At 40.3% G+C, this 72,089-nt stretch overlaps 1 protein-coding gene across 1 annotated transcript; it reads right to left on the bottom strand.

The window, feature by feature from the left end:
• Positions 1-16,248: 16,248 nt before the first annotated feature.
• On the bottom strand, positions 16,249-55,082 carry ACER3 (alkaline ceramidase 3). The gene is made up of 11 exons (XM_026850824.1): positions 55,079-55,082; positions 52,132-52,242; positions 44,304-44,356; positions 40,137-40,189; positions 37,836-37,917; positions 36,642-36,677; positions 28,665-28,723; positions 25,306-25,407; positions 22,407-22,511; positions 20,670-20,715; positions 16,249-20,441 (listed from the first exon to the last, which is right to left on the bottom strand). The coding sequence occupies exons 1-11, from the start codon at positions 55,080-55,082 to the stop codon at positions 20,388-20,390; spliced, it is 705 nt and encodes a 234-aa protein (XP_026706625.1). The 3' UTR covers positions 16,249-20,387.
• Between the last annotated feature and the right edge of the window lie 17,007 nt (positions 55,083-72,089).

Here is a 72,089-nt window from a genome sequence, read left to right as displayed (position 1 = left end):
CCGCACCGGGAACGGGAACCGGCACCGGGAATGGAAACCGGGAACCGGCACCGGGAACGGGCGCTCCCCACCGCTGGGAGCCGGGACTGGCACCGCCCAGCAGTGGGAAATGGGAGCGGCAGCGGCTGGCGCTGGTCCAGGACCTGTGTCCGGCACTGGGGACCGGTTTGGTGAACTGGGACCGGTGTTCCCCAGGCACCTTAAGATTCCCCTAAAATCTGGGATCATCTGGAAAAGGCGCCCGTCAGTGAGAACGGCGGCTGGTACCACCCAGATGGAGAACTGGGATGGGGAACTGGAGCTGCCCAGGCACCAGCACCACCAGCTGGGTACTGAGACCAGCAACTGGATCACCTGGGCACTGGCACCAGCCACTGGGACCTTCCAGGCACTGGCACGTGGCCTGGCACTGGGATCAGCATTGTCCTGGCACTGGATGCTGGGACAGGGGCCCACTGGCTCTGTCTGGGACCTCATACTGGGACTGGGAACTGGGCAAACTGGAACACCATGCACCAGCAGCACCTGGGTGCTGCACGCCAGGGCCACCCAGGCAGCTGGGGTGCATTAGGACATGGCCCATGGAGGGTGCAGGAGAGAATCATCGAGGATTGAAGGACTGGGGTGCAAAGGGGACATCCCCCCCATCAGGAAAGGTGCAGGGCAGGATCACAGCGCTTGAAGGAGATGTGTTTTCCAGCCCAAAACCAAAGTTATTCCCCTTTTCTGTTTTGCAAGAGGGAAACTGAGGCACTGGGGAGGGGAGGTCAATGGCTGGGCAGGAACGTGGCCCCCCTGCACATCCATAGAGGTGGACACGCGACGGGTGTCACGGGGCTGGCGATGGGGCCAAGGTGGCTGGACCAGCGGTGCCCCCACGGTGGAAAATCTGCACTCCCTGCCCACAAAAATGAATCCAAGAGGGGAAAAATAAACATGGCCCACCCAAAAGTGCATCCCTTGTGGTGGGAAGAAGCCAGTGGGGTTTTACAGACCCTATGTCGTGCGTGGGCAGTTCTGGTCTCATGCTCTAACTTGATGCACAAGCATCACACTGGCTGTATTCAAGGTTTAGCATAAATTAGGCTGAAAAGAGGCGTCAGGGGAAGAACCATTAAAGAAAACAGTTGTAAATTACGGGAATAAACAGTTCCCATTCAAAATTATGGGTGATCAGACTCCTTTAAGCAAAAAAAAAAAAAGGCAGGCTAAAGGTTAGCTGCTGCCTGCCAGTGACAGAGTGAATGCTTAAGGACATCTGCTTGCCACAACTGTGGTAATGCAGTGACATTTCAGTGATAAAATTAGAAAGGGGGCCGTGCCGGGAGCAGCATTGTCCTGGCACGAGCTCCTGATCCCCCCGAGGTGTCACCTGCAGCTCTGTGTGATCACCCCAAATCATGGGGGTGATTCACCTCCTCCGGGGCCTGCCCCTTCCTCAGGTTTATTGTCTGAAACCCTTTTGGACTTTTCGTATTAAGGTTCTTGGTATTTTTCTGTTAATATAATAATTTTATTACTTACACAATTCATTAAATATTATTCATGTTACAATTAATTCCTTTATTAGTTAAAGGAATAAGAAAGCCAGAAATCTGCAGTTCCATGAATGTTTTCTTTAGCAGCAAAGGCCATTTTCTAATGTTTTCCTTCTCTTTGCCCGTTTTCCCCTCTCCCCCACGGAGCTCAGGGCTGCTGTGATCTGGTTGTCCTCAAAACCAGGTCAGTGCAAAGGCCCAGTTTTATGCACCCTTTTTCTCACCCCTCAACAAAATTCACCTAGGAAAACAACCCTAAAACCCACAGGGTTTTAGAACTCCATATTTAGGACCCTGTATTAGGTCTGGACCCAGCTGAGCACAGTGCTGACCATCACCCTAATGATGGTGGGAAACTCAAACAGCAAATGACAAGGACTGAAAAAAGGGGAAGAAAAAAAAAACCTCTAAGCCTTCAGTTTCTGAATATTTGTAGAAGGGAAGAGTACATCCTACACTGATGTCCAACTGCAAGCCTAAAATCATCAGTAGTGGCCCTAAAAGGAGCTACCAGGCAGGCTAGGGCAGGGTGGATGCTGCTGCTGCTCCCTGGGGGGAGCAGGGAGAGCGCAGAACCCATTTTGATCTGTGATGTGCTTAAACGGGGAGACACTCCATCAGTGTTAATTAATTAGTATCATCATCCATCATTCCTCCCCCCCCAGTACAGACACCCGCTGCCCAGTTAGCTGCCACGGTGCTTGCTTTAACGGTGATGGATGTAAACAGGTAAATTCTAATTGTGCTGTTTCACCAATTTGACCCCAAAACTGCTAAGGGGGAGCATCTCGCTGCTGGGGACGTGGGGACCGGGGGGCACATGGAGGAGTTTGTCACCCGCAGGGGTGATGAGTGATGCACACAGTGCCGGATGAAGGGATGGGAAAGAAGAGTAAGGAAAAAGAAAAACGAGAAAATGGGCTCACCCTTGAGACGAGTCAGCAGCAGGAGCCCGGCTTTGATTTTGTTAATGGGCTGGAAAGCATCAGGGAAAAGTTCCTCTGCCGAATTAAGGCAGCGAGTGGGTCCCCAGCTGCTCTCATCTCCCTACAGGGATGCGGAGCCCGGGCCCGCTCTCATCACAGGCCCAGATCTTGCAGATTAACTTAGTTGCATTTTCGATTTCAGCCTCAGCAGGGGAAGGAAAATGATGTAAATACGATTTATAACGACGCCCTGTTGCTCCTCGGCGTGATGCAAATGAAGCCGTGGTGACGAGGGAGGGGGCTGAGCAGGGGGGAAGGAAGAAATAGTGATGCTTTAAAAGTAGATCCTGGGAATAGGTAGGAATAAGGTAAAAGGCATAGTGGAGGAGGAAAATTGCAGCTGTTGATTCTTCCAACAAATGGGATTTCATGATTTCTTCTGGGATTTCAAAGCAGATGACTTGGTGAGGTTTTCCTCTCTCCTGGGAGAAATGTGTTGTTCTTGCTCATGCAGGGGACCCCCAAGGTGAGGTTTGGTCGTGGGTGGTTCAAGGTGAGGGGGGGAGCCCAGAGCAGTGGGAGGTGAAGACCTGCCTGCTCCCATGCAAGGCCAGCTCTCCCCTTTGAGGGCATGTTTGGGGGAGAAAAGTGAGAAAATGACCGCAGCTGGGTGGCTGTTGCCTGTATCCTCACGTTCACCCTGCGGAGATGCAGGAAGCAACCTCTGATGGCCCCATCCCCAGATGAGCACTGTTGATCCTACCAAGTTCCATCTTCTGCTCCCTTTGAAGATGATTCCTCTTGTCTTCCATCCGCACTTGAATTAAACCTCATTTTTCTGAATTCTACAAAGTTGTTCACCCCGGCTGCTGCCTCTGGAACACCAGTAATGTATTCTCTCTTTTCCCTCTCCACATGATTGCAGCATAATCTCCTACTCACTTGATTTATTTAAGCAGGCCTTCAGATGCTCCAGTAATGGGAGTCATTTAGGTCCCTCTGCAGATATGTATTTATTTATTGCCGTTCATTTAAACTGCAGAGCCAGTTGGCAGGAGAGAGACAAGACTGGGGTCACAAGGATGTTAAATTATTCGCTGTCAAAAATAGCTGGTTGAGAAAGTTAAATTAAGCAAGGTCGTTCAAGGTCAGAGTCAATCACTGATGGGAGGAGAAGGGCGTTAATTAGCTGTTTTATTTATGGGGGTCATCGTGACCAAAGTTGGTAATGAAAAGGGAAACTATAGAAACTCCTCTTGTTTTTTGGCAGAAGCAGCTCTTGGATGAGAAGCCAAATTGCTGTCCTTGACCACAACGGAGAAGTTGAGGCTACTGAAAGGCAGTGCTGTGATGCTCATGGGGACCCTGTGGAGCCCCACAAGGCATGGGCTGGGGAGTTCCCCCTTGCAGAGTCCAGCTCGGGGCTGAACTTGGTGATGTTCCTTCTGCAAAGACACTTGGGTAGCGGCTGGGGAGGTGCTTAGCAGGGCTGGAGGACTCAGAGGGCATCCGAGATACTTTGGTCGCTCATGCCGACAGGTCCTTGCCTGAGATTTTTGCCAACTTTCTTGGCAGATGGTCCAGGAGCTGCATATCCTTTCTGTTATTAATACTTGTGTTTCATTTCCCATTTGAACTTCACCAGCACCTTCTTGCAGTTATAAGACCTTGCAATATCCTTTTCCTCCTAGTTTAAGAGCTCCCTAACATCAGGCATCTCCTCCCTTTCCATTCTCCTCTACCACGCACTACTATGGACCACCTAAGGTAGGAAAATCAGTGAGTAAACTGGGCAGGTGTGATCTGGAGTGACTGGGAGCCAACAAATCCACACCTTGTAGCTTATTAGAGCAGCATGATCACGGCAGTCAGATCTTTAATGACGACAATGCCTGGCCAGAAGAGACGTTCCCATCCAAAGATCCATATCAAAACCTTTCATCGTGAAAAGGCCCATTTTCCCCCCTGTTTCTGCATAAAATGCAAGGCGGGAACCATAAGCCCGGATGAAACCCACCCTCTGCCTCGCTGCCCTGGTGAACACATCAGCCACAGTTCAGGATGTGCCCACGCCGTGATCCGCACAGCAGCCGGCTGGCGAACAGCTTGTGCTAATTGATAACTCTGCTGGGAAATCCATACCATTAAATTCTCCACTTAATTGTCTGTATCAGCGCTTGCTTCTGCACAGTCACAAATCGGGCTAGCTTTTTAACGGGCCAGCTGCTATTAAGCAAGACAAAAGTCAACTAGCAAGAGTCTTGTTTGAAGAGGAACGAAAACATGACATCGGGGTTTATAGTGGAGGAGAGAGTTGATGTAGCGGATGAGATTAGGGCGAGAGCTGTGGCCCAGAGAGATGCTAAGAAATGGGCCTTCCCCTGAAAAGCTAGCAACATAAATCAGCAGAGGCGTGGTACGATTGTATCTACAGAAGGTAACTCGGGCATCACAAATCAAGCTCTGGCAGCACGGGGCTGCTTGAGCATTTAATCTGCGCCTCCATCTTGACTCCTCCTTGAATTCTTCTCCTCGGGGTGACACCAGGTGACACGGTGTGGGAAACAGGGCTCAGGTCTCCAGTCCCTGGCTGTCTGAGCAGCCTTTTGCTCAGGAGTGCATAATTACAGGAGAGCTGGGCTTAGTCTAACAGTTTTTCTACCCCACATTGATCTGTTCTCATATGCAAGTGCTTGCCTGCTTATGAATAAGCGACTTCAGAGGAAAATGTCCAAGTGCTAAAAAAAAAAAAAAAGATGACGTTGCAAAGCCTGGTCTAGGGATGTGCTGCGATATTAAACCCAACCGTGCTGGCCCAGCCCTGCAGCACTTTGGGGTAATCTGCACTTAAGGAGATGAGGTTGGGGCAAGCATCCTGGCTAAGCCCCAGTTGGGTTTGCAGCAGGGTGGCTCAACAGCTAAACTACTCTGCAGAACAGAGATACCACCTAAAGAGAGCGTGGAGGATACAGGTGTGAGCATTTCCCACCCTTTTAACCCACTGTAATACCTTCTGGGCTCCAGGAGCTGAGCATGACATGACCGCTCTATTCCTGGGCTTTCAAAGAGCCTGGACCCATCTTCTTAACAGAGCAGAGAAATCCTCAAATTTTCAAGGCTTCCAGATATAAGCTGATAGACCCAGGAATAGTAGAGGGATGAGTAACAGCCAGTGGTACACCTCCATCTCACCTGCCATCCATCCTTTTGCTGGGCTACCACAGAGCACAAGGAGGTAACAACGTGTGGGTGCTGCCCTCTGCCAAAGCCCCGGGACCGCAGTAGATAAAGGTGCTGGCCAAGGGCTCCCACCTCGCCAGGGCTTCTCATGGCACAAGCAGCACTAGAGCACTTAGAAGTCAACATCTGAGGGCCGCAAACCCACCAGGCCTTTGGTCATTGCTCAGCCATGACCACCCAGCTGGAGGGGACCAGGGCTCAGCTGCTTTGGCAAGGATTCACCTCTGCTTGGGAGCAGAGTTCAGGAAGGAGTTCAGTCAATGACCTTGATTTTTCCATTGGGTTTTCCACACTGAGAAGCAAGACAGTTTGGAAAATAAGCGGGTTGCCAGCAATCCCACATTCCCTGGAGCTGAAAGGAAGGAAGGAAAGGAGCAAATGGTACCACTGTCCTCTCAGCTGCTCTTTATTTATGACGGGTCAGAAGCCATCTTTACAAATGCGGGCTCCAAGCAATCCTGCCAAGAGATTTTTAGGCAATTTTCCTGCTAATCCTTCTCTTCACCCCAGAGACAAATACAGGAATTTTTTTTCCATTCTGTCACCATCTCTGCCTTCAGCTCCCAGCAGAGAGACATCTGAAGCTCCCACTTCCAGCAGCTCCAAGAGCACAAAGCACTGGGCAAGGTAGAGCCACACATCAAGGCTCTTCCACACAACTCTTCTTACAAATAAGCAGCTTGTTGTGGTATCAGGACAAATTCTGATCTTGGCTTCAGAAGCCTAGAACAGCGCTGGGATTGGTGGAATGACTTTGGATTTACACTGGCGTAGCTGACACCAAGTTCTGCCCGACAACAGCTTCCCTCTCCTTCCAGTCACACTCACTGTGCAAACTGGTGGCTTGTTTCTGGAGGACTCGCAGAAAGGCAGGATTTGCTTTTCTTAAGCAAATCTTTAAAAATGTTGTTCTTTTGAGTTTCTCTTTGTTTCCCAGTTGCCTAATAGTACTACTCATTTATAATGCGTACTTACATCAAAGCACTGCCTAGTTCCTGTGTCAGAAGAGACCCTGTCCTTCCAGATGGTGACTCTCAGGCGTCACTTTTGGGCTGCCCTCCTTGGCTTTTGGAGTGGCCAAGTCCGGGGAAGAGGAGCAGGAAAACACTGGACCTCATGGGAACACCCTTGCCCAAGTCCCTGCCACCACATATGCAGAGCAAATCTCCCAGAAGAAGAAAGATGACTCAGATGATTCTCTACAAGACAAGGCAGTAAGACCAGTAGCCAGTGGATTTGAAAGGACAAATTTCCCCGGGGATTTACTCATTTTGTGTAACATATTTCTGACGGAGCTGCCTCCAACATCCACCAGGACCTGTGGGCTGGCCACTCACACCCCTGGCATTTCAAGGTTTCAACATTTCAACAAAAATTTAAACAAAAATCAACATTTCAACAGAGGTTTCAGAGGGACTGAGGATAATTTGCCGTGGTAACCATGTCCCAACAGTCCCTTCACCCCCCTACACCAGGAACCACGCACCCATGTTTCCATCACTCTCATCCCATGAGAACTTGTCATATGGGAACTTCCCCACCATTTCCAAAGCAGATATTTTCACTCTATGACCTACTCTCCTGCAAGGAACATCTCTAGGACATGTCCTGCAGGCTTCTAAGGTATCTTCTTCTACATATTGCTTATCAGCCTAACCTTACCCCCAACGTCAGCATGCAGCAGCTCCCGCAGTTGTGCTGGCTCCTGCACTTGGTGAGGAAGCCAACTCCAACCTCTGCTCCTGCCTGTCTCCGATTACGGAGCTTGGGGAATTTGCCTGAGTATTAATTAGAGAGGTCACCTCTATATCTCAGCTTCATCCGGGCTTAGCTTCAAACATTATGGAAGCATAAAACCATTAGCGCAGTCGAGATTTATTTGCTGCAGTACAGATTGGCTGGAAAGGTGGAGCCGAGGGTGTGGGGAAAAACCAACAGCGATGTAGTTCTTCACGTAAACCCCAGCTGCAAGGCACAGCTCAGCATCCTTGTCTAACCTCTGAACCGTCATTCAGCTGCTGCGTTTGGGAGTCGACAAGAGCCTTGACTTGGGGACAGCCCCTCAACGAATGCTCAGAAATCATGCTCTTTTCTTACAGTGCCTAGCGATTGGCTTCTGCCCCTTCCTCCTCTGCAAGTTTTATATTTTAGGGGAAAACACTGTACTGTAGCCAAAACGAGTGTGTAGGAGAAGGTGATGTTCCCAAATGTACTTTTCCCAAAGAGATCTTTGACACCAGTAGTTTTTCGTTGCTGCCAGTTTGTGAAGCGCACTCAACCATGATTTAAAAATCTCCAGATACACCTTTTTGTCATATACTGGGAAAAGCAGCAATTATCCAGCACCACTGATGCAACTGCTGGTTACCACCTGTGTCGTGCAGGTACTCCCCTCACACACCAGCAATACAGATGACAATGATACCAGTGGTATCTTGTGTGCCTTGATTCCCCTCCTTTCCTGCTTTAGAGAACAGGGATGTCTCAATCAGAAATCTCGAGGGGAATGTGGCACTAATTTTAAATGCTCTGTGTAGCCAGTGCAAGCTCAGGCATGGCATACATTGTGATGGGGCCCCCTAAATCTTCAGAGGGTTCCCAGGAAGGCATCTCCACCAACCCCAAAACTACAATATGCCTAAGTCCCATCAAAGCTTCATCAAACCCTGCTCAGTTAGCTACACTGGGGTTTTTTAAACCTCATTTACTTGGCCCTCCAGATAGCCTTCCCCCTCCTTTGCACAACACAACTGCATTAGTCAAGTAAATGAGTAACGATACAGCTTCTGAGCAGACCTGTAGTGCTGCCAAGAAGCTGTTGCCTCATTAAACCTGTCTCATATCTACTTTCACTCACACAAGGATACATGTCTTGGCTGCTGGACAGTGTACAGAAATTGAGAAATTTGTGTTTCATATTCACGGTGCTTTTTTAAAGGAGTCGGCGTTGCACAGTCCATGGGAAGAACAACGGAGAAGCAACCGGGAACCCTCTGATCCTGCAAAAAAGCAAACGTTAATCCATCTTTTGGAGGAAAATACATCCAACTCAGTTAGCATTTTCTGTTTTGCAGTGCAGAAGGAAGAGCAGTTACTCCAATTCTCTCCTGTCTCTGCAAACCTCCCGGCTCGTGCTGCAATTACATCTGATCTCATTAACAAAGCGCTGCCAGACCTAGCTGGGATTTGGAGAGGAGATCTAGGGAAAAGACAGGTGTTGCAAGAAGTGGCAGGGCTGATTCACAGCTTGGCTATCTTCCCTCTGAATCAGCAGGAAAATAATTAATATCCCAGGCTAGCAATAGGGGACAGCAGCCAGCTAGATAATGATATGGTCCTCCTACGATCTGAGGTCCTCCTTATTTTTTAATAACTCAAGTAATTTCACTTACTTGTCAGTTGTGAAGAAAGGGCTGTATTAATTAGCAAACAAGTGCATTTGGTAAGGAAAAACAAAGATAAAATGATTAGCTTTGCTCTGAACTCTCAGCGGAACCTCTCGTTTCATCTGGGCAAGTGTTTGTAGCCTAAATCCAGCCCCAGGACTTGCTCTGGTGCTTTCAGCGGACTTCAGGTGGTCTGGGCCGTGGGAGGAGATATTTGCTGCTGCATGGGGCCAGTGGGACAGGCTTGGGTTGTCTGACCCAGATGCTGCATCCTTTCAGAAGCGTTTAGGTCTTGCTCAAAGGGTTCCCAGCGAGATTGGCACTGTCTCATCTCTGTGTTTTAAAGAGGAAAAAGAGAGAAAAAACAGATCCAGCTGTGGTCATATAGCACAAAAAGACCAACCCCTATGGATGAGGCTGGAAAATCATACTGTAAAAGAACATCAATCCATCCCAAAGCATCCAGATTATTTCCTCTTTGCACGTGGTATTTTAATGTCTAGTGATATACACAGCCAATGAAATGCCTTTGTGTTGCTGTATGTCTTTGCCAAAAAGAAGGCATTGATGCTAAAAAGAGAGGAAAAAAGGGTTTCAAAATGGAAAAGTTTCTATTTCAACTTTGAAGACAGGAGGAAAAAAATCTCCAGTTCAGTGACATCTACATTTTAGAGAAGAAAAGATGGAAATCCCCTTCACATCCAGCTTTTCACAAGGAGAGAAGCCCAGAGAAGGTACAAGGCTTGTGTCTAATTGAGATATTAAGGAAAACTTTGCAAGTCTAGCTTTGGAGCAGGTGGGCAGGGGAGGATGCAGCATCCCTGTCCCTAGAGGTTTCAAACAGCACCTTGGGAAGGTTGTGCTAGGGCATGGCAGCTGTGAGGGGACAGCAAAGGGGAAGAAGGTGACCCCCAGGCACAAGCACCCCTGTGCTTTTGGGCATGGCTCCCGCTGCCACAGCATTGCTGCGTGCTGGTTTTTATCCGGGGGAGATGTGAGTTAATCAGTGAAACAGCTCAGCCAGTGACACACGGGGCATCGTCCCTTCTTCTGGGCACCTTAATCGAGGTGCTGCTCCACTCGTACCCACGGATTGATGTTGTTGAACCCAGGTCTGCCAAGAGAAATCCCAGAGTCTCATACCTGGGTCAGTGCAAGCGACCGCAGAAATCACGTGGGTCACTTGTGAAGAACCAGGTGGGCTACTTCTCCTTAGGCAAGCTGAGGAAAAAAAAAAAGAAACAAGGTCTTTGTGCAGTAGGGCTTTACTCTTCACATTGACATGGGCCGTACCTTCACAGCTCATATAGATATATGTTTCCTTCTGGGACCAATGTGTAAGACTTACAACTACTGTCACACCTTAATAACACTGGAGACTCCTTCTGCTCTCGCTGATTTGCTGACTTCTGAATTCAAGCTGCAGGAGCCATCTCTGGTATTATCAGACTGTATATATATATATATGTATGTATATATATATGTGTATATATATGTATATATATATGTATATATATATGTAATTAAAATACAGCTCTCTAAGCAAAAATAGCCTTGCTGGGCATGGATTCAGGCAGGAAAACACCATGGTTTCATTTGAAATCAGAGGCTGTTGTTCTCTTCCACCTCCAGCCCTTCCCACTTGAGAACGTTTCTGCTCCAGATACACATCACCATTCTTGCTGGAGGTAATTGCCTCCAGCACTCTGTGTAGTGCTTAAATCTACTTAAGGCAAGAAGGGTCAGGTTTTTATGTTGATCTGGGATTCTCTCTTTAAAACAGTATGTCCTGAGTGGTGTTTAAACATTGATTTCCCCTAAACCCTGATCCACACCAAAACCTCACCAGGGGTCTGGGCTGGGGTTGTTGCTGTGATGGTTGTACAAACCTGACGTGAGGCTGCTGATGCTTAGTGGAGAGGAAGGGGTCTGCTGGGATGTAACACGGATCGTGGTATGGGAAAAAGGTCTTTTACCCCATCCTGAACATCAGATGTCTGGGTGTTGCTGAAGAGCCACAACTGCTCCAGAGGGGTGGCCATGAGCACATCAACTGCAAAGCAAATTGACAACAAACCATCAAATTCAGGGGGACGTGGAAGAAACGAGTCCGTGATGTTAATCAGCCTTCCTGCTTCAGCTAATGCCAGCAGCAAGAAAACACAGCTGAAGTTTGTTTGCTTTTCAGATAACCTGTATAAAAATATCCCTTCTGTAACAGCTCTGCTTTGACACTGTTGCTGGCAAGCTCGTTGCTCATTTTCATCTTGTAACTTGCACTTAATCTTGTTTTCATTCCAGCCAAGGTGGGATGTTGAAAACAAGATTAAAGAAAAAAAGCAAACAAATAGAAGAAAAAAAAAAAAGATAAAAAAACCCCCAACAAACCCCTTGGAGGACTCCAAAAGAACAAAATCTTGTTAAGCAATGACTCACAAGTGCCTGGACAGGTTTGCCTGGGTGCAGAGTGGATTTGGTTGTCCTGTTTGTTCATCACTTCTCTCACCTGAGGAGAAGAAGTTGGACCTGTCCCCAGGCTTCTACAACACTGCAGTATTTTAACAGATTTACTCTGTTCCACTGTTCAGCAGTGAGTCAACAAGCCAGCTATGAGGAAGAAGCAATGCTAAGGTTAGACATCCACATAAATCACAGCTCTGATGTTTGGTCAGCCTATAAATATTAGGGGTTTGACATCAGTTTACATCAGCAGAGTAACTCCATTAATTCAATTTTCAGGGGATTATGTGAACTGCTATTTATAAGCATTCACCTACCTGATCCCAGCGATGAGAAATCACTGAGTCAGAGCCCTCGATGCCTCAAGGTGTCGCTGGGTGCTGTGCTGTGGGTGCACGGTCCACTCAGCTTGGGGATATCTTACCTTGGTAAGGAATTTAGGAGCCAGGATGCTGAATTAACTATATTGATTGCAAAATAGGTCTCAAGGAAGTCCGTGGAGTTTCTCCTTGTAGGTTGGGATGTTTTATGCATCACGCATCTCCACACGTTAGTTCTGTGTTGGCAGACACAAGGTCCCTCACATGCCCAAGGTGAACGAGGACGTCACCCCAGCTCTGTCTCTGCTTGGGGTGCAGGGCACCTCCTGAGATTCAGGTCTCACAACATTATTCCCTCTCAGGTTCTCAGGCGACTGAGGCTGAATCCAGACACTTGTCCTTGCCTTGCCTCTGTTGATCCTTCCTCCCACACCAGCACAACCGTGGTGTTGTCTGTCTGTCTGTCCTGTCCCCACAGGGACCCATCAGAGGAGCCCTGCTGAACCCCAGTCTGGTGTTGGACCTACCCCTTCAGGCAACCCAAGTTTGCCCTGAGTTGTTGGAGAAGGGGTTGTTTGGGGAGGCAGAGATGGGGCAGATGGCCCTGAAGATGTTCTCCCAGGACACAGAGCTCTCCCGGGTAATGCCAAATCACCGATCTCACCTCCAGCCAGTTCGTCTTGTTTTCCGTAAGGCCAGGAGATAACACAAGCATGTTGAGTGCTTGGTGCCTCTGGGTAAGAGCCAAGCCAAGATCACTTGGGCTGCTTGAGGTACAGAGTCACCCACTGACCCACAGAGGAGACAAATCCATCACAGCTCTGTGACTCTGTTACCTCCATGCACATAGCACTGAAGGTCCAGGCTGGATTACCAGCTCCTCTGTCAAACTGGTAGCAACTATCCCCATTGTGGGTCCAGAACCAAGCACAGCCAGGTCTCTGGTTAGAGCCATCAGGATTAAAGCGTTGCAAATATATAGCTTCAGTTTTAGCCTTTGAACAGGTTAAAGAAAAAAACAACAGGGGAGTAGTGGAGGGGAAAGAGGGAACGGGAAATTAATAAAGCTGCCAGTAAACTGGCAGTCTTGAAGGGAATTGTCAAGTTCAAAATTTAATTTTCTGGTTGGGAGGCGGTCTTCGACAGAACCACAATGTTTTTATCCCCAGGGAAATTTCGAAGTATTACTCGGTTCTAGGCTAGCCGCAAGCTCAAAACGCAAAGCTGGATTTCACCCAGCCCAGCATTCAGGCAGTGCTCGTCTGCAGAGTTTGGATGTGCCTCTTTGTAGCACCACCAGGCAAGCACCGAGGGGAGATGGCACTGGTTCCCCCCGACATTTACACCACTGGTTTTGAGGTTTCCTGCCCTGTGGTTTGGCCCTTGAATGTTTAGTTCAAGGATGTCCCTGCAGAGGCACAGCTGCAGACACGAGCAGGGAAGTCTCTGAGTAGGACCTGGAAGAGCTGCCAGAAGTGGGGGAAATAGCTGATGGTCGCTACCTGACCCTGGCTGCTGGGGTGTGGTGAGTCTTGCTGGGTAAGTGCCTACTGGTCTGTGATTTCTGCCTGGAGACATTCTGCCCTGCAGTGATTATCCTTCTCTCTCACTGAAAAAAAACCAGAGGAGGATGAGGCAAAGGGCGTGCGAACTGCACGCTCTAAGCTGACAGCACATTCACTCTACTCCTGCCTTTTCCTCTCCCACTCGTGTGTACTGGCACCTGAATTCCCTTCTAACTGGTGTGTACTGGGAAAGGCCTCTGAAGGTGAGAAGATCCTGCACTATACCCCCAAGCAAGGTCCAGTGCTCAAAGGGCCCCAGCACTAAGCAGTAAAGACTGGGGAACCCCAGCGGCCTCGCACTGGAGTTCAAAATGAATGCAACCACATCTCCAATTTAAAATGTTTCTTGTGTTTGCTGGATGGCTGCAGGCGAGAAGCCAAGATGACCAAGTTCTGTGCTACAACTGCAGGGACTCGGGCTGTCGTAGCTGTGGGCAGGCAGCTTCCCCACCAGTGCAGGTCACACAAATCCTGCTGTTCTACATGTGCACCCACCAGCCAAGACTTACCACCACCCCACTTCTCAATAGCATCAAGACGAACCGGCCAGCCCTGCGCAACACAAAAGCCAAGAAACACGTGGGAAAAGTTGTATTTAAAACAAAATTCTTTAATAATTTGAACTATAAAGACACAAATTAGTGCTTGACTGCAGCATGAATAACAAATGAAATACATTACATATTTCAAAGCTACTGTGCTTTTCAAAACAAGGTATGCTGATACATATAAGCTTAATGTTAGTTACCAGCTGGTTTGGTATGAAGAATCAGTTCAGTATATCAAAATTGTCAATAAACATTGCTCAATGCAGCTGAGTTTTACAAGTCAGCCGCTATTCTTCTGTCACAGTGTCATCATCTACCTGCAACAATATACTGAATTTCAGGAAAAAAAGCCCATGTTAGAACTAATAGTGTCAGAAAGTTTGGTCACATAACACGCGGGGTATTTCACGTCCATTACAGGTGGACAGATGTTATTTGCTAAGACAGTAAACATCATCAGTGCATTAAGCTGAGTTCAACAGTCAACATCAAGTAGTCAACATCAATTTGGAAGATCAAGAGAAAAATCAGTTCCTGTTCAGCCTAAGGAGTAACTACTGCTTATGCCTCTTGAAAGTCTTCTAAAATCCAGCCAGCAATAGGATACACAACCAAAATTCTTCTGCAGTGAATGACCAAGGCTTCAATTTAGAAAACATTTTGGTACAGGATTTGCTATGGACATGTGTGAAAGCGCATTCTATTCAACATTGGCTTTGGAGAAACATATATATATATGTTCCAGAGCTCTGGGGATAGAAGGGTAAATCTGAGATTGTGCTTACAGCTATTCCTGTGCACGAATAATAAAAGACCCTTTATCTTTGCATTTTTAAATTCTCAACAATCTGCTGTAACCATCAGGCAGATTCAACTTGTGCGAAATTATGTGCAAAAAAAAAAAATTAATTTCAGGCACTGGTTTAGGGTCTTTCATTATCTGGATTCTGAACTCGGTGGTTCTTAAATCTGCAATTAGGTGCTTAATCAAATCTAAACACTTTTAACAAGGGAGAGTTCTGAAGTAAAGTAAGAGGTTCGGGCATCAACCCTGGCCCCAAAATTGTACATATGAATCCCCATATCCCCAGTCCTGTTGGGAACATCTGTCTGGCAGCTCCAGTAAGGGGGCTCTGGATAAAGTGCTTGTTTGACTGCTGCGCCCTCACACTGCCTGGCACTGAATTACACACGCTAAAATGAACAGCTGTCGGGCGAAATCCCTCAACCAGCTTTCAAAATCTGAAAAGATGCAACAGCATCAAGGACGTGGGGTAGTCAGGCTCAAGTATGAGCCACGTACTGGATAATTATCTTTCTGGAAAGTGATTATAAAGAGTGCTGTGACTTCTGCAATAGGAGGATTTTTAACAAAAAAACACAAACATACTGATGCCCTCCATCTACCAAGGACCTTGTCTTGCAGACCTCCAGTAGAAAACACCGCCTCAGCTTTCAGAAAAGACTTGTGACAGAGAGATCAGGCACTTGGCAGTCATAGGCAGTCGTGAGCGAGAAACAACACAGAAATCCAAACCCAATCTTAACAGTTATACAGCACGTTCTCTATAGTTACGTTACGGACTCTCAAACAAAGCTGGCAGAGGACGTTCCAGATGGGCAAGAAATGTGTTCATTCATGTACAAAACAATCTGTGATGTTCCATCCTCATAAAAAAAAACCAAAACAGCTGAATAATCTACAATGAACTGAATATAACAGAGTCTACACCACTTCTATGGCAAAGAGCGAAGAGTCAGCAGGGAAAGTTAAATGTATAAATAGCAAAACATTCAAGCTTGTTACATAAGTATTTAAAGTGCAGTTATCAGGAGGGTGGTTGACGTAATACTATGGGATTTTGTGCTTAATCTTTTGTTATTCTCTTTCCATGTAAGATTTCTTAATCTCCTTCTGGCCTTCACTTCTCATGGGTAATAAAGACTCCATCATTTATCCCTTTTCATACTAAGTCTCACAGTTAAACAGTGCTTTGCAGTTACAGCCTCCCACCACCTACCACTACAGTGTAAATGGGGTTTCTTTAAAGTAAACTGTTTTACCTGAATATGTTAATTTAAATTATGGGGCACACAGTCTGCCGAAGTTAAGGTGTGTTCCTGGATTCTGAGGTCTACTGAAGAAAACAGCAGCGCTGTTTTGTTAGACCTCGTCTTCCACTGAGAAGTAGTATATTGAATTGTTTCACCCCCTGCTATCAAATGCCAAAGACATATCCACAGAAACAGGTTGTTTTTTTTAAAAAAAAAAAACACCCCAGCATTCCCAAAAATTCTTGAATGCAGACTAAACAAGGCGGTAATGACTGTGAGAAACAGTCTGATACAAGGAGGATTTTCTGTTGCTGAGAGTTTCACATGGAGGAGTTAGCTGAAAACCTCACTCTCTTGTTCTAAATCAGGTGTTGGAAACAAATGCACTACAGCCACAAGAATCAACTGCATTTCAAATCATACAATTTCCCTTCAGCCAAACAAGACAGCATAGTATTTAATGAAAAGAGAATTAGAAATAATTATAAAACTATTTTCCATCCCATCTCTTCCAAAATCATGTAAAATGAGCTATGCCGTTTGCATCTTAGCTTTAAATGTAACTTAACTGCCAAAAAGGTTTCATTTCAGCTGTCTGAATTTAAGTCCTCCTACTTATCTCTCTTTCTAAAGCAGCTGGACTTCTGCACGCAGATGAACACCAGACCGAGCACAACCTAAAAGTGACAGAGACCAAACAAGTCAGGCTGTTTACACACAGTGAACAGAGTCAGCCACGGATCAGTACGATACTGTTGCCAACCTCAGGGGCTGCACGGTCCAGGTGAGGCTGCTCTACCTTCTGCACATTCAGGCAGGTATAATTAAGGGCACAGGTATTGTACAATACACGACAGAGGTAGATCGGCAAGTGATAGACTGCATATTCCAACTGTGACTATGGGGTACTCTTCCAAACACTTGCAGGTAGCACACCTTCCCTGTGCTAAAAGAAAAAGCAGTAGAATAAAGTTCGGAGATGACTAATACTGCTAGCCAACAACACTGCCTTCGAAACATGGGTGAGATTCCTCCAGATGGCAGATTTATTTATCGTGTCCTGTCTTCAGTTCTGGATAATGCACGTCTTGAGCTGTATCCAGCAAAGATCTAGATTCCTGGCATAAGGTATGGTGTTGATCCACACTGGGAGAGTAATTTTGAGGTTTTTCTCTTATTTCCAAGGAAGAATTTTTCAACTCAAGTCTGCAGAACTACTTGCTGCTGATCTGTGTCAAGCCGGTGGTTGTAAGGCAGATTCCCTGGTTCCTCATGGATGTTAAAGAATAATAGTTCATTGCTATCGGGTCATCCAACGCATCCTGTAGGATTGATTTTAAATGACACCTGCTACTTCCATAATTCCCTTTAAAGTAGCTGCTGTCTGAATCCTACTTGAAAAATAGGATCAAAGATGACCCACCTTGTAAGATGTAGTGCAAGAAAAGTTTGGGATATGCTGCTCTAAGGTTTGTAGAAAAAAAAAACAATCAGCATGTTTTACAAGTGTTACAAATAAAAAGCAATTTAACAGACATTTAACACATTACAGGAGTAAGGATGTACGTCTTTCCAGGCACTGGAAAAGGCAGTCTGAATTTCAGTGACATGCAGTTAAAACTGGCTTGCCATTTGCAATATCACTCACAAGACAAGGCAGTCAAACCAAAGCACCCACGATTTCAGATTATTTATGCTTAGAAGAATATACATTTAAATTACATTCTTTAGGGTCTTACATAACCTGAAGGAAAGGCTGCTGTAAGGGTGGTAGAAGTGTGCATGTTTTGGTCACCCCTGGAATAAAGGAAGAAGCCAATTTGTATAATTTTTTTTAAAGATAAAAACGTCAGTGACAAATGATATATGAATGAAAAGCTAACAGCAGCATAACATTAAAACAAGAGCTTTTCTGACTTTGCTTTTTAAATCCTGACAGTTTAATTCAACAAGATCGAAAAAAAAAATATTTACTAGCTGCAAATGTGTAGAAGAATCCACAAATTTCTTTAGAATATATCACCGTAGAGATGCCTTATCAATTAAAAAAAAAGTGGCTTTTCAGCACGTTCTGGTTCCTGCAATTACAGGGAAACCAAACAGAGCCCCCAGATCCTCCAGTAACAAAATGAAGGCCACCAAAATAAAGGTTTTGTTCACCTTCTTAAAAATAATACCATACCTAGCAGATGTCACAAGTGACTGCTGACGTGTCTTGTTGCTGCACTGCTCCTATTAAGGGACTCTCTCCCTAATTTATGAAAACACGTAAACGTACTAAATAAGAAAATCAGTTACAGTGTGCAGAAGCATGCTTGAGAGAGCCTGGAGGTGAAGAGGCAGGCACTTATTTTTAAGCTACATTTTTAAAATAGTTCTGAAATCTCTTTACAAAAAAATACGCCTTCTGGATAAAGACATTTGTTCCAAGATGGCATTTTCCTACCTCTATGCTAGTTATTTTAATCTCTTTCAGCCTGAAGATCACACGAATTTCCCAACATAGATGCTGACCTTGTCTGTGGAACTGGAATCTACTGACAACAAATTTCTTCTGAAATTACAATTCAGGAGTCTTTACAGTCGTTTACAGGTTGAAATGCACTGCTGTCAGCACGTGCTTAAACCTCACTGAAGTTGCTCAAGGTTAAGTATCTTTTTCCAGCCCCAAGTTTGGGTCTATTTTATCCCAAGAGTGAGTCAGTCAGTCACATAACTAAAGCCACGAATTTATTTGGAGATTCTCATCAGTAGGAGTGCTACTGACGGACACAAGACGCAGCTAATCTGCAAATAGGAAAAAAGGACATTAAAGGGAGAAGACCATTTTAGTCAGTGCTGATTATACAATAGCCAGGACTTTGTGATCTGGGAGACAGCTTTATAGCTATACTACCGTGCCCTGCTGCCATGGACACGTTTCAAATCAATATAGAATAGGATTTCCAGCCAGCCTGAGCATTTCCCTTTTTTCCTTCATGGCAAGAAGGACAAATCCCTCAGAGCATCAAAAGCAGGTAAAAATTGCATAGCATGGCAGCTAGGAGGCCCAGAGACAGACTCCGTTTAGTTGCCCCATGATTTGAAGAGTCAAAACCACAGCCTCCAATATGAGGTATATTTTGAAAAACTGTTAGTTCGATGTTTTCTTTATGATTACTTATTAACTTTCATCAGCTGGGTAGATAAAGATTGCAGAAACCAGAGGACTTTTCCCCTTCATTAACCCCAAAGTTTGGTTTTGAAAAGGTAGTCAACTTTCCAGAGTAACCGTGTGATGGACAGATTAAGAGCAATCAAAGTGCTGCCACTTATATTTTGGGGTATCCTCAACATCAATCTTGTTCTTTGCTCTTTCTTCAATATTTCTGAATAGCAAGATGCTTCTGAAAGTCAGACCAATATTTAAGACTTGTAAAATAAGGGTAAGAAATGAATTCAAAGCTGAACTAGCACACGTCTAAGGTGTCTGTTGATCTGTAGTATAAATGGGACATGGGGAGTAAAAAGTAGGGATAAAAAAGGGAGACATGTAAATAATGATTATAAAAAATTTAAAAAGTGATTCTTGTGTTTATGCAGTCACCCTGCAGTCTCCCGATGGATCACTGGCCAAACAAAGTAGGAATTCAGTTTCCACACACAAACAAAAACCCCTTTCTTCACCATCTTAAGTGTCTTCTGCTGGTCACACCCTGGAACATCCTCCATGATGTACCTCAGTTGGACTAAAGAGAAAATGGAAGTTCGGTTCAAAATGAACTAAATGGCACAGGTATCCCAACCGTTTTGCTTAAAATATAAATTGGAAAGGAGGCTGTGGAAAAGCAAGATAGAATAAAGTCCTAAACAAATCATTACATACTTCACTACTTGTATAAAAGTGCAAGATGAAAGTAGTTCAGGTTAAGCATTCAGTTCACTATAGGCCACACAAATGCTTAGCTTGGCCATCAATGGCCTGTTTTTGTCATTCAGTTACTAATATTAGTTTAAACCACAGAAAGAACGACAACCGAATGAAAAACGTATGCAATCCACTTCAAAAATGGTTAGTTTTCTGTGACCAGCACGAAATATTAGCTCAGTATCATCAGCTATACAATATATACATAAAAATATTGTGTCTTAATCTTTGTTTTAACAACTTAGAATAAAGCTGTACTAAACATTTCCCTAGTGTGCCAACTCTTTGCTCTGTTCTGGCTGGTTGGCGTAGTAACACAGAGAAGTCCTTTTATAGCAATGGTACTTGAATTGATCATAGTTTTGACACTTCAGCCATAGTAACTGTTGAATCACTTTATTCAAACAGGCTAGGTGATCGCATGGGACTGCCTAGGTCTCAGTCAAAGCTTCTTGGGCGGCTCCACAAGAAGAATAGGCCATATTCCAAAAACAAACTGTCAAAAGAAAAACAGGAAGAGGGGAAAAAAATTCCTGGAATATTATGTTTCTTGGAACAGAAACCAAACACTGTTAAGCATCATTTCAACTGCATTTCTTGGTTGTAAACACAAATCAAAGGTAGTACCCTAATAGGCCTCATCAGTGAGGCCCAATGCAAGTTCAAAGCGTGAGATATCCGAATGCTGCAGTGCATTAATGGACACAAAATATTGCTTGCTTACCTTCACCTTTGGCCTGTGTTTCAAGAAAAGTGTCCTTGTATATAAACTGAAGAAAAGGAAAAAAATTGTGCTTATAATTTCATGTATAAGACAGCACATAAAATAACAATGATGTACTAATCCCAGTTTTATTTTCCAACTAGAAAAGAATTGCTTCTGTGATTGCAGAGCTACTCATTCTGCCTAGATTTACACAAAATAGGAGACACTAAACTACAGTAAATCTTTCTGTCCTAGACTATGATTAGGAAACTAATCTAGCCCTATCGCTTATGTGGGGAGAAAGAGAGAAACCCAGAGAAGCAAATTCTCTCTCCACTGTGGAAAAGACTAAAGCCTGTCATTTTGGAAGGATGAAATTAAATTAGTGTACCACAAAATATAGCAGATGTTAAGGGGGGGTAGGGAAGCATCATAGCTTGATTCTGTATCTCATTTTCGTTCTTATACACACTTGCCCTTCAGTAGATGTTTTCCTGTGTACGACCCCACTTTTTTAAACAGACACAGGTGGTGCCACTTCGTGGCTGAGAAAAAAATACTAGGGAAACCACTGCAGGGAAAGCATGTAGTTCATTGGGGTAGGACAGACAAATTAGTCATCTGCACATTTCCCAAGGGCTAGAGGATGAAAACCCAAATTATTTTCTCTCTGCAGCATGCTGGAAAAACCTTGCCTATGCTATCCAAACTGTCTTCATCAGTTTGCTTTCTGTAAGGAATTCTCTTCAAAAGATTATCTCAAGCTGTTTAGGGCAGCAGATAACCTGTCAGCCAAAATGGAGCAGCTGTTTTCCAAACACCATGACATATATTACATGTACACATACATATATACACACATATGTAGATACATATCCACGTATACATGAATGCATGTAAGTCTATATGTTAAAAAGTTATCAGAATAGCGACTGGAAATGTACTTATTTCCTTGCATTTTCCTTTTACTAGCTATTTTAACATCTGTCAAAAGGAGCATACTGGGTTAGATGTACCAAAACTGATATGCAATCAAGTTTTCTCAACCTATCTATCCGTTAAACATTCTCTAATGGTTAAGCGGTAAGACTTTATTTCATTACATAATGAACAAACTACAGAAATGCTTCAGATTCCAGCTTAAATTCTGGTTTTGTTTCTGGTTCCACTAGATGGTGGTATAGAGCAAAAACAGAGACAAAAATCTGCTGGCTGCAGATTTGCTAATTTAGGCTCTCATTTAAGTCTCCTTCTAAAACTAATACCCTGCATATCTTAGAACAGCTCTGCTCCAACCACTTCAGCCATCACCCTTCTGCTCCGTAGCATGACGCCTGTTAGTTTTCAGGAGTGACAGTGCCTATCAAAAAGATTAGTTATGCTTCTAAAATTAAACATGTTTAAGTACTTCAGGATTGCTGCTTAAGAACAGAAAGGTATTAATAGTTTACATTTTGAAATTAATATACTGTCAAATAGCTTTGAAGTTTAACTGCTGTGGGGTTCCCATTTCTGATTTGCATTTTCCTGTAAGAACCGCGACTATTTAAAGAGTAACAATTAAATTTTGCAGAACAAAAATTACTTTTAGATAGTTTTTAGACCAGTTGCAAGGAGGAAAGAAAAACTCCCACCAGTTTAATAAGTAGTAATTTCCCTGCTCTTCTAGACAATACAACATTTTTAAGTAAATCTGAACCTGGGAAAACTCCTAAACTTTCTTTATGAACATCCAGTTTAGAAAACATTTCCTACCTTAGCAGGATATGAAGGTAAGAGCCCAGGCCTGTGAGGATATGCCACCATGCATGAAACTGTGTCACAGCTCCCACAACAGGAGGCATTTTCTCTCGTAGTGCTCTGTAAGAAAGATACACCATGCAATGTTTTTTTTTGTTTGTTCTTTTTTTTTTTTTTTTAATTTTTTTTTTGTTTGTTTGTTTCTTTTGTTTTTTTCAAGCTAAGCAACCTCAAATGGAGTGCTTGATTGTCAGATCACACGTTACTGTTTTTGTATCTCAGGCATGTCCTTCATAAGTGAAGCTTTACGTAGTCATGCTTTCAGCAGGTGAGGAACAGCAGTTACACCTTATACTGCCAGCACAGACAGATATTTAACAAACTGTCTTTCTTACACACTTAAAGAAAGCACACACTTCTTCAGTGATCACTCTTCTTGAGTGATCCGGTTTCAAATTTTACTTCTGGATTCAAATTTCAGGCCATACATTTATGGCATCCCACAGTCCCAAATGAGTTCTACCATTCTCCTCCCTAAAACTCTGTGAACTACTGTCCATCAGATGAAATGCTGAGTTTAATGTCTGAGAGAAGAAATGGCATCGATCAGTCATTATTATCACTTTACATTTGGCATTGACTCCATCTATTCTCCAGCTCCATGGAAGCTTAGCTTGCCTTTCTCTGTTGCATTCTAAACCAGGGACAAAATGGCTCTTTAGTGAGGAAGCAATGAAAACAGAAGGTGTGAAAATACTCCATGAAAATGCTTTGTATTTTGCATGGTCATGGGGTGAGAGTTACTTGGGAAGAGGCTAAGGGATGGAGATAGAGAAAGAAAGGGAAGGAACTACGTTGACCCCATTTCCCCTGCTCACTAGGCCTCTGCAGATAAATGCTTATTTTGGTTGATGGTGGAGCAAATGTTTGCATCTGCCTGTCTTCTTTTTTGACTTTCATTTCATATTCAGTCAAAACAAAAAAAGGAAAACAAGGACTGAAGGTATTAAGGAAGAAAAATCTGCTGCTTCGCTAATACTGATTTACTACTTGATGTTATAGTGATCAGTCCCCCTGACTAAATGCTAATCCCTGAGCTACTGCTTGGTTTCCAGAGCTGTTCAGTCACAGAAATAAAACCACAACTTTGATTCAGTCAGCCCAGGCATGACATAGTAGAACACACATACAGTCACCCCAGCACAGCCTCCGAGTCTTTGGATGGCAGGAAATCTCAAAGCTCAAGTTCAAAAGTACATGGATCCAACCAGGGAATTTGAGTGCTACAGATTTTTTTTTTTTTTTTTTAAATAATCTCCAGATTGAATGAAATATGGAAAAGCAAAACCTGAATCAAAATCCAATTCTGAGCATTAAAACCAAAAAGAGCTGGTAGGTGGATGATTCACAAGTTAGATCTTTAGAGGATAAAACATTATAAGGAACTGGAATGTATTTTCTCCAAAGGTTCAAGTTCTAACACCACCTAGAGAAATGAAAGGCTCTGCAGACATCTGGTTAAAGCTAATAAACAAGCGTATTTATTTTTTTCCAGCACCATAACCAAACAAGTATTACAGGAAACATGGTAACATCTTTTTCCCCTTACAAAATGAGGATGGAAAAAAACGCTTAAGCAGCTGGTGTAATCTTTGTCTAGGAACAAGTTCAAAAGCCCCATGGACCTGCAGCAGCTCAGCAGGCTTGGTGAATTGTGGGTTATGATCTCACCAGTGATGTGATGCAGCTGCAAAAATCAACCCTGATGCCAATATTTGAAAAGTCACTGTATACCCAACCCACTTGTGTTGGCAAATAACTTTTCTATCCTATCTGTATCAAGTGTTTCTAGGGATGAGGCACCATGTATTATATTCAGTACACCTGTATTTTTTTTTTAAAAAGTTTCAAGAGAACTTTCAATTGGCCTAATCTAGTGCAGGGACTAGAGAGCCAAAAAAGACAGATGGAAACCACCAGACTTTATTTACAGGACACTGTGATCTGACCCCGACAAAGCAACCCACGAGGACAATTCTGTACACCACAGATTCAGCAACATAACAGTGTATCAGATAGTCCAGAACGGATTTTCTGGGTGCTGGCATCAACCTTTCCATCTTCTCCAGCTTGTGGTGAAACACAAGCATCACGACAAAGTGAAAGAAAGGTGCCATGATGCAGCTGTCCAGTTCCAGAGGATCACATGTCAAGAGAATGACGTGTTGGGCTGGTGTTTTCTTGCACAGACAGGATATCTAGCCACATGACAAGATGGTGGGCTCCTACAAGCTTTGTCTAGAGGCCTTTTGTACTCCATCTGGCAATATGCTAAACAGAGAGGAAGCCACTCCTGGCCTCCTCTGCCAGTGCTAAACCAGAAGGCCTCAGACTATGACAGCCAAGCACAGCATATTGGCTCCCTTCTTTCTGAGACAGTCAAACAGCTATTTTTTATTGGTGACAGATATATTGCAACATATATTTCTTTAACCTGCAAAACTATTACTTTTGATATTTTCCTGGGAAACAGCAAGAGTAGAAACAACAAAATAAAAGCAGGATAAAAAACTCATTCAGATGAAATCAACTGTGAATAGCAGGCTTTAGTGAGCTACAGATCCTCAAAATTACTTCAGTGACATTAGTTTCTCTCAATTTAAATTGAAGTTAAAGAGGAATATCAATTATTTTAAAAAATAAATCTATTCGTGGAAAAAAAGAAGTTAAAATAAAAACCTGTTGACTGTTGAATCTACAGTCATGACCAAACTGGATAATACCCTCATGAATCTTCTGTAGGCAGTGTACAACACATACCATGAGATGGACTTGAACATACACCACAGAAAATACAAAGCTTTATGCTAGAAGTCTATTAAGAGCTATCCAGACAAAGTGGAAAAAAACTCACCTCAATTTATCACAGAAAATGTTGTCCACATTCCAGAGAAAAAATCCCATTAAAAATACAGTTAAAGATGTATAGCCTAGACCTCTGAGCCATGGGTATACCCTAGAGAGAGAGAGAGAAATAATGTAAAATTTAGCTCAAGATGCTTTAACAGCAGCTTGTAACATACATAAATACTATTACATAGAAATAAACTGCCTTCTTTTTCCCAAAAGGAAAAATATCAACTTCAAATCTCATCTATTTAAGTACCGCATTTTACCCCCCCGCAATTCACATTCTTCAAGACTGGTCTTTTAAATGTTTTACTTCTACATTTCTAATTGCTCCCTTAAATACTGCTCTCTCCTAATGCAACAAGTGGGAAAACTGAAGTTGGCTAAAAGGTACTAATTCTTCAGTCCCATGTATAATCTTTCAGTTAAAAATTAGTCATGTTACAAATTAGGACTCTCCCAAAAGAAAAAGCTCTTTTCCAATACATAAGAACCCTGTACCAGGGTATTTGTTTAAATAAGATCTTTCAAAATGACTGTAATCTTTTGTGAACATAGACCACCATGACCAAAAACTAAACAAGTGGTTTTAGAAAACAGTAATTTCATGTTGTATTTTATCTTTGAGCGCTACTGGGGATAGAAAAACATCAATTTCATTTTTGGAGGGAAAAAAAAGTCCTTTTTACGATATGGGAGACACAATGCAGATGCAAGAAAGGGAATCATTAATAAACGTACCCTTGCTACCTGCATTCAGGTTGGCCCACAGAATTGTAAACTTCCTACATGGAAGTTGGCAGCGTTTGCTCCTTTCCCACTAATAAGACAAGTCCAAAAGCAACACTAATTCCAACCCTAAAAGGTTGCCATGAAATACTGCTCAAGTTATTTTTAAGCACTATGAACGCACAGTTTAGATTCTCAGTTAAAACACATTCCTGAGCTGCTGGTTCTCCACTGTGTTAGCCAGAGCCGTGAGCACTGGCAACCAAAATGTGCAAAACACAAGAGTTAGAGCTTCTGCCACAGGACAAGCTAACCAGATACAAGTTGTACATGTTCACAAGTGTACTGCCAATATAAATGAGCAAAATTATTATTTGTTTAGCCTAATAAATGCATGGAGCACCATGTGGTACATGGCAGAGTCTACACTGTAATATTCCCAAATCAGTGCTCTAGAGACATAAGCAAGCCCAGGACATGAAAGAGCACTAAATGGTATGTTATACATGCTGGTAATTAGGTAATTATAGCTAGAATTGTTCAGGGAATAAATGGTGGTGTTTTGTGAAGGAAAGAGAGAGAGGCTGGCATCACTTATTAATGGGGAACATGCTTCGTGAACAGAGAACATTTGCCAAGCTGTAATCTTGGGAAGGAAGCAGACCCAAGAAAGAGATTAGAAGTGTGAGGTAAACAGGCAGAACAGCAACAAATGATGAGGATGGGAGGAGGCAGCAGCCTGGAAGGCGTAACATTCTGTTCTTTGGGATTTTTACTCTAAACTCAGAGTGACTTCAAGCCCTGAACCAAGAAATACGAATGATAGGAAGCTAATATATATTTAAAAAGTAAGAAACAAAACAAGTAGAAATTGGGGTCGATACGTAAGTTGAAACATGCTTGGACAGGTGTTAGAACTATCCATGGAAAGACAGGGATATGTTTTAGCAATGCAGAGAAAGTAAATCCAGAAGTTGTACTTGGGGATGACTTTTAAGAGAAAAGAAAGGGCACCTGCAGGTTAGCACAGCTTCTCTAGCAGAACTAATTTAAAATTAGTAGCAATTTAGTTAAAATTGAGAACCTACTTCTCTCCCCATCCCAACTTTCTCACCAGTTTGCATAACATAACCAAAGGGGGAAGGAAACAAGTCTTTGGAGGGCCATGTTGCAATGAAGCGATCTAGCTAATTAGGAAAATACACTCCAAACCTCTAAAACTGATGCAAAAAAGTAGGTGGAACTTCAGAGACAGACTTTGCTGGAGGAAAACAATAAACGATTCCCTGGAAGGGAGGATGGTGGTGTTATTGATAATGACAGAAGACAATGAAATGTTTCAGAAATAATGAGAATGCACAAGTGTGTGGAAACTGCAGAGCTGGAAAGATAGAAGGCCCAAGGGTTTGTCTACACAGAGAGAAAGAAATTTAATTTAAGTGACTAGAACTGTGCTAAATCCTTGCATAAGAATAAAACTAGAAAGGCTTGAACTTGATTCAACTTAGTTTCCCTTGAAAGTGAATTAAGGTAATAGCACTAAAGAGCTCTAGGTTAGGATTAAAATTTCCATGTTCATGCGTTTGAAGAATGCCTTAAAGTGATGATGATTTCTAAAGCTGCAAGCAACACGCTATCAGTTTTAAGTTATTCTTGCTTAATAAAAGTCGCTGAACATTTACACTTGGTCTGTTGGGATTTATTGGGGAAAGTTAATCCGAATTAATTGAAATTGCAACTGGAAGGCAATTCAGTGAATCTACTTTAAATTCACACCTTTTGTTAAATTCTTCCTTGCGTTCCTGAACAGATACATGTGTAACTCAAAGTTTAACGAAAAGCACATTTAGAATGAAGACAGTGGAGAGAAATCAGTAATTTTCAGGGGCAATTCCCAAACATACGAGAACACCAATTATTCATAGGGGAGAGACAGGAGGGGGCAGCCAACCAAACCCCTGAGAGCTAAAGGTATGTGTTCAGTACTGATTCAATTCCTTTTTCTTCGCTTTTACCCGTCAAGTCTGTGCTCTGATGGTTCTAATGCTTCTCAGTGTCTCTTAACACTTCTAGTACCCTTTTGTTTGGTTTAGTTTATATTTCAATTTCCATAATGTATACCTAACTTTACCCAGACAAAACTGTAAGGAAAACTATCATTTACCCTTCTGTGTCATTATCTTTTACATTTGAATTTTAGATACTTGAGTATGGAAGAGGAAAGGAAAATATTAACTGATGGTTCAGCTCTGCAGTCTTACTCTCACCTCTCTCCAAGCATCAGCATCAGAGTTTGGACACTGGCAACAGATTCCATGTTACCCAGCAATATGAAGACAGAAACTCCGTTCCACTTGAAGTCCCAGGCTAACAACTCAAGCCACTAGCAGAACACCTAGCAGTGAAAACTGATCATAGGTGTAGAAATCACCAGTTTGTTTAATGTTTTCCCACCAGCTTCAGAAAAATGTAAGGAGATGAGCCATTACTTTTAAGCCAAGCAGAGCAGAGTAGCTAACATTAGGCACCTAGGTAAAGAAATTTTGCCATTGCCAATTTCTCACGTTAAGCCTACCAAAAATAGATGCAAATGCCAAGTTATATCTTATAAAGCTGAACTAAACGGTTACTTACCATAATACTATATAAACAGATCGTAGAACTATAATGGAAACTAGTGTTCCATACATGACCTGGAAATAAAAAGAGATAAAATTCAGCGGTTGGATTCAAGATACTTTATAAAACACAACAGGAGTAAAAGATTTTTGAAGCCTTTGTTGATTTTTATTTTTCATCTCAGGAAAATAGTATCCACTCTAACTTTCTCTCCAGGAAGTCTTCTATAAAAATTTAAAATAAAAATATGATTATAAATCATGCCCTTTATGCAATTACAGGGAAAGTCAGTTGTGCAAAACCAGTTTCACTTTTTTTGAATTAGAAAGCAAACACTAGATGGCACTCCGTAAGCATCCTAAAAATCAAAATAGTAACTAACTCCTATCATCTCTTCTGTATCTGTGCGTTTTAGGCCAGGATTGTGTAACCATCTGCTAAAAACATTTTGGAAAGTTATACTTCCTTCACTGATATTTGATTAATATTTTTACCTGAAAGCAAACACCTGAATAGACTATGCACTGTGCTCACACAAGTATGGAAGAAACTTTCCAGGAAGCATTTAAAACCAGCTATTACACATTGTTGGGATTCAAACTAATTATACAGTGGGAAGGCTACACGCTCTGAAAAGATCCATGAGCAAAATCTAGCTCACTGTAGGCTTGATGAATTTGAATGTAATCGCTTGACTTATATAAAAAGTCAAAGTAATCATTTATTTTCTGCCTCGTGATCTTTAAATCACTCTCTTTGTTTATTCACAAGCTTAGGATCCACATACCATCTCCAAGATGTACAGACTAAAGAAGAGATGTGGTCAGTCATGCCTGAGAAGTGATGCAGAAGCCACTGCAGCAGGGACAATTTTCAAACACTGGTAATGTTAAATTACTCTCCATGCTTTTTATTCTGAACACTTGTTCTCCTCCTGCCAAAAGGCAGTTTGTTCCAAGCAGTTGTGCCTTGTCCTTTGCCTCTCTCCGGCGGCCTACAAGCCCCTTGCTATTCTTCGCTTCCTTGTTCACTGACTTTCCTTTCTCATTTTGCTTTTACTTACCTCCTGTCTAATGCTGCCTTGTTTTACATCAAACAGCAAAACGAGAAACCTTTGCTGCCTATTTTTAAAAGCCACTAAACTCAGAGGTGTGTTTACAAAGCCGTGTCCTTACCATGTTGCACTGACCTCCTCATACCTTTCCTTCTTTTAGACCACACTGTCAAGCCAAGGACTACCTCTTACTCCACTGTAACCAGGGCACTCAGCTATTACTAACCTACAAGCATATGCATGTGTCTACTCATCCGACATAAACCAGACTGCTATAATGCAAAGTGAAACCTACCTTTCAAAAGTCCATAAAGGCAAATTTTCAAACTCCTTTTAGCTTTAACTATGAGGTTAATAGCACGCACCATATTATCAGTGCATATATACAGAACAAGGCAGACAACAGAGCGCTTATGTTTGACAACAGGTAAAACTAAGCTCCAATATTGACTATGCAAAGGCATTCAGCAGAGCAGCTTTTTATTTGCATTCAGAGTGAGATCAAATAACTTCAGTAACTGAACTACTACTGCTGTGTTTTCTGCTCTGTAGAGCTAAACAAAGCAAAACTATTTGAAAGGCTAATTGGTTCTGGCTTGTACTTTATACAAAACGCTTGCTCGGGTACGGCACATAAATCGTGGAAAAAAACTCCCCAAAAAACAAAACCCACTAGACACAGCCCAAATATCAAGTGCTTATCAGTCCCAAGGTAAAAGTAGAAAGGGAAAAGGGAAAGGTGCTGCATGCTGGTACAATCCTTCATCGCTGACATTTTGCCAAAAAATACCCCATCGTGTAACAAATACAGACTAAATTTAAAACTTAAATGCCATTTTACTTCATCAGTCTCATTTAAAACAGCCTATTTAGTTTTCCTAATCAAATTCAATAATTTATTCTAAGAGAGAGATGACACAGAGGAAGAAACTCATAGAAAGGCTCCTCTGGAATCCAAATCAGAGTTTGATGCCCTTTCCTTGCTGATCTCCTTCCTACAATTTCCATTGCTAAAATGTTCTCCTGCAGCACAGACACATGAAAAACCTACCCATGAAGAGAAATTTCTATTATACTTGTTAAGGGTGTGAGCACCTTCATGCTTTTATCTAATTTGTTCTTGGGTTCTTTGTAGAAGGAGATAAATAGTGTCAGACTATGCCTAGAGAAACATGGCTTAATAGGCAGCCCAACGCCCAGGTAAAACAGAGGCTAAAAGTGCTATTTTTTGCAGCAGCTGCTAAAAGCAGCAAAGACCAAAAGCTAAGAAAAGCTTTCTTTCCAGAGCCTCCAGCTTAGTATCTCCTAGTGAGTTGCTTAATGGCTTGCAGAAGAGGACAGTCTTAATGGAGGTAAGAAGGAAAAAAAAAATAAAAAGAACCTTGCAGTGACTGAAGAAAAATATGCCCACAGTTGACACTTCAATTTCTTGCCTTTTCCGCTCCCCCACACAAACAGGTTGTTAGCAGTAAAACATATTCGTGTTTAAAAGCCTGTGAAAGATTGGCACAACAAACTGTTCTGCCTTGCACGCTCCAATCCTCTCCACATGGAAGGCAAGCACCGAGGAGGTGTTGCTGTGATATGCAGAGACTGTAGCTGCACGTCTTGCTACAGCTGGTTCTTACTCGAGGCCTATAAACCAAGCTACACAACTTAAGTTTATACTTCAGGGAGCAATGCTTACTTTTACTCCTTTACCACCCATGGATTTACTATTTGCACTGTGCCAAAAATTTGTTAGGGATTATCCGTCCACCCAAAGGAGGATAAAGTATAAAATAAATCAAAAAAGAGAAAGAAAAAAAAGGAAAAAAAAAAATCTACCTTATTCAAGTTGACTCAAATTTTTCAGTTCCTGTAGCTCCCTTTGTTCTTCTTCTTTAACACATTGTTTAAGTGACAGATGAAAACCCAAGCAAGTTTTGTGCTATTTTGTCTCACAGTGCCTTTGAATCCTATGCCAAAGAACACCCTTGCCTTACAATTGAAACAAAAGGAAACAGCAGAATCTCATCATCTTTTGTTACCACTAGACAGTTCCCTCTTTGCTGTTTAAGATGCAAATAAAGCTCCATGTATTTGAGCTTTGAAGCCTGTATCATTGCAATGGGGGAAAAACCCGAACTCTTATTAATACACAGTGGATTGCCTGATAAGAAGGCCAAATATGAAGAACATCCTTCTAATTCACAAACGGGAATAAGCATTTCAGGGCTGTGTTTGGCAGCATTTTTGATGTGGAGGCAATTAAGCAAATTATTTCCTGTGCAAGTCAGAGGCAAGGTTGGTACTCCACTCTGGGGGGAGCATACAAAACTGATTCTTCACCTACCCTCCTAGTACAGAAAGTAGAAATAGCCTGTTATTTCCACTTCTCCTGGCCTTCTGCCCATCCTTGGTTAATAAAAGTCAATTTATCTGCCTCAAATATTAGTGTACACACTGGGAACCGCACGGAGAGATTTTGGGTTCTTGGCGACCACACCACTGCTTATCTATTAACATACCAACCAGCTATCAAAAGATAGTTAGCCTAAGTACTTGAAGCTGGAAACTGTATTTGTAATTTACAACAGAGAAAACCAACTTCTACATGTTCTTGGATTTCTGGAAAAGAAATCTGAGCAGAGAGAAAAAGGAAAGACAGTCCGTAGGATGACACTGAAACACAGAGTAACTGGGCACAGCTATGGCTGCTTAGTACTACAGCCACCCTGACAGCTCCTGAGAGAACTAATTTAGATTCAGTTGGTTTGGTCCTGTTTAGATGCACGTATGTGACGGCAAAGTGACACAAAAGTCACTGCTGCTGCCTGGCACCGAGCAGCAATCCAGAGCTTCTGGGACACTGCGGCAGTAAACTGAGCTTCCCCTTCAATGACCTACAGAGCTGATCCTATGGAGACTCTGAACGTCCTTCCACATTCCGTAAGCTGTTGTGCAGGTGGAAGTACTACCCAGAATAAAAGCTGTACTCGCTTTCGGGAAGACATCCCCAAACAAGCTGTGTAACAGAGTGACATGTCACTTGAATTAGTTTTATACGTGGTCTTCGGCAGGACAATACCCAAGTAGAAAAAGCTCTGTGGTGAAGGGATGCCCTGAAAAGGTCATTTTTAACAGACTGCTTGCCAACCTGAACATGTAGAAAGCAAGAACACGTTCCACTAAAAGGCACAATATACTAAGCCTACAACTGACTGTTGCCTTAGCAGCAGGAGGGACCCTGGAGAGCCGTAGGACACCAAGTGGGTCCACACAGATTGCCCAGAATGAGAAGTCTTCTAAGTCTGAACAGGTTGTGTCCTGACATAACATATTCTTCACGTGGTTTCAGGCTCCCATATGTACTTCTACATACACATTTCATTGTGATTTCACTTCCTTTGCATTTGTATATTTAAAACACCTGTGGAGAACAGTTTTATTCATTTTTTCATTGAGGCAAATGAAACTTTTTTTCTGCAGCACTTACACTCTCCCTCTTACCCAAAGTCACCTTAATTGGTAAATCCAATACTTGTATTTTACTTGTATCACTGTTGCAGAAAATTTACTGGTCATATTGCGCTGTGATCAGCAAACACAACCAGGCACTCCCTCCCTCCCTCCCTCCATGATCTATGTGCAGTTTAGAACACAAATAGTTGGTATTTGCCCATTTCTGCATGCTCTTCCATTTCAAATCATTTGTCATCCTACTCCTCAAGGTCTCCCACTTATCTCTTCACCTCCTCCTCTGTACTCAACAGTATCTCTGAACTTTGTATCATCACAAATACCATCAGTACACGACTCTGTTTTTCCTGCTACAGGTCGTTAAATAAAACCAGTCCCACTACTGATGTTGAGAAAGTCCAGATTGAGACTGCCTTTCATCTTCTCCTTTAGTCATTTTCCACCAGTCACTCACTCCCTTACCCTATTTGCAATTCTCATATTGATCTACTTCAGCTTGCTTAGTTTCTCGTGGGACACCATAACAACGCTTCTGGAATGTCTATACACAAGACATTTTTTAAAAATCACCTTTTCTAACGTAGAAGAAACATCTATTTATTCTAGCTTTCTATTTATCTTTTAATTATTTGTTTGCTCAAAATTTGCTTCAAACTCTTGCAGCAGATGACTATGCAAATAAAACAGGTTTTTAGATCATTATTCACATAACTTGGCTCACTAGCTGAATGAGGTTTTTGATCACTACAGGTATATAGCCAGCATGTGGTATGTATCAGGTAAACAAATTAGGATGGAAAATAATGCTTTGTAGGTGACAGCTTTCTAGGCCATATAATATTAGAAAGAAGGCTACTTGTAAGACTTAAGTCTAAAAGTTTAACTGCCAGGGTAATTTCTTCTACTTTCAGGGCTGTCTTATAACTGTGTGTCTGTGGATCGCTCCACACCAACAGGTAGTCTGCCCCCACCCCTCTCCTTGTATAAACACAAATACACATGTGGTAAAGAGGGATGAGCCACTAACCTGATTTAAAACTAAGGAGAGATTTAACCTGTTGAGTTCCCCAGTCAAATTCACATCAGAGAGTAAATTTGTGTGCCAGATGGAAAAGGGGGGAGAGCCCCATCTGTTTTCTTTGACAATGATGCTGGCTTAAATAAAACTAGGAAACTGGGATGTAGGATTGTTTAGCACCACAGAAATTAGGTAATAACAGTGCTGTAGCCTGAGAGATTTTGACATAAACAAGACAATACATGCTTGTAAAGGCCACTGCTATCTTTCTTTTAATTGATGAGCTGGCAAAAAATACCAGATCAGTTGTCAGGCAGGGAAGTGGTTTCTTCCTTCCAATGATGTGCAACCTCCAACTTACCAAAACGTGCATCTCACCCCTCCTACGGTTAAAGCACTAAGACCCTTAAAGATCTGCAATATGTGGACGAAGAAAAATAAGTTGGTCTCTGTTGCCACTGTGCCATGAATAACAAACTGAAATCCCCTTCATGCCCTGCTGGCAGTGAGCAATTTACGAGCCTAAGTTGGGAAGGAAAGTTGAAAGTAATTCACTGAAAAATGAGGCTTGGATCCTGGCTACTAAATATAATAGGATCCTTTTCCATTCTTATTGCTCTCTTTTCAGGGGGAAAAAAAACACACTGAAACAATGAACCATATAAAGCTGTCCATGTAGTTATTCCCCTTTTTGCAAGGCTGACAAATGATGATGATCACAGACAAATACCTAGAGGAATCAAACTCTGCTTTATGTCCTGACGCTGCTTTCCAATACAGTTAAGGAACTGAGACTGTGATCTAAACTATGATTGCATGAGCATATTTAACTTTACTTCAAGTCTATGAGACCCATTCATTTGGAAAATACTTACTGAAACTATATTGAGATTTTTATTTTTTTTTGGTGCACTTTAAAATAAAGGACAAGTATTATGAAAATAACCTTGCTTAGCTGTGCAGTCAGAGAAATGTTTCCTCTGGATTTACAACATATTTGGCAAAGACTGTGAAAAAATGAGTGCAGTACTTGAACATTTGGAATTTGGCCATAACTGTATGTTCTCCATAAAAATCAATTTGGAAAGAGTTGTTGTAAGAAGTCCAGCACTTTTATGGGCCTAAATCTTTTCTACATTGATTCCTCATGTATAAATTATAACAGGGAATTCATATTCTGAACCTAAAAGAAACCAGATGCAAAAAATTAAAGGTCTGGGGTGACAGTTTAAAATTTCCCTATTTCCCTTTTTCTCAACAAGTCATAATATCTTTCATTTTACTTAGCATTTGTGACATGAGACAATACCTATGGCAATGCATCAAACTGGAATATAGTGAAGGTTTAATGTATTTATTGTAATAAATGTAGATTGAGTAGATCACTGATTGAAGAAATAAAAGTCCAATATCAGTAGTAAATCCTGTTAACAAAATTACTTTGTCACTTCATTCAAAACCAGTTATAACCAGCTCAGTAAAAGCATCAGCAATTTCCACTTTCACCCTAGCCAGCATTTTCCTGCTAGAAATCTAAGTGGGGGGGAAAAAAAGGATTTAATTAAGATTATCGAAAAAAAAAACCCAAAACGCAACCCTGCAAGTTTCTCTTTTTATCTACAGGTAGAGTAACAATTCATGTTTCTAGGAGAGATTATCTGGAGCAGCTGGGAATTTATTTTATTCATCAGCGCTTCACTAATCCACCAACAGGAATCACGTATCATTTTTACAACTGCTGATGCAGCAGGCACATTTTGACAAGCAACGGCACTACCAATTTCAGAAATTAAGGCTTTAAAGCCCTGTCCTGCAAAGCGCTCAGTGCTTTTGCTTGGCAATTTTCCAGCTGTTATCCCTAATCAGAAAATCCTAAATGAGGGAAAACTCCTCATGGCATATATAAACAGGCATGATTTGTAACCTCCTAAGGAACCTGTACCAGATATGCCACTAAGGCTGTAAGACTGTAACAACTAGTCTTGCTACATAACTCTAGAAGACATTCTGTGTTTAAATTCAGCTTGAACTTGCACAAAGTAAAACTGAGTGGTTAAAAAAGCCCAAACTAATATGTTAAAGTGGAGAGAAGAACACAGTGCTAAGCCACGTCACAGTTTCACAGCAGCTGCTACTGGAAAGAAGCACGACAAGGACTCATTAAATCACACACACCCCCCTTAGCCCACAGCCAATATCACCTCCTTACACTTACCACCGACAAAAACCACGTGAAATATTAGATCAAATGTTAAGACACAACATGCATTAAACCATTCCAGTTTTTCAAGTCACCAAATAAGAGGATGGCAATGCGACATGCAGCAATACTGCTTAAAGAAAAAGGCAAATTGTGCTTGCCTTCCATCTTTCTTTCAGCTATAAAATCCTGTAAAACACTCCACTAAACCAGCGTACTTTAAAACAAGATTAGCTTCTCCAACAGAGCAAGATTTACCTGATGGAACACAGGCTCTTTCAAATTTAAGTAAACCTGGAAAGATAAAAAAAAAAAAAAAAAGAAGAACAATTAGAACATTATTCATCAAAATATTGCCAAGACTTGTTCTGTTAGAATCAAGACACAGGTGCCTATCCACGCACCATTAAAATTGATTAAACACCTGAAGTTTCCTCTGGCAAAACCTGAGGTTAGCAACTGTGGAATTATGTTAAATTAAGAAGCACAAATACAGATTTTAACGTCGAAAATATCCTCATTTAACAGAGTTGCAACACATACAAAAGCAATTAAGATGCAGAAATTACCAGACACATTCTCAATATGCATTGCAAGAAGAAAACGTACTCTACTTTGATTTGCTATTATTAATGTTTTTGACAATGCATTAACATTTCAATTGATCTTACAAAGAAATAGTAGTTCTTCCTATTGTTGATGCAATTCATTTAATTTCTGCTTTTGAAGACAGAAGGGCACTAGACCTTAGACATAACATGCCACAAGTGTAAAAAATTTAGGAAGAAGAGAACAGGCAAGTCTTCTGAAGGTAGATGACAACCTATAATACTACTTTTATTTATTTATTTATTTATTTAATTTTATTTTTAAATGGTTATCAATACAAACAATCCAGGAGATTCCATCTGTGGTTGACATCCAGCACAAAACTCATTTTATTCATAAAGAGGGCACATTGCACCGAGAAAGGGAATCAAGTTAACCATGACACAGTTAAAATTCTTCTAGTTTTTTTAACAGCAAAGTTTCTTTCTTATTCTAGCTGTTGCTTTACAACACCAGTAAATATCCTGGACTGTGTATAACAGTTCACTTGTTGCAGTCTATTGACCAGGCTTATTCTCATTTCTGTAGATGAATTAAAGTGAGGGAAGATGAGGAATGCAGCTTGTCCAAGATCTCATAACAAGTCAACAGTGACTGTTTTTCCTCACATTCCTACTCTAGCAACTGGATTACTGCTTTTCTTCTTCATTTATTCTAGACAGTTGTTTAGATAGAAAGGTTTCAGGGTTCTCTGGTCAGGACATAATTTTCCCAACAAAAGAATAATTTGTCCTTCTTGACTGGAAGTGAGAGAGATTCAGTGTTGCCTGTGTAACGTTCCTTCATTGGCAAGAAAACTGTCAACTTACAGGTGAAAATGCCGTATTAGAAAAAGGTACTTACTATGCTGACTACGAAGCTGTATGTTATTAACAAGAAAAGCAGTGGATAATTGACTGTGTTCTTGTACTTGAAACATTCATACCTGGAACAGAACAGAAAGGAGAGCAATAACATTCATCACTTACCATATAAAGGATGCATTTTTCAAGGTATATTATCACAAAATTTGTGAGAAAATTGATCCAAATGAGTTTCAAGCCCTTCAAGAAATTGTAGCTGCTCCAATAAAGATGTGTAATTTTATTGGTAAAAGTGTGATTTTTTTTTATTTTTTTTTTTTAAATCTAGTACAAAAAAGCCCCATAAGCTCACACATACACAAAAAATAACCCAACCAGTGGAAAGAGTTTGGGAAGCAGAAGCACTTTCAGGAGGTGCTTAAGGGGTGATAATGGATGGCAAATTAGAAATGAGTTTAAAATGCAATACAGCTGCCAAAAAACATTACATCTGTGAGCTAAAGACAGCATGGGAAACGGACTACCTTACAAAACAGTGAACTCTAGAGATCTGTTAAAATGCAGATTGTTTATGGCTTTACAACAGTCACGGTGCAGTAAATTTGCTAGATTGGGTACTGGTAGAAGTGGAAGGTAAAACCAGCTAATTGCTCCCAGTATGTAAAGCAACTAATTAAAATCGGTTTTGCAATCTCTACACTACACTTCAGTCACAGTTGTGATGGAATTACACACACACACACACACACGCATCCCAGATCATATCTCCATCAGAAAAAAAGGACCAAAAAAACCCCAACAAAGCTGAACTTTGACAAACACAAAATCATTAGGGCTAGAGGAAGTTGTTTATATAACTCCAAGTTACATCTGCCTTGTTTATTTGGTCAGAAACTGTTGGAAACAGACACCATTATGGATGAATAGATGGAAAAGAAAAAAAAAAACAGATAGGAATATCTGGGAAAAAAAAAACCAAACAACAAACAAAAAACAACAAAACCTACAAGACAGCATGATGTGCTACATTGCAAAATGGCTTGCCAAAGTAATTACACAGAGTCGGTAGGGCTGAATGATGCATAAGGGAATGTCCTGTGCAGAACCACCCCACCACCTACCTTCAAGAAAACCAAAACGATTATTAAAGGCCTCCTAAACTCAACATTAGCTCATTCTTCAGAACATTTTAATTACTACCAAACATACACACAAAGAATCTTATTAGAGCTATAAATGCAGTAACAGACTTCAGTGCTTTTGAAGATAATCGAGTAACCATTGCACAAAATAAGCATGATTATTGGTTCAAACAGATTTTTACAGCCACTTCTCATCTTTTTCCCCAATCACATTCAAATCAGACAAAATAAATGCAAAGGCAATTTCAAGGAGATCGGGAGCTACAATGGAAATATTTCCACTAACAGGGGCATTATGATTCTGCTCCTGCGTCTGCACAAATCGTTCTACTGTATGAATCACAAACTGATGGTAATTTCCACAGATGTGGGTTTAGCCCCACAGCATCCCATCTCCATTGCAAGTTACCAGTAATCTTCACCAAAGATATTCCAATTTTCAACGGCTGAATATTTGATCTGTTCAGAACTAAAAAGACTTTTTTTTGTCCTTTTCTCTGCAACAAGTTGATTTATCATTTGGATTTTCTGAGTGACAGAACAAATCATGTTAAACCCAGGCCTTGCAGCAACAGGCAAGAAAAAGCCAACTTACGGTATCTTTACAGTCACCAAATGCTACATTGCTCCTGAAATTAAAGGAGAGAAAACATCCTGGCATGGCATTAAGCTGTCATGCATTTTCCAAGACATTCTCCACAAAATGTGCTCTCAACTCTTCATAAAACCTTTTCTTTAATTTTCCAGATGAGCGGAAAAGCAGGTTTAACCAGAAATCTGAAATTTGCATTTGGAGTCAGACTACATCATAGAAATACAGCTCAAATAAATTACAACGTTGATAATTTTGTAGGAATTACTGAAGTTGACTTTATTGTGTCTGCTGTTTACATACCAAGTAACACTGAGCTCTGGTTGCATACTACGCAAAGTCTTTAACATGAGGTTGTTAGGTTTTTTTCCTGTTTAAAAAAACACTAGTAAAACATCTCTAAATTAGCAAAACCTAGGACTAAAGCCAGCCTGGTGGTCTGATGGCCAAGTCATAATGTCGTACTGCTGGCAAAACAGATCTCACTGAAATCATTTGAAGCTTCAGCATCAGCCTCACTACACACTAGATCGGGCTTCACAGATTCTACATTCCAAAAGTTAATATTTCATAAATATTCAGAAAAAAACATTTAACAAATACTTACAGGCAGTAGACAAACACACAACAACTGTATATCATTGGCAGTTCATCCAACAGCTACAAAAAGCAGAGACATCAAAACATGAAAACTACTTTTAACTCACACGGTTGTCTAGAGTTAATTAAGGAGAGATAAGTCTTAAGAAAACAGGAGTTTTTAAGTCATTTGGATATCCACCTTCTTAACTGGACTTTACTCAGCAGTGTCAAATCCTATTAAACTGCTGAAAGCTTGCTGTGTTAATAAGCTTATTGCTCTGAATCTTTTGACTATTACGTTTCATAAAAAGCCCACGCCTTCAAAGAATCATGCCATGTGTGCTGTTCATACCTCTTCAAACATTTGTAAGAATTATTTTATAAACTCAGACTGAATAAGAGCACCCCATTTATAGCCTGTTCAATACAGCCAGTAGAGTTTTCTTACTTCTGTACAAACTTCACAGAAAACCTGATTTATTTTATTTTTTTTTTCCGTAACATAAAATAGAACTTTAGCCCACTGGAAGTACCTTGCAATGTGCTTCCACGTTCACTTCCTAATTTTTGAAATTTCTTACATTGTTTTAATTCAGAGACAGGTCTTTTGGGTTAGTTTGTTGTGGGGTTCTTGTTTGGTTTCTTTCCCAAATTATGGCTGCCATATGACGTTTTATTAAGTAATTTTTACACTTTGTGAGAAGACTGGCGTATTACAGCTAAAAGTTACTTCTCCAGGAACGTGCCACCTTAGTGGAGATGGAATTAAAATAGTAATCACAAGCAAGGTGATTTCTCAAGAACAAGTATGTTCAAAATTGCCATTTAATCATCATTAGAGGGGAAAAAAAACAGCATAATTTTCTTCTAAATCTTTTCTCAAAGAACATTAAGAAATTTCTGCTCATAAATATATAGTTAAACTTACCTCCTTTTATAAAGGACTGAAAATCATGAAAATGCAAAAGCATACAAATGGATCAATGAAGATCCACTAACTGCTATTTCTAATATTTCTAATAAACGTTAATAGTTGGCATCTTAGATTTGTTACAGGTTTGAATTCTCCCTAGGAAAAGCATGAACTGGATGCAAACAAGATTTTGATCTTTTTTTACATCATCACTCTGAAAGTTGTTGATGGCCTTGCCTGGACAGAAATTACCTTCCTACTACTGATATAGGATACTTAACAAGTACACAACCATATTTAAGAGTAATATCAGTTTACACAAACCCTTTTATAAAGCCAGCTTGATTCTCCTTGGTTCAGGAGAATTTTTTTAACTGCACAGACAAAAACTTTATTTTATTTTTGAAATTTCATGTTGGAAAAAGCAGTGATCTATTGTTTGTGGTCTCATCATCAGTGATGAGTGTGAACTATTAGCTTTTGGTCACAGAAATTTCAGGCAATGTTTTGCAATATTACTAAACAGATCTACAGAGTAGCTGCCACTGACAAGGCAAGTCTTGCTTCTTCACCCACACTCCCACCACTTCTCTCAATCTGTCCCACAGTGTGCCACTTCCAACAACAGATCCAGCACACAACTAACCCTGCAGAAAAAACTTTAAATCCCTGAATCCATGCATTGTAGAGTCAGGGACCACAACAGGTAGCACATAGAAAGTATCAGGAACATAGGTGGCAGCTGGAGGTAATGGGTGTGTGTGGTTGGCACCTGGCCACCACATTAGTTTATCTTTGTTGTGATGCCTTAGAGAGGATAAAACCAGAAGCAGTAGCTGAATTCAGTTTTGTACTAATAGCTATTATAAATTCAGTGATATGCTTTACCAAGTCTGATAGGAATTAGCTGCAGGATTAATTCATGCAGCTCTAAGAGTGAGAGTCATTTAAGGCCTCATAAAAGAAAAAGGGGGGGGGGAAGAAATATAGCAAATTTTTTCAAATTTGGACAGCTGATTACACTCTATGCTGGCAGCATTTCAGGGACACAGTGGTAACATCCAAGAGCCTCTCAAAAGATCCAAGTTAGAATTTGCTTGCAGAAGACAACGGCATATGTATCCAAAGGAATTAACGCTTCCAGAAATACTGTCAAGAGCATGTCTGAACAATGAAGAAACATGGATAGAAGGAAACTCAGTGAGCTGATTTTGCTGGTTAAATAAGCATTTTGGATTCTTGAGGAATGCACACACAAGCAGATTCCCATAAAAATAATTTTTTAATGCTTCAGAAGTATTCAGCAGTGATTGCTCCAGAAGTATTCTAAATAACTGCTTTCAGGAACAGAAGTTTTCACATTTCTCCTAATTAAGCAATTTGAATTGACCATCTATAGTATTAAGATTGCGAAACAAATGTTAAAAAAAAAAACAAACCCTCTTCAAACAGCTATCAATGCTTACTTTTAATCCTAACAATAGACAAAGTGAATGAGGAAAGATTATTTACTGCTTTCCTCTAAGGTGATTCCTGAGCTAGCAATCAAGAGTAATTATGGGCCACTTGTGGATTTCACTTGGCTGCCAAAATAATAAGTGTACTTTCTCTGCCTCACACGAAGCCCTTTACACCAGTTGGAAAGATGATGCAAGACATTCCTGCTCCCCTCTCATCTGCTTCCACCCACCCTTTACTTACCACAGTTCACAGGCCCCTTAGTTGTTCTGATGCAACACCAGAACTACAGGGTAAGCAGCATCAAAGTGACTTGGATTAAAATAGCCTCTACACACGCAAAAAAACAATCCCAAACAAACAAAAATAACAACCCCACCACACATAAGAATGTTTTAAGCCTGAATCACTTTAATGATCTGAGTTTCAGAGTGGCCTGGCTAACCTCTGCATCTGTGTAAGAAAGAACTGGCAGGGTTAGGAACAAGCAGCTGAGGGAAGAGAGAGGAAAAGGTGGAAATTCAAGGCAGTTTCACCACTGAAGAGAATATCGGTAAATCACACCTCAATTTGGGAGGGAGTGGTAAAATGGTTCTAGAAACTGCCTTTTTCATGCCAAGAAAAGCACCAGATATTCTTACGTGGTGGCAACAGTATGCTCCATATAGGCTGACAGTCTCCAGCACGTGCCAGAGATATAAACCAGAGCATTACAGAGACAAATCTCACTACAGATGGTCATTCAGTTCCAGTTTAAGACACATAACTTCTGGTGCCCATGTATGCAGTGTCTCTGGTCCCATTATGATCAGCATTAATCCAGGATTCAATTCAGTTGCCACCACATAGGCACCTAATGCCATCTGAGACGCTCTGTCACCTCCAATACACCCAACCCAAGCCTTGCAGATGTGACAGGGGGTCTGAGAGACCTGCACCTTTGTGGGATGGCAGCTGGAGGCCAAGACAGAACACTCACAGGGTCTAAAATGACACTAAACACCTATATTCAGACAAAGGAATAATATTCAAGTAAAGGGTGCCACTGGAGACTGCAGAATGATTCAGCCCATCTCTAAACTCCACTGATGTACCTGCGTTTCTGTTGACTATGGTGAGAGCACAGACTGCCAGCACATACTTCTAAACACAGGGTTTGTTTTTTTTTTTTAAGTTGAAATGAATCTCACTTCACCCTTAGATTCAAAGATTAATTTCCTTAATCTTCTCAGACCTAAAACAGGACAAGACTCCTCGTGTCCCTTTAGAAAACAGGAAACATCAGGACCAAATCCTTAGGCCCAGTGATCTATTACAGAATGCCTTCTACTTGAGAATAAGAGAGAAGACTCAATTATTGCTACTCAAAAGATAATTACTTCCACATTAATGCTACAAGTACATCTAGATAAATAGAAATCGTAATAGGAAACCTTAAGATAAAAAAAAGGATACAATAAATAACAGTAACTCTAGCCTATACTGCTTGCTATTAATCCAAAGCTGTAGAAATTTTAGAATAGCAACTCAGGTAAAAAGATAGTATGATTTCCCAAAGGATAGTGTCTTCCACCGATGTAAATAATTGATTATAGCTCTTATTTTAGATGCAAGTATATATTCCTGTATATCTATCAGTGGAAAATATCTAATGGAACAAGACCTGTGCTCCTCTCTTTGTTGAGAGCATGAGTCACATACAATGATACCGAAGGTAGATTAACTCACATTATATGAATTTCATCTAGTCAAGAAATGGCAATGTGACTATATAGCGAGATACACACATAAAATGATTCACAGCTGCTTATCAATACTCACCTGCATTTCATACTTCAGGGTCATGTGGAAGCACCAAGATCCCAATCCCACAGCTGAAAACAAATCAAAACTACGATTAACATAGAAGTCTACAAGCAAAACTTTCAGGTACATTTTCTTAAATGCATGAACTTCACTGGAAAAAAAAACCCAAACATCCATCAGCATCCTATTTCAGGGACAACCCCCCAATTTTTCACAGCTACCTACTTTAATTACCAGTGATGTCCTTGAATTTGTTTTTTGGGGGGTGGGTGTCCTCTTTCTCTCCTCTCAATACTGTCTCCTATGAACTGCTGTAATCTCAATGAGATGAGGAGCAGAGGGAACCCAGAATGAATGGAACATTATCATTCTGTTCCTCTTTTTAAGTACATTAACTACATCCGTCTCAATCCTGTAACGCAAAGCATCATTCAACTGGTAGTACTCCTGAAAGCCTGTGATATTTCTGCTTATTGTCCAGTTTTAAAAGGTAAATTTTACAAGGAGCTTTCTGTCAGCTCTAGAAGCAGAAATTAATTGCTCCTAGAACTCAGAACTAGAAATTCAAGGTAAACAAAATTTAACAGTATGGATTCGTTCTGTGAAACAAGATCACCATTTCCAAGTCTTCTCCTTGGAAGCTCATACTTCTACGTAATGATTTTTATTTATTTGAAATATTTTATTTTTAAACTCTGAATTTACTTCTGAACTTAATTTGAGATACTTACTTTGCCTACACACAGTTTTTTCAGTCAGACAAGGACATAATTTCTTGGAAGTTAGATTTCACTGTTTAGAGCAAAGCTGGTAGAGTATTTAATGTATCACTCATTACTTTGAAGTGTTATCAGTTAAACACTCTCATTAAGCACCAGCTCATTTTTATTTTGCAAGAACTAGTACATTAATGCAATGTCTTGTCTTCCTTCAAGAAATTATGCTTAACGTCAGACTCTAGTTTCAGAGAAAGCAAAGAGATTTGAAGTCAAGCCTTGATCACTGGGTACTGCTGCTGTGCTTTGCAGCAAGAGCATAACATTTCCTACATCATCTAGATTTCACTGATGGATAAACAGACCCCTCTCTAACAAACTGTGCATTTTGTAAAGGATTCCCAAGACAGCTGACAGACATATCTGGAGACAATTTCTTTAGACGCTATTAAGACTAAAATTGTGATTATGTACATTCAATGAAATTAAATACCTAACTTTACTGAAACAGAAAACTAATACAGCTACATTTAAAACCTTATTGCCGTATACTTTAATGTCATTAATTCTCTGGAAAAATTTAGCATGGCTGTCTACCAGAATATAAACAACCATATGCACTTGTGTGAGTTCCGATTAAATTGTTTTGCTTCTGAAAAACCTCTCCAAACAATAAGCAACAACTGTTTTTCACCTTCATTGAGATTTTAATGAGAAATTTTCATTGCCATTTTTCGATATATACAGAATAGATTACAACTACTGTTCAATCTGAAGAAAAAAACACATTAAAATCATCATTAAAACAGCACCATCTATTATCCTGGCTGTCACAGTGAATTCAGTATCTTCATGACACAAACTCTTTAAAATTTGTAACAAGTGTAATTTTCAAATATGGGTAAAATCATTGCATAAGAAATTCCAACCAATTTTAAATTAACAAAATATATTGTTGTTGGGGTTTTTTGTTAAAATTATTGGTGTCAGTAAATCTTAAGAGTCAGCTATTGAACTCCTCCCCTTCCTCCTGTGAATTAGAAGCAGTTATTTCTACATTGTTTTTCCTTTCCAGTCTTTGAAAAAAAATCAAGAATGCTGCAGATATTAGTGTTTCAGGTCATTAATCCCACAGCTACAATGCATTTCCAAAAATAATTAAAAACCCCTCTTGCTTCTGTGTAATGATCACACTTGAAGAATTTCTGATTATGAGATTTCACTATGTGCTGGAGAATGATGCTTTACCTATAATTTCATAGCGAGAAAATACTTACCTGAAACAAGAAAAATTTACAAATAAAAAATATCTAATGGAAATGACTGTAATATTGCTTGCTGCAGTCTTGACAGAGCTCACAAACATGGTCAAGTCTGTCTGGTACTTAAGTGCATTCAGCAGAAAACTGCTGAAATTATATGACTATTCATCAGATGACACTCTCAAGACTGCACAAACATTTGCTCAAACACTACTATGCACAATAGCAACTTTCTGAAGAGAGGGTTTAAGTGAAGACTAAAGAATGAAACAGAATTCTTTACATAATCCATTTATACCTGTTCATTGCAGAGGCATAGCTTAAAAAGGCATGTTTTACATTGCAGAGGGATAACTTAAAAACGTTTTACATCTAGATATTAAACGAGCTAATAACCAAGTTTCTCATTTGCTACCTTTGGCATATGTTATAGCTTAACACAGAACTGTGCAAAAAGCTTCCTGAACCTCTTCAAAAAGAAGGATGGAAACTGCATTAAAAGATGATGAACTGAACTGTAGCATCTGAAGCGTATGTCATTCTGCTTCACCAACATCGCTGTATAACGGGTAAACTCCAGCAGATGGGAACAAACACCTAATACTGCACTCAGTGAGCCAAGAGCTGTGCCAGTCAGAGTTGCTGTCTTGTGGCCTAATGCTGGGTTAAAGCGTTCAGTGCTGAAAACATTGCAGAATAAAAAGAGGAAACACCTATCACGTGCCAAGGATTACAAGGAAATCTTTATTTCCTCTGTCATGCTCAGAGCACACTACCTTTTTGTCAAAGTCTAACTTGTAAATTTACAAAGGGCTTGACATGTATTTGTCTCCAGTAAATAGTGGTTTAATACTTAAACTCAGATGTCTTCACATGTATCTTCTACCTGCGGTTCTACAGGAATGCAGGTATCTTTAGGTACACTCCTCATTGCATAACTTCAGGATCAAAACATTCCTAAGGAATATTTACTTCACAGAAATCCTCACTGCAATAAGATGTTCTATCAGCTTTGTACTTCTCAAAATACGAGTGAACACAATCACTGCAATTTTTCGATAGAAGCAACTTTCCCATACAGCCATTGACAAACTGAGCAATAGATTTGCTCCTTATCTTGTAAGCGGGGGTTACAGTTTTCATTTTAGGCTTTTGGTTGGGAAGTTTTAACACCATCTGAAGCAATACCATTTCTTCTCTAACTACTGTAACTCAGTTTTCATAGATACAAGTCACTCAGCATTTTTACATCAACGAACCTCTCAAGTTACAAGGGATATACATAAATTATGTATTAAGCACAGAATACACATTAAGTTTCAATATTATAGGATCAGAATAGCACTTAAAACGACTGGAAATGCAAAGTCAGGTTAGCTGCTATATATAGAGTAACACATTCTTTTTTGTCCTGCAGCAAACACAATGTATGGTAACAGCTAGTTGATAAAATAGCTGTGTTAGTGATGACCTAAAAGCAATGCATCTGCAAACTTTATTTCATACACAGTTATTTCACTGTGCTCCAACACCATCAAAGACTTCAGGGTAATATCCATGCTAGAAATAATCTCACATTACACAGGAGATCCAGCTCCATATAAACTCTCAGGATTTGAACCCCAGAGGGACAAATACTCCCTGTGCATCTTTCAATAGATTTAGGAAGAATCAGAAGTATTCCATAATCAGTAATAATTCCTTTTGATACGAAACTATACATCAGCATTCAAAAGTCTTATAATAAGCCTAAAGCCTTTATAGAAAAAGCAGTTTATTAGGATTTCATAGATGTGGTTTGAATTTAAATTATACAGGCACTGTATGAAAACACTCTCCAGATGCAAACACCTTTAATTAGGTATCCTCACATGAACTAGGTGTCAGAGCTTCCACAAAAGACAATGGTATTATAATGAATAATTCAGCTGGCCAAATAAGGGGATATTTTAGGATAAACCAAATGATTCTTTATTGACTGCAGTGGGAGGCAGATCCCTCTGCACAGGTAGACACACAAGTTTAGGTGTTTGAATCTGGAGCTGAATTCCAGCTATAGTTTCTTACAATGATAGACCTGAACCAAACAACAACATACAAGAAGACAGTAAACAGTCCAGGGATGAAACAAGATGAAAAAGGAGAATTAAATGAACAATTTTTATTTAATTATTATGTTTTGTAATGATTTCCCTGTACAGCATAAGAGACAGGAGAGACCTTGGTGACTCCAAGGGTACAGCTCTACAAGTAATCTCGAGCTTGGCTGGGACTGTTCCCAGACGTTGTAACGAACCGTCTGAACCAGTGAATTGTTGGAACAGTCTGCAGCATGAACCTGTCCTGCTCTAACCAGCCCTTTCCCCGAGCAGCTCCCAGGCACAGTCCAGCAGGCAGAAGAGCCCAGGGCCCGAGCCCAGCAGTGAATCTGTATGTGATCACCTTGTGTTGGAGGCTAAGATGAACAGACACGGGCTGTTCCACGCTACTTGGCTTCAGCACTCAGGAATGTTCCTGCTCATATTTGATTTACTAACGTCGACATGGCCTAAGCACCTCCTCTATGGCTGTTAGGTAAGAATAAGGGAATTAACTTTGACTGAAGGGCTTCTAACAACTGTTTTCATAGATACAGAGTTTTACTGGAAATGAAGTTTAGTAAGTTGTTTATGAAGTCCCATGGCTATGTTTAACTTAGAACTCTTTGCACCCTTTTCTTGCTCTGATTTGGCACAGCTTGAATGACTGAGCCCTGTTAAACAGTCCAGAGAAATAAAAAACTGAATAATCCTTCCAATTTCAAGTAAAGCATCTAATAAAGTATATAACCCCATTTAGTGCTTTTTCTCATCTTCTTGGGTCCAAAAGACTTACGCTCTTTTTTTTTTTTTTAAATTTTTTTTTTAAAATCAAGACCCTTCTAGAATATGAATCATTTGGGAATCAGTTTCCCAGGATGAGTGAGGAAATGACATATGGTAGAACCTGCTACAATACCACAGCATCATAAGGAGCCATCCAAAAACATCTGCTTATTCTTTGAGATAGCGAGAGTCTGACCATTTGTTCCATCTAATTCATGAGATGCAACATGTTAAGTAATTGCTTAAGATTATTCATCATAATTTACAGGTTGATTAAATAGTTCTCTAAAGCTTAAAAATTGTATCCGGTTCCTACTGAGTTCATTGACAACGTGCCCTTTGAGCTGAAAGGCAGCAGAAATAAGGGCTGAGAACAGTGTGCTGTATCTCAAAGAACTTGCTGAAAAGTGCAGTCTCGGCACCAGAATGAACAAGAAATTTATTTGAACAGTTATTTAGAAATCCCCCTTCTTGTCCTGCCAACTTTGGATCTTAGCATGTATGTGAAATGAACAGTGCTTCCCTAGTTCAAAATGGATTTGGTTCAAAGCGGAAATAAATGTCAGCAAAAGAAATTGTGAGGTATAAAGTGAAGCACTGAACATGGCATGGTAAAACACAAAGGAACTGACAATCACCTAAATGTCTGGAAGCACCCAAAAGAAACAGCTGATTTGGACCAAAAAACGTCTAGAAACAACACTGCCTATGTTCTCAAATGCTAAGAGATTTAATTTTAATGTCTAATTTGACAGCTGTATTTTTAACATCTTGTAAAATCTCAGTAATGATTCAAAGTTGTTAAAACATAACTAAAATGCTCTCCCTTCCACCATCTTCATAGCAGAATTGGTAAATAATTTCTACCTTAACAAAACAAACCTTAGATACGACCAGGTAGTTAGAAGCTCTGCTATATGGTCTTTAATGACGTATGGTGCCTGCAGTGAAACCAGAAGTTTCTGTTAAATTTGCTATCCCTTTACAGATGAAATCTATACTTGTTTGTTACAAATTAAGTAAGTAGAGTGAAATCTGTCAAGAAATAAAATTACTGTAAGGGAAAGAATTCTCTCTGCTACTTTCTTCCAAAAAGAAATTTCAGTCCACTTACTCTATCTCCACTTCATTATGCTTCTCATGCAGTCACATGCACAAAAAGAATGCCAATGTTCCTGGCACGTTTCAACTATATTTAAAACTTTGTTTATTTTCTCATTTGCTGCATTTATTCTGTAGTAGAATAAATGTTAAGGCATTTGTGATTCCAAACCACCCTGTTCCTGTTTTTCACTGAGAAACTATAAAGCCTTCTATACTCCTTCACATGTTTCAACTGCTGTAAAACAGTCCAGCGTTACGAATACTGAAGCAGAAGCAAAGCAGAAGAGAAAGGTTTTTGGGAGTGACCTTTAATGTTAGGTTCCAACATATGAGATAAAAATCAAGCATGCAAGCATTTATCACTTCAGACAGGAGTCAAAGGCATCCCAGTCACAGATGAGCAGAGCCCAGCTGGAACTCAGGACCGCCCTCCAGCATTGCCCACAAACACCCAGGCTCAACTCCCCTTCATGAATATCAAGCACGGCCTAAAACTGAAGTCCGTGGTATTTATTGTGATCAAAGAAAGTTTTGGGTTTTTTTGATTAGACATTAAACAGTATACGAGAAATTCCCACTCAGGACAGTCTTGGTGTGACAGCCTAACATTCTGGTCAGATAGTGGCATGCTTTGTCCATCATGAAGTGTCACTGACAAAGGTAACCACAAGTTATGGTCAATACTAAGTCTCAAACACCGAGTTTTACTATTTTTTTTTTTTTAATTTAGAAAAAAATGGCAGCATAAGATATTTTGATCCAAGAACATGCAAAGACTCAACTTCAGCAAACGCTAACATACTGTTTCTTTCCTTTTTTAAAAGGGAACCCTGACCTTCAGGAATTCCTTCTGCCAAACTGAGACAAAAATGAAACTCAAAACCACAAAAAGCCTACAAATGGCTATTTGGGAAGTGTTCAGACAACATCCAAAGCTGTACCTTGTTGCTGCTTATCTTTCACACATACCAGCAAAGCTGACATAACTGAAAAACCACAAAGTTGTTCTTAATGTATATTACAGTTTAATTGGATTCAAGAATACCTTTAGCATATGGACGTGTGGTTTTCAACAATGGTTGTCCAAATACTTAAGTTTGCCAATCTTAAAAGTAATATCTACAATAAACCAATTTCATACCCTGAGAAGATGGGGATAGATAGCCTCCAAAGAGAGAGGAGCTGTAGCAAACATAGAAATCTTGTGAAACACAAATTCTGCAAAATCTACTTCAAGACCCAACTGCCAAAACTGAACTATCCTCAAGCATCATCTTTTCTCATAAGGAACACAACTTCTAGTTGCATAATTCAAGTTTTAAAGGAAGTTGGTTCTTTTTGGATTTTGCTGTTTCAGAAAAAAAAAAAAGAGACCACCCTTCAGTTCACCCATGTACAAATATCCCATTGTTCTTCCACCCTTGCAGAACGTCCAGATACAATGGCAGTTAGGTTGTTGGGTGATATATGCCAAAGACAAACTGAAAACAAATTCAAACTCATGAAAGAATACTTTTCCAGTTCCTTCAAGATCTTGGACATTTCTTGTAATGTCACAAAAATATTAATACAGTGTGGAAGTGTTTGAAAGTAGGACAATTAAGACATCTTCTGTAAATCATCACAAAAGCACACAGTAAGCTAAGATGCACTGAACAGGACTTAAAGTTAGAAAAAGATCACATTAAAATCTCATAAAGTTATTCAGTGAATTCTAACTTCACGTCCCTCCAACAAATACCAGGTTTTTGTAAATATTAACAAGTATAACAAATTGGGGTTTATGTTTCACACACATAGTATTTGGATTTAAGTACTTAGTTTATTAATATTTGGATATTCATTGCACATCTGACCTCTCTTTATAATGAAAGAGCAAATTAAGTTTTACACATACCTGCAAGACAAAAATATGCAGCTAAATACCGTTTTTCAAGGCCATCTTTATAGGTCTGAATCGCACCATAGATTGGAGGTAGAATGAAAATCAGGTTACTCACTGTGTTCCCTGTGGGACAGAAACAAAAAGCAGAGATTTAGGATTGGGTACTATGCACTTTAAATAAATAAAGCTCCATTCATGCATTAAAGACAGGTTCAATAGTCTTCATCCTGAAAGCTACACCCTTCTGGAAGTTGTCTTCTGCTTTTACACATAACACAAAGCTAAATTTTGGTACAACACAGTTAAGAACATTTTAACTCTTCTGACTTTTTCACATATGTGGATAGTAATATAATACTAATTTAACTAAAAGGTTTGACTTAGATGGTGCTTACTTTCTTGGCAGTAGGCAGAAAACCAGGGTTACCTTGACCGCACAGCTCATGAATTAAAACATGATTCCTTAAGCAGATACACGCCCCAAATAGTTCAAGCCTGATATTTTAAGAGAGGTGTTTGATTTTTCTTAAACCTATTCTTGGAACTCTCTTCTCCGCACTCCCTTCAGATACTTTAAGGTGACTCGTTCCCAAATGAAACCAGTTCGACCTTTGCTACTAGTGTGCTACTCACAGCACACACACAGACCAAGCCGGATGGGATGCTACATCACAGATCACAGCATAAAACCAAAGACTCTAAGAGGGCACAATAAGGAATAGCAAAAAGTCAGAAGCCACTACTGATTGGCATGAGAGGCAACTGTCAAAGCTTACCAAGAGCCTGAACTTCGGCAAGACACCACTGCTCTCCATCCCTCCTGCTGAAGCTGGGATGCAATGCAAAGAAATAACACATGTTGCAGAGATTGGAGAAAGCAAGAACAAGCCAAGAGCTCAGCTCTGATACCAGGGGCCATGACAATTCTTCCAGCACTGGAGAACATGGAGGAACCTTTTTTTTCCATTAAGACTACTCTCCCGGTCTGATTTAGATGGGGTTTTTTTTCAAACTGTCCTGGCCTGTGCAAAAGTACAATGAAATATTGAGAAGTTTAAAGGGAAAGTACCATAAGGAAATGGTACATTTCTCAGCAGAAGGGATGCAGATTCAGCTTTTCAGCCTAACCACAAATCACAATTTTGAGCATAAAGATTATGTAATGGGAATAAAATGACATGCAATTTGGGAAAAAGAGCAAATCTATTAAAAAAAGGCAGAATGTTGCTTACATAAATTAAACCACACACTTTCACACACCATCAGTTAGTTAAATATATATAAAACTGAAACTCCAATTTCCAAATATCTCAATGAAAAATACAATGTATGAGGCTATGGAGAGGCCAAAAATCATTCTAGTTCTAGCTTTTTTATTCAGCAGAAAATCTCAGAAGAGTTTCACTTTCTAAAACAATGAACAAGAGTGAGCAGGACATGCTTGAATTAGGGGAGTGATTCAGACAATTTTTCAGGAGTTTTACTTCTCAGGATCCATCCCAAAGAAAAGGCAAAACTACTAAACTATGATCATACAACCCCAAAGTATGACAGCACCTCTGGGAACAGAAATCCATATTTTATAGGTTTACAGAAAATTCAAACCTGAATGGAAGAAAGGTTATTTCAGAACACATAAAGCAGAAGTATTCCTAGTTATCTTTAAGAAGTTAGCTCTTCTAAATTCTCACAAAGTGGATTCAAATCTCAGTTTCAGACATTCTTCTCAACCAGCTAAAAACTGCATCTCTTTTGAGACCTTCTTTAAATCACTTATTGATTTAACATCATCTGCACAACCATGAATTTCACCAAGTTATAACAAGCAAACCAGAGATGTGCTAGAGATCTCACTCCTCTAGTCAGCTCTGCAGTAAGTTCCTCCATGTAAAAGCAGCTCAGCTGAAATCAAAACAGCTCTGCAGAGACATACAAGTTTATATCGATATAAAAGGCCTTTTTCATGCTTAAATTTCTTTGGGGAATCATTAACCTTTTACCGCATTCCCTCAGCATTGCAACGGGCAGTGATTCAGTGGAGACCAGGTTTGGAAGAAATCCACTAAAACTCACTATTGTGTGGTACACTGACCACGTCCTCCCACAAATCATGCAAAGAAGTCATCCAGCCTCAAAAAGTATAGTAAAGGCCATGTAGTCTGGATAGTGAATCTTTTGCTTTCTAAAGCAGTTCTTAATGATGCCCAGTTTCAAGCGAAGTTATTAGCCATTATATAAATATCACTGTTCAAGGTCATGTCGTTATGAAACTGTCAAAAATCTGGCAAAAATCCAAATATGAAAATGCTGAACAAAAGAAAACCCATGATGTTTATCCGCAACTGGGAAGGCACGTGACTTCAGAAGAGAGTTGCAGTAGGATAAGAGACTTCAGATGGATGTAAGAATGTAGAAAACAGATTCTTCTGTAGGAAAGAGAAGGTTTCAACGCTTCCTGTAAAGCTATAATTATGTTAAATTATGGAAAATTTACGAGTGTTTAATCTAGGACCATCTTGCTGAGAGAGGAAATACCGTAGACCTAATCTAGCTGTAAATTCCTGCCACTCCTTTTCTGCACTTTTTGGCCCATATTATTCAGAACATTTATAGCATGAATTAAGCAAGCCTATTTGCAAAACATACTTATTGAAAGTTGTGCAGATTTTTTTAAAAAGGGAAATGGGGGTGGGGAAACAATGAAGTCCTCTGGTGTTCTGCTTGCAAAATTACTTCTTTCAAGAACAAAAACTACAAGGCCTCTTTCAAACCCAAGGTCCCTAGGAGCGCGTATTTCATAAAAGTCTAGCCAGTCTTCACAGGATTATCCTCACATAGAACAGCTTATAAATTCATTAAAAGAGATTTTTACTAATTCCATCAAAAAACGGCAGTGGGATATGCACAGAGATTAGCAAACAATACCAAGAAAGAAGGAAAAGGTGACACAACTACATACCCATAACTCTAAAGTTAATGAACTTTTTTCCTATTTTCAACTTCACTATGTATTTCCTTCAAAACTTGTTTCACTTTTTTTGTTGAACTGTCAGGAGACCTAATATTTTCCCTTTTCACCAGATTTTTTTTTTTTTTTAAAAAAAAGATTAAAAAAGGCAGCAGATCTCCTTGGGACAAACCAGAGACTGGAGAATTTGCAACTAAGGCATGAGGTAGAAAGTATGCAAAATAATTAAAGAAGAGATTACTGGTTACGCCTGTAAGAAATACAGCATATCAGAAATTAGATGAATGCACATGGATGGACCTTCAATACTGGATTCCTTGAATACTGGTCCACAGAATGATCTCATTTTTCCTTACTGACCAAAGACTGCTTTCTCAGCACTTCATCATCAGAAGGTCTGTCAACAGAAAGGCAACTAGATTATCAGAAGAATAACTGAATGAACTCACGGACTGAAATGACAGGAATGGGATTAAATATGATGGTCACGAACATGCCTTTCAATGCGAATATGAATCCTTATTCTAAATAATCCACTTGAAGAGGCAGATGAGTGACTGACCATAAGCCACCACTGTTGGCACCAAATTCCCTAAATTTATTTCCAGCAGAGGCAGGAAAAACAGTAATGTCTTCATGCAAGCCAACAGTAGAATACACTGTTCTCCAGTTATTGATACAAGAGAAGAGAAAGCTCATCAGGTGCAGAGAAGCATCACTCAGATGGGAGTGATGAACAGGAGCTTACAACATCAGAAGGGACGAAAACTGCTTAGCTCACTTAGCCTAACAGAACAACAGCTGGATGGAATAAAACTGTGCTCTGTAAATATACCATGGGTAAATGCCAAGGACGAAAGGGAGCGATGTGAACTAAAGGATAATACTGACCCTTAATAAATGTGGGCTAGAATTAACAGGAAAGCTTCCCACTGAAGAGGAGATATTTACAACTGCTTCCCAACAGGAATGGGCAGCACGATGAACCCACCTGCTTTCAGGGTGAAGCTCAGTAAACTCAAGAACCAGATTACACGATGTGGTGGCCTACCACAGTAGTAAAACAGACTATGTCCACAAAGATTAAAAAGATACTAGGTAAAGTGCTAAATTAATGTCTGATCACGATAAATGTAGACTGTGTGATTGACCTTACAAATTTTCATAGAAGTCTTCAAGCCTGTTTAAATGCAAACCATTGTTTCAAAATACTGTTTTATTCATTGAGAGAATGCCATATGGGTACCAGAGCAAAATCAAATTTATGCAAAACATCATTTCAACAGGCCTCTGTCTACAGGAAGGACAGCTGTATGAGTGTTAAACCACATCTGCACCCTGTTCTACAACAGCAAAACCAACAAGTCTTTTTTACGATGCATGTACATTCAGTCATCTTCAAGTCCTAAAAAAATATGCGTCTTATCATAAACGCACAAAGATCTGTACAATGATTGACCACCTCAAAGACAAAAACTCAAAGAGGAAATAGTATTTACGGCAAACATGGGCACAATATACTGCTTGCTGTTATACAGACAGCTTGGTACAGTTACAGAGTACACAAATTTGAAGGGCCTTACTTTCATAAAGTTTTCATTTCCCCAAGTACACAGTTGTTCGCTGCTAGTTGTTCATTATTAGAGGGTTTACCAAATGTAAAGAAATTGTGAAGCAACACAAGTCAGGCACATTTGAAAGCATTGCCATCTACCATTAGGTACCCTCTCTTTTAAAGAAAGATTTTTCTCTTGGAAGGATCTCTAGGAAGGATCTTCTAGATATGAAATGAAAGATGAATGTACACAGAGAATAACAGAAAAAAAAAAAAAAAAAGAAAAAAGACATAAAAAGAGTATTCCTGTAGCCCAGCAGCACCAGATAAGGTGAAACAATGAAAGACAAAAACGTGTTTGGAAATTAGATTTGAACTGGAGTAGTACATGGCCTAACAGCTTAAAGATTGAAGAAGAATCTAAAGTACTTTCTTATAAGAAAATTATTCAAACCTAATACAAGAGTCCTTGCTAAGATACAAGTACTTCATAGCTTACCTATCACAGCATTGTAAGTATCAACAGAGGAATAAATATGAAAAAAATCCAACAAGTTTCCATATAGCATATGCTATATATTATCAGTCGATAATAACTAAGCTGGAACCCAGAGGAGGTTTGTATCGCTGACGTTTCAAAATACAGGCATTTCATGATTGTTCAGAAGACCCAACTACACAGAATCAGCTGGTTTGGCCACTAACTTCAATCTTGTGCTGTTTTCGTTTACAGCTTATCACCAGGAGGGCAGTATAGCAATTAGATTTTCACTTCCACCAGCCATTTTTAATATCTTCCACTTCAAAGTCTACAATAACTGCACTTCAGAATGTCAGGAAATGAAAACTTCTGTCTCCGTTTGATATTTCAGAACCTCAAGGGGAGAAAACAGAGTCATCCCAACGGGAATTTTGCCAATATGTAATTACTGAACTCCTTACTAGCTAATGTGCATGAAGGATCAATATAAACTTCCTGTTACTCAGTGAAACACAACACAGTGTTTCTCCAGGCTGGAGCACAGGACCAACAATGACTTTAAAAATAAAAAATGGTGGCAGGCGGTGTTGAAAGTGTTTATTTTTAAGCAACAAGATCCATTTCTTACCTCCTGTAATTCTCCTGTCTAGATACCAAGCAAGCCTTGATTTTGTTTACCTGGACATTAACTGAAGTTGCAACTTCAGCAATTCAGCTACAACTGGTATCAGTCACCACATTTCTAATTAAAAATATATATATATATGTGAAAGGTATCAAAGGAAACAAATAGTGAAGCAATTACTGAACTGTATAAGCTACATATGAAAGCTTCCCGAAGAACTATAAAAGTGGGTACAGATAAATAACACTTCAAGCTAATGGGTTATTAGAGGGACTATTAGATCTCCCTAGGTATTTAAAATAAAATCAGAACTCTAAAGAGCAAGTTCATATAGACCATAGCAATGATAAAATTAAAAAGGTAGATAAAACACCGTAGAAAAATGTGATAAAGTGAATACATTACAAAAGAATGCTGCATTAATCTAGCTCTGTATAAATGCTGGCACACTATTATGAGAAAAACTAAGGGACAAATGAGAGAGAGGGGTCAGATATAGCAACAAGGAGTACTAAAAGGGAAAAGAAAGATCTTAAATAATAAAAAAAAAAAACCAAACAAAACCCAAACAAACAACAAAACCAAACAGCTATCTAAATCTTAGCCAGGCAGCAGCTACAAGGAAACAACATGCAATCCAACAGATTTACATGGGGGAAGGACTGAAAAATAATATTTGTATTACTAAAGAAGAGCGTTCTAATCAGCAGTAACAGACTGAAAGAAGGAAAAGGGAAGTTTAGGTAGAACATCTAGAAGTCCAGTTTACCTGGCAGCAGCAACATCTCCCAAAAGAAGCCACAAATCGTGGACCAGTTTCAAAGAGACAACATGCTGCAATATAGATGAAAAAAAAAAAAAAATCCAACATGGGCAAAGAAAGGAAGCAAAGGAGGCAGGAAGGGAGCCTCCCCCTCAGTGCTAGCACCAACACAGATGCATACCACTAGTGTGAGCACACTGGGCTTCAGCCACACGCGTCTCAGCCCAGGCTGCAACAGAGCGCAGCTCCCAGTAAGGCAAAGTGCTGGGACAAGGCCAAAAAAACTAAAGGCAGCATTGCTGCTGCAGAGCTGGTGGCCAACTGGGAGGTTTTAGTGTTTAAAGTCAGCGTGCTGGGCAGTGCTTTTACATCTTATAGGCTGCTTCTCCCTTGCCAGGCCTTCATTTTTCCAGGATATAGAAATGTACGCTGGTACCATTCTAAAGAGGTAAACCATTTCAGTGATTTACTGGATTGGGGAGGGATAATGAGGTAATTTTAGAAAAAAATAAATTAATTATTAACGACACAATTTTATTTTTATTCCCAGTGCTCATTTATGAGCGGTTCCAACATGCTATGTCAAGTCATACGTTCCGATTTATGGCCCTACACGCTTTATATTCCAGCTGCAGAATTCATTCCCTTGGCATTCATCATACTAGTTCAGCCAATATTTTTGTAGATGTTTTTACTCTGATTACAGTATTTCACGTTACATTTGTGTTCTTCAAAACAATCAAAAGGTAATTAGAATAAAGCGCTTGACACTCCTGACTAACAAAGTGCACACACAAGAAAGCTCAGTTCAAACCTGTAAAGTGTGGGTGTATTTTCTAATGCACAAGCCTCTCTTTGGTATGCACGTCTTAGAAAAAGCACTTATTATTAAACTGCTTCTGAATTGCCCTAGGTTACAATTAAGCTATCCTTTCTTTACCCTCACCTCTCTCTGCAAAGTGCTTTGCTACTGTGTAGTAAAGACACTAGAAAATTAGAACCTAACAGGGGATTGTACTAAGGCTGACCTTACTTCTTAAGTATATAATACTAAAAATAAATGAGAGAAAGCTATTACTACACGAGTCCAAATTTTAAAGTTCCACACGTTTCTTCACAAGAAACTGATAGCCTTGTGATCCCAGAAATCCCAACAATTGTGTTCATAATGCAGATTTAAACTTAGATGGTGAAATATCCATTGCTGGACTAAGAAGTTTTTGCTCATCCCCCCCCTCAAATCTAGAACCTTGTTACCTATTTAGTCTCCATTACTGCGGTGTGTGAGCAACCCCAGTCTTCTGTGTACTTATCTTCAATAAGCCTGCAAGAGGAGTACAGGCTAGAAGATGGTGCCTGAGCCACAAAGAAACCTGCATAAAACTGAAGCCAGGACTTTCAAACACCAAACTTCCTCTAGACACTAGACCATCCTTACCTGACACAATAAAATTGAACAACTTGACCAAACACCTCTCATATATAAAGCTTCAAAGTACATCAGAATAAGAACTCAGTGCCTTCCAGAAGCAATGTTTCTGTTACCAGTACTTAAGTTTAGCTTAATGGAGTTGTATTCCTCCTCCTGGAATTCTTAAAGGTTAATAAAAATTAAGAAAAAGTGTCTTAAGACCCAGAACTTGTATTGATGGGGTTTTTTGAGGAAGGATGACTGATTTTTTTTTTTTTTTTTTCCTAGAGGGATCTGTCTTGAAGTCTTTCATGAGTGAAGTCTGATATCTGCATGAGATGCTGTTCCTCAGAAGAGGGTTAATAGGGCAGATTACAAAATGTGGAGGACCAACTATGCAGTTAATTATGAAAGCAATTTCAAGGAAAAATATTCTGAAGTGACAGGCCAGAATAAAGGTAGCTACATCAGCAGCTAAATCAAACAGACATGTTCTTCACTTCTGCAGACAGTTTTGCTAATTTTCTTACCGTGGTTTTAACTCTGCCTATCACAAGTGCAGGGCATTCTGAAGCATTAATAAATGGTTGGGGGGTTTTGAAGGGACTATTACACAAAAAATAACAGTATTTAAGGATGTACCAGAAGTGTTAGAATCTATCCTTGGCCATTTCCTGTGATTGTAGGAAACAGAGTGGACAAATATGACAATACACAGCACCTTTACAGAAATGTGTTCCTAATCCAAGATATTCACAATTAACTGGACACAAGGAAAAAACTTGCATTACAATTAGCTGATACACCATCCTGTCATATTTTAATGACGCTTTTCAAGAGTTTCGGCAGCCTCATGGAAAAGAAAGCATCAATTCTTTGATAAATGTGCACTTAAGATGATAGCAAGCAGACCGATTACTTTGCAGTACACCTGGAAGGATTTTGCAAGTAAATTTCAAGTGAAAACAGTTGACATAGGCAGATCATTTGAAATACCAATCTAGAAAGCTCACTAAAAGCAAGTGCTTACAGCTGGAAAATGCAATCAAAGTCTAAAGAGATTAGGCTGAGATGATGTAAAGTTAGAATATTACATGCAATAAGCTTGTTGCTGAAGGGCAGATTTGCTTCTATTATTGCCTTTACTGGAAAACAAAATAAAACATATTTAAAATGTTATTTTAAAACAGGTTGATGATGTCAGACTGGAAGGAAACAACAGAGATGAGGAAGCTTACTTGTCAGCTACTGCTAAAACTAAGCAGTGACCACCAATACAATGTCTGAGTGATCATCCATTTAATTTTCATCATACTTAACTCCTTCCAACCTTTCTTCTATATTTGTGTCAGCACCCTGGCCAACTCCTCGAAGCTTAAGGGTCTGATCCAAGCAGAAAGCACAGCTTTTGGCAGCTGCCAGTTTTGAGCTACCAGGGTATACCCAGCACAGCATCTGCCAGTCCTCACCACAAATAAAGATATCAACTTGAGGCACAGTAAGCTGTGGGTATTACCTCAGAGCTCTGGTAAGAGTCCTTCCAGGCACTGTGCCGTGAGATAGGAGAGCTGAGCATTAGGAGAACCCAACATGTTCACTGGATGGCAGCTGGCAGAGAATAATGCACACTGGTGCTCTTTTCCAGATATTTGTAGCATTAGTTTGAGTAGCCTTTTCTTCAAAATTCAAATCCTCTTGTTTTTCCTCCCTTTCTTGCTATCAGTGTGGATTTCCCCTGGGTGTCCAGCACGACTGAAGTCTCTCCTACTAATGACTCATGACATTCTTTTGCATTTTGTCCTACTTGGATGGCAGGAAATTAAAAGTGAGATGCTACGTGACAAATGTAAAACAGAAAATATGGGACTAATGAAACTAGTCAGCAGCCACAATCTGATTCAGATACACGGCAACCATTCAAACACTGATTTGTGACATTCCGTCCCTTATCAGCAGTACTAATAGAAAATCCCATCTATAACTATCTATCTTTTTTTGTAGGACTGCTTCACAGGAAAAATCCTAAGGCTACCTGGAACACGTGATAAAAGAAAGGCACCTGATCTCAGAAGTGACTCAGACTCTTCTTCTTCACTCCTAAATGCCCAACTTTATCTCTTTTATGTAGGCACTTCTTTTCTCTAAAGTCTTCATAACTTTTTCCAGTTAATATGACAACCTCCATCAAGAGCTTTCAGCAGTGCCCAATTAATTCACTAACCCAAGCCTCAAAGTTTGTCATTCCTGGTCAAAAATTTCTAACTCCAACTCTATTCTTTAGTCACTGTCCAACTGTCATTTCAAGATACTGTTCTTGCTTGAAAAAGGAAAAGTTAAAAAAATGGTAGTTGCTGATCCACCCACAAACCTTGGCAAAAGCTTTCTATCTAGAGGGAAAATGAAGCTTCTTCTCCACAAAGACAGTAAGATCAAAGTCCAGATCTTATGTATCTCACAATCTCAACCAAATACAGGAAGAGATATACAAGACATTGAAGGTTCGAGCTTTAAACACTGTTTTTTTGTTATATATATAACTTAATACAGTATCTACACAGTAAAAGTTAATAAGGTGGGTGGCAAGCATTCAGGCAGAAGTTAGTTTACTGAATAATGATATGAAACAGTTGAAAATCGTACACAAAATCAACCAAGTCCCCAGGACAAATGGTAGCCCAAAGACTGGCAGAGGAAACTTTCAGAGGACAAATTTGAGACAAGTGTGTAAAAAGTACCATAAAGCAGAAAAAAAAAAAAGTTAATAAAAAACCCCATATTGAAATCAGCATGGAAGAGTTTAAAGGCAGACGGGGGGGGGGAGGGGGGAGGGAATATCTTAAGAGCTTGGAAGGGAATGTGTTTAAGGAAAGGAAATGTCTTTAAAATCATTCTCTGCAGCCTACACAACAGAGGAAGAAGGACAAGAAAAATGAAATTGTGATGGACTCAAGAGTTTTAACATTTGAGTACTGTGCTGAAGACTATATTCTGAAGGGCCTCACAGGATGATAAAACTTGGGCCTCAAAAGATTTAGCAGCCAGCAAACCCCGAACCTCCAAGTGAAAAGCAACTGTGATATCACAGATCACAAAGCCATAGCAGTTTGTTTAAGTGAACGAAAACAACATCTGCTGTATGATTTCACTACCACGTTAAACTTCTCTGCTGCTTCCCAAAGCATCTACACAATTCAATTGAGCTGATTCTTATTAGAGGCTGCACTCACCAGCTCAAAATAGGCTCGAGCCATACAAACTGGCAACACTCAACTGGTTTTCACTCTGTTACTTGTAAAGAAAGCCATGAACTTCCACACTGCTGCTGCTAGCTGGAGCTTCATGGAGATGGCATTAACCTGTACCCATTTGCAGAAGCTAGACCTGCAGATACAGGGCGCTAAGTGCATTGCCCATCTTCTTTCTGAATTTGTTTTTTCAATTTAGTACCAGAAAGAAAAATGTTTTGCTTCTTCAGTTTTCCAAGCTGTTTATTCAGGCACTGATCAGCATGTTGCATACAGTTAGTTCTCTCTGCTTATATGGGTCATTGCCACAATTGTGAATAGGACTTGAAAAAATAAGAAAAACCTGAAGGAAGACAAAAACGTAAAGGCATCAGTTTTCATTCATGAGCAAAATATCACCTGGAGCACCTCTTAGTTATGTCTTTTGTTTTTTTTTTTTTTTCCGTTAAGTCTACTAGACTTAAAACCTGGGAAAAAAAAAAAAATCTGTATCCTGTGGGGGGAACAAAGGGAATCTCTGTAGAAATACCCCTGCAGCTCAACCCCTGCTGCCATCTGGGCCCAGTGCTAGACCTGGCAGTCTCTGGCAGGAGGACAGCACTGGAAACTCCCTCCAAGAGCAATCAAGTCTATAATGAGAATCACACAAACATACCCTTTCTTACACAGCAAACTGTGAGTACTTGTAGAGGAAAAATACACCCATTGTACCTAGAAGAAATGTGCAGTTCCACTCTGTGACAATAAAATCATTTCTCTGGGTCATTTTAGCTCTCTGTTATTGGTGACCCATTTGATTTCAGAGAAAGCCAGATCTGCAGACCCTATTTCTCAAAGATATGTAAGTAATTTTTCAGGTATCCTTGAGTTTCCTCATTGTAAGGTAAAAAACACCCATTAGAATCAATCACAGTAGCTGCTTTCCATTTGGAAGGCAGGTCTCTGCCTGAACAAATGGTGCTGACCAGGGAAGATGAAGAAAACCTGATGAACAAATGACAGAAATACTCTGTCCCAAGATTGTCAGTGTCCAGACTATTTTTAATGGTCAACTATGCTACGCAGCTCTACCGGACTTCTCTGATCTCATACTGCATCTGATTCCTAGATGATGGATCTTGTCCAAATGAAAATCCTTATCCAACTGGAATTAGCAATTACTAAAAATCCAGCCTACGGGGTAGTAGCATCTTGAGCTTCCGCTGCAAATAATGAGCTCATTAAAACACTGTATAAATCAGAGAGCTTCCAGGGTCATGTTTTATGACCATAAAGTTGAAATCCTACTAGTTGGAATTCATACAAAACATACTCTGGTGTCCTGTGCCATATACCCATGACTCACAGAAAAGCAGATGTGAAGGAAGAAACTGAGGGAGAGGCACAGCCAGTATGAGTTATGTACACTGGTCTGGCTTCACTCACCTCATGCTGTTAGGTAGAGGCAGATGTTCAGCTCACCCCCAACACCACGTCTTTTTCTATTCTGCTTGTCTGCTTTCCCGCCTAAAGACCACCAAGCCTTGCCTTCTCCTCAAAGCTAAAAGTCAAGTCTCAAACTAACATCCTGAACCTTCTCCAGCTGAATCAGCCCACACTCCTGTCCCCTTCTCCAGCTCCTCTGAGAGGAGAATCAGGACAACAATGGCTGGACTAGGCTGCAAGAGAAAATACTCTTGCTCACAAAGCTAGCTAGAGATCCTTTAAGAGACCCACACTCTGCAACACATCATTGCAGGGTTACTCCAAGGACACTGGATTCGGAAAACAAGTCCAAAGAAACCAAGGAATAATGCAAAACCAAATAAAATAAAAGCCCCAGGACACAGCTGGGAAACAGCTATGTTGCTGGACACTAATCTCAATTTTGAAATAAAGTTTGGAATTTCCCTCAGGAAAGCTGTGCAACGTGGAGGGCAGGTTGAGTCACCAGTTGCTGGAAAGGCAAAGAACTGGAGAGGAACCTCGTGAGGCTGGGGAGGGAGTGCACAAAGGGTGCATTGCCCTGCTGGGATTGACAGAGAGGGCTACTTCTGCCTCCAAAACCCCAGCTGTACTCAAGTATGTATTCTGCCAGAGGTCATTGGACCTTACTGTAAGGGAAATAATGACCCTGCATATCCTGACTGCAGTGATTGCTCAGAAAATGTCCGTTTTTCAGTCACTGATCACAGTGCATACGCAGCATATTTCTTCAAGGAAATTAATTTGTAAAAACAGATAGGAAAATAATACCCTCGTCAGACACTTCAGGTTTTTGAGTGAGCACAAAAACCTCAAGTATTTTATAGCTGTATTTTCAAGTGCACAAAAGGGTCTGTACCTAAAACCTTAAATGTAAACAGTGCCCAGCAAAATCACTGAGACTCTACCCAGAGTTTGCCTACTGGGAATATTCAGATCAATTAATAGTAAAAGATCGACAGTAAAGCAGTGCTGCTCTGGGTTTGAGTTGTAACATTCTCTAGAAGCTTCTCTCCTCCTGACACCCTCCTTCCTTCTTTGTAGTACTTCCACAACCACAGAATAACCAAGAACCTTTAATTCATGCAGCAGCTCAGCTTCTCTGCTAATGACTGAAAAATGGCTGTAATTAATGAGGCTTGTGTAAAGAGCCCCATGTCTAGAAAACTCAAAGCAATCAAAGGTAGGTATCTTCTCCCTAATAACCACTCGTGAGTGGGTTCCCTTCTAGCATTATAAATTTCATTTTTTGATATATATTTTGAAATAAAGGAACTCTGTGCATTTTCTTAACCTTTTAAGATCCATGAACCTTCCTGTGTTCCTCTTTAAGCTTTTGAGATAGTCAGAGAAACAGCCAAGTGTGTTAGCACTTGCATGTTGCAAGATAAAACCACCATATACTGCTGAGCTGTTGGGACTGGAGACAACTCCCAGAGTTCCTTTGAACATTTCTGCAGTGATTATTAAATCTTTCTTTTGTTTAAAAAACATCTTCCCCACTGATCTGTGAAAGGCTCCAGCAAATATGGAAAATGCATTACACAAATAGCAGTTACACGCATCGACAAAGAGACACAAACCCCCAACTAAAGACATTTTGTCTTTCAATTATGACAACAGCTTTTTTATCTGTGACTAAAGGCTCATTTAAAGGCATTTAAAAGTCAGCAGTGTTTATTTACCATAATTTATTTTACATTCATCTTCCTATTTCTAGCTACAAGTATGTATTCTGCAAATTCATATCATGCAGTTCATAAACCTGTCTGTCCTAGTTTGCACATAAGCAAAATTAAATTGTACAAATGCCACTGCTCTGTTACCATTTGGAGTGGCAGATGTCCAACTGCCAGCCAAACAAGTACTGAATATGAAGCAGTAATTATAGAGTAATAAATTGCTTTGTTAAACCATATTTAAGAATTTTATTGTCACTTAATAACTGCACAAGTATTAGCAGATAAACACACATGTGGTCCATTACCACAGCATCTATCAGATTTTAAGCATATCCATAAAGTGAGTGATAAATGAGAACTGTTGGTTGGACAAATGTAGAGCTTCCAAAAATCTTTGAGCCTCTCTTTCAATGAAATCTCTTGGGAAAATGGAAAATTAAGCTAAGATGAGGTGAAAGGTAGCACCATGGATTTGAAAGTGGCAGAGACAAACAAAAGAAAAAAAAAAAAGGAAGAATTAATAATATATATAGGTTATTAATTGTGGCAAAAGGCATTAAAACAGTGCCACAAGATTGTCTTCGGGCTTAAGTATATATATATATTTACAACCTGGGAAGGGAAATAAATTAATGCAACAGTATTTGCCACTGACTCGAAATCACTCACAATCATTAAAGAAATAAGAAAGCATGACAGCAGAGACCATCCATCTGGCTTATGAGTTTTCCTCCACTACATTACTCTTTGAAGGAAGGAACCCCTCTTTCAACTTCTTTTTGTTTGCAGCCCAGAAAGGGAGCTAGAAGTGTTTTCATAAAAAGCATCCCACAACCGAGCTCTGTTCTGTACACTCCACTTGACTTTATAGCCACCATCAATTAGTTTAATATTCCCTTTGCCTTTTTGTGGTATTGCCCCCCTAAATTGAGGGAGCTTCCTCAAGGAGCCTGATAAATTTAAAGAGGAAACTCATGATGTGGCTTCCTGCAAGTAGGTCATTAAAGTTACACACTCAAATCCCTTTCAGTCTTAAAGTCTTCTCTTAAATCACACTTGAGAACTGATCTGTGTCACGATGTCTTTAAATGATTCAGCTGCAGCCAGGCAGTTGGGCTGATCACACCCAGTTTAATCCTGATGATTTTTCTTTCACCTGCCACTTTATTATTGAAAGAACAGAGTTCTTGAAGCCAGACAGAGTTGGCTTTATTTTATAATAAACTCACATGGGTAGCGCCTAGCCCAGCAGTCTCTGGCTGCTTTCCAAAGCCTCTGGCAAAAGAGGCAAAATACAGGAGGACGCCCAAGAGGAACAGGTGACAGTATATTATGTGGCAGTCGAAAGTCAATATTAATGACATTATTCTAACTTTAAGTAAATTATTTTTCAAGTTGTTAAATTCTAAAGTAATGATCCCAATGCAAAGCAGAGATCTGTGCATCTTTGACAGCTGTCTTCTTTAAGCATAGCTTAAAAAAAAAAAAAACAACAGTGTTTTTGTGTCACTGTTCACAACGCAGAGAATGCTCGGATGGCAGCCTACATGTTAATGAGATCTCTCACATCTAACAACACAGGTAACAGTCATCTCAATCTCTAATCTCATCTGAAGCAAAAATAGGAAAGATTTAAAGAGCAGAAGTGGCTAGAAACATGGGCAGATTCTCATGATCAGGTAGTTCACTTTTCAAAGAAGGGTCCCATAAGGAAAGCAGTTACAAACATTTGTTTACCAGTTCTCTAATGAAAACAAAAAGCAATGACTTAACTCTGATAATAAAATATAATAATCTTTTCTTATCTGAAGGTAGCAGAATGTACTGAGACAGGACCAGAAGCCAAGAAAGAAATGATTTCACCAGTTCCTTGAGAAGTCCAAAGCAATATTCCAGATGCTTGCTGTGGAAAATGCCAACATAAGGATATACTATCTCAAAAGCAGTCATGTGGTAGCTGATGCATATTACTCATGGACAATGATAGCTCAAGGCAATATTTCACGTACCTGGAAACATCACTTCAGTTTGATCCAAACTCAAACATGGCACTAGATAACAACAACAAATTGGCCCCCACAGTCCTGACTGAGAATTATAAGCCTTTGAGTACCACACAGGACTCCTCTGAATTTAAAACGTTTGTTTAAACTGATACTACTCTCCATATTTTCAACGAAGGAGATCTGTGCAGATTAGTTATATTCACTCCTCATTCCGCAAGACAAACCCTTCGCACAGGGATGACAGGGAATGCAAGAAGGGCAAGGCATTTGTCATACAGACATTCACATCAAAACAGACCCCCAAAACTAAACACTACGTGCGCTAAACTGGCCTGAAACATCAACCCTGCTAAAATAAGGAGCAAACTGTAAAATTTAAGCACTTAGTGCTAAAGAACAGCACTTACATTTGACCTTGTTTTGTTTGCTTGGATGGGAGAATGCTGTTTTTTTCCTTTTTGATTATTATTTTGCTTAAGTTGGTGTACAAAGGCTTGGGTAATTCAGCACACAAGCACTGGGAGCTGGGAAAGGTTAAAAAAAAAAAAAAAAAGAAAAGCATCTCTACTACTTGCTCTCTAGCACACAGGAGTCAGTCCAAAAGTCCTGAGAAACCCTGAAGAAGGAATTACTACACCATACAATAGATTTGATCAGAGAGGGCTATAAGAGTCATTTTAAGGCTTAACATAGTTAAGCTGGAAAAAGAATTATCTTTAACTGGTTTTCCATTTCAATTGGTTTAATATTCTACAGAAGGATGTAGAGCAGTTAGTCATCCACCTCCACAAGGGAGGAAAACTGACTAGGTACAGACTCAGAAAGGCAAGAAAAAGCATTTTTCATTATTAAAAAAATGAATCTTTGAATACAGGTCATTGTGTTTGGGGTACATCAAGAGTATGCAAATATGAAGCGCTACAGAAACACCTTACCTCACCTTCACTTCTCTGAATACATACAACTGATTAGCTGCCATCATTTACACCAGTTCTTTAAGGAGTGAATGGCAAAGAACTGCATGTAGGCTTCTGGAACACAATGCTGCAATTTGTACTAAAATTAGCATATTAAAAACAAATTGCTAAATGGCACAAAGATGTAATTTGCACAACAAGCTTTCAGGTTGTCTTTTCAGCCCACAACCTCAGGAAAACATAATATTTGATTTGGACCTGCAGTATCCTTCAAGCTTCAGGCCTTCAATAGTTTCTTATAAATGATTTATAACAAACATTTAATGGAAATTTTTAAAATATCATCAGCTTAACTGCACGATACCAAGACAGTGAGACATCAGAAACTGATTTTCACTGTTCTTGTAAGGTAAAAAAGTAATAAAGGCTGCACATGAGTTTTAAAAACAGAATCAAGCAACATCAAAAATGACTACAATGAGAACTCAGAGAGATGAAAAAAAAATTTTTCTACTTTCTGGTCCATTTGCTTTCTGAATTTGAATTTTTGATAGAGTACGGAGGCCATAAAGGCACAGCAACTGCCAGAAGACCATTGGGCCACACAGACCCCGAATATACCCTCAGCTCTTCTGCTAAAGCAACCAGATTTCAGGGTACCATCTCTCTGACCTTCCTAAGTAATTTGCTTCACATTAAGTATTTTAGAGAAAGTTGGGAAAGACCCCTTATTTGTGTTTTATGAAAGACACACTGCCAAGCAACTTTTGCTGGCTAAGATTTAAATGCAGTGGGTTCATATAATTAAAAAAAATAAATTCTTCTGACTCTGAAAGTGCAGTTACAGAATTATTGCTAAAGATAATCTAAACCATCTTGAAATCTCTACTGAAATTATCTACTGTTAAACTAACTCTAAAGTGGTCTTATTTACTATTTTGCTTTTTAAAGCTGGACCATTTAAATGCTTTAATTTACAGCACAGCCCTTATACACTTTTTTTTTTTTTTTTTTTTTTACTGTGGTTCCAAACACCAAAACTGGAAGGAGGGACCAGACCTTCTATAATTAGCAGCTTTTTCTTCAGCACACACCCCTTTCCATCCCACCATTAATCTCATCCTCATCTTCCTTCTCCTGCATAATCTAGAAGCAGATGACAAGCATCAGTTCACAAGGCCAACAATGCGGGGTTTATTTCAAAAATTTACATGCTAGTCAAATTTATTTTTACATTGGTGAAGTAACAAAGCTTCCTCTTCCCTGTGACGATTAGCTCACAAATTACTTTTTACCATGAGGAAAACACAAAAATACATACTCTGAAAAAGTCTCATTCTATTTAAAAACTTCTCAGTTTGTCTCATTTTAAGAGTAATTTTCTTTCCTCTTCAGCCGGCCTGCCTCTTCTCAGCCATAAATCCACACACCAACTTCCTTTTTCCTCTGAGTTTCTATGCCACCGATGCTACTGTTATTCAGACCCTGTACTCCTTCCCATTCCCACACTCTGAAACCTCTTTCACAACTATTCATTTTGGTCCTTCACTCATGTCAGTGTTTGTAACCAGGAGTCACAGCCTGGCATAGACACCCAGAACCTTCCACCTCCTGCATGCCAAGCTCTTCCAAAGTGCTGCTGAAGCATCCCAGCTATGCGAAAGGCCTCCTCAGATTGCTCACTTCAAGCACTTCAGGGTAGGTGAGCCTGCTCACTTCAGTAATATTTTCCTAGGGTCTTAGCACTTCAAAAGTAGCTGCCTACCTTATGTGTGAAAGCTTTCTGTAGGACAGGGCATCTGTCATGGGGCAGCACATAACTACAACTACTACACCCTTTTTTAAGTCACTGCCCAGGATACAAAAATACTTAATTTTTTCAGCAAAACATTGGTGACAGAGGGCTTGATCCTTTACCAGCTACCCAAATATACTCCTTTCTCAAGCACCTGCTGGATGACTCTAGAGTCAAAGTCCCTTCTTCTTTCCCTAAATTGCGCTTGAATATATCCAAATTCCCAACTGCCTCTGAGTAACAGAGTTCTGAGGTCAAAACAACAGCCTACTCTCTTACCATTGCTCTGAGCTATCCTAAAAGACCACCATCTGCAACAAAGCAACCCTTCAAACTACTCTAACCCCCATCACCTGCAACAGAGTAACCCTTGAAACTATTCTAACTCCCAGCTGCAACAGAGCAACCATTCAAACAGAATTAACTCCCACCACCTGCAACAGAGCAAGCTGATGATGGTCAAGACCCACCAAAGACCAGTTGGGCAAAGTTGTGTCTCCCGGATGAAGATGTCTCTTCTGTACGATATTTTCTCCCTCCCCGCTTTCCCTGAACTTGGATTGACTGGCCGTGGCTGGGCAGATGTTCCCCATCTCCTCTGACAGGGAGCAGAGCTGCAGACCTATGTAGCTTTACAGCACAGCACCCCGAACACGATTTCAGTGAAAAATCTTCAGTCACCCAACCAACCCTTGCCCCAGTCCCAGGCCCCCTGAGACCCACCACACCCCATCACCCCCTCGATGTCTCCTGAGGGCCCCGAACACCCTCCTCTTACTCAACCATCACTTCGGACACAGGCCAAAGGGACAGACTTGGGATGGCGAGGAACCAAACAACACGCTTGGGCTACAGGGAGAGAGGGGGCTACACCACCCCCTCCCTCCTCAAGACATGGATTTGGGCGGGAAGGGGACAGGAAAAAACACCCATTTCCACCCGCCGGGGCTGGCTGAGGGGCTGTTGCCCCCTTACGCCGCCATTTGCCCCCCCCTCAGGAAAGAGAGGCCATGGAGGAGGGGGGCATTTCCCTGCCGTGGGGCCTAGTCAGTGGGGTG

The sequence above is a fragment of the Athene cunicularia genome (genome assembly GCF_003259725.1).
Source record: "Athene cunicularia isolate RWA chromosome 1 unlocalized genomic scaffold, athCun1 chr1_part1, whole genome shotgun sequence".
NCBI lineage: Eukaryota > Metazoa > Chordata > Aves > Strigiformes > Strigidae > Athene > Athene cunicularia.
Note: the sequence above shows the minus strand (reverse complement) of the source record. Positions and strands in the feature narration are given on the sequence as shown.

Bases quoted from the DNA above. Each gene is read 5' to 3' on its own strand.
- ACER3 (XM_026850824.1), bottom strand. The intron at 40,190-44,303 runs GTGAGTATTGAT...TGCTTTTTGTAG, and splicing joins CCCTGAAGTATGAAATGCAG to CTGTTGGATGAACTGCCAAT. The intron at 22,512-25,305 runs GTGAGTTTTTTT...TCTTTCTTACAG, and splicing joins ATTTTCTGTGATAAATTGAG to AGCACTACGAGAGAAAATGC.